This window comes from Passer domesticus, chromosome 11 (genome assembly GCF_036417665.1).
Source record: "Passer domesticus isolate bPasDom1 chromosome 11, bPasDom1.hap1, whole genome shotgun sequence".
NCBI classification, from domain to species: domain Eukaryota; kingdom Metazoa; phylum Chordata; class Aves; order Passeriformes; family Passeridae; genus Passer; species Passer domesticus.
The window spans coordinates 20,200,545-20,270,430 of record NC_087484.1 but is presented as its reverse complement, the minus strand read 5'-3'; the positions used below and the strand labels follow the sequence as shown (position 1 = coordinate 20,270,430).

Here is a 69,886-nt window from a genome sequence, read left to right as displayed (position 1 = left end):
ATGATATTTGAAGACTGGAAGAAAAACATCCCCCATAATCCTGTTTTTCATATATGGTGATCTTCCCTGTGCAATGACTGCTGCATAAACTGATCCCTGCTAGCACAGAGCAGCTCTGCTCTGGTGCTTTGGATTCATTCCCAGCTGCCCAGTGAGGACCATGGCAGTGGCAGTGTAGACAAGCCTCAGAGAGTTGTCCTGCAGGGTTGCCAAGAGGTCTGTCACTTTGCAAGCCAATATTAGAGGTGCTGCAGGTTTAGCAGGAATGCACTCACTGCAGGAATTAATGAATTTTTCTGAGCTCTATCAGAAAGGAGAAATGAGAAGGGGAAAAGCAGCAGAATCCTCTGCTGCCAGTGTGGGCACCAGGAAATGGCCCTGGAGCACTGGGGGAAGGAGGAGAAGCAGCAGCCTGAGGTATTGACTGGCTCCTGCAGCCAGAAAAAAGCTCTCATAAAGGACACCAGTTTGGGAGTTTCCTGGTGCTTAATGCCTGCTCCGAGGGCTGATCATGACTCCAGAGGAGCTGGAAAGGCACAGAGGGAGAGGCAGCCCAGCAGGCTCAGCTGAGCTGTGTCCAGGTGTGGACCTGCTGTGGCTCCAAAGGACTGAGTCCATCCTGAACTGGGGACAAGGGAAAATCTTGGCTGGTGTCTTGGTGCTGTCTGCATGGACTGACAGTTGTATCAGCAAAGCTGGAGAATCCCAAATCACCTGATTTCCAGTCTGTATTGGGAGGAATGAGCTGTCCCTGAGCCCCAGCAGGACGAGGTGGCGGTTTTCCTGACTCCATCCCTGAAAGGTTTGAGATGCCCACACCATCCATCTCTCGTTGCTCCCAGTGCTTGGCTCTGTACAGGGGGTGCTGTGCCCTGAACTCCTGGAATGTGGTACTTTTCCTGAAGGTCGAAGTGGGAGGTGTGAGTTGGGTGCCAGTGGTGTGGAATGTTTGGAATATTTGGGACTGGCTGGCTCCATGGAGCCGTGGACACTGCTCATGCCAGGCACACTTCCCAGGAAACAGCTGACATGGGATAAGGGATTGTTCCACCTAATGCTTCATTACCACACAGCCCTCCTCATTTGCTGGCTTACCCCTAGGGGATTTGGCATTCCTTGTGCACTCAGATTTTCCTTGCAATTGAGTTTTTCCTCCATCAGACACCCAAATTCTTCCACTCTCCCTGTGAGGGACACAAATCTGGTGGAGCATGATTGGCCCTAGTTGGTGGTTTTTTTTTTTTTTTTTTTTTTTTTTTTTTTTTTTTTTTTTTTTTTTTTTTTCCCAGAACTGTGTTCTGACCATGCCAAAATGTTGGCATTTCAAGTCTGAGGGAGGACTGGAGACACCCATTCCCAACTGTGTGGGCTCAGCAAGGATCTCTCCTCTCTGCCACAAGGCAGAGAGCACTGCAAGCACAAGAGGAAGCATTTTCCCAACAGGTCCAGCTCCTTCTTGAGATCTTCTGTGTGTTCAGAAAAGCCCAGCCAGGAAGATTTCCATGGAAGGGTCAGCTCTGGCTTGTGTTGGTGACTTGGGAATTGCTCTGCACAGGCTGCAATGGCATTTCCAATTTAAGACATCCCCATGAAGCCGAGTTTGCATTTGGATGTGGATGCAAATGAGAACCTAATCAGGTTTCTTTTCCCATAAATATTTTGTTTCTGCTTGGAGGAAACAAAGCACCTGTGTGTGGTTTGTGCTGAGTTTTCTGCTCTTATTTGGGTTTGATTTTGACCTGCCCATGTAGGACAAATGTTTTGCATCCACAAGATTTAAATGAGCTGGGAGACTTGTTCCCCTCCCAGCCCTGCTGACAGGTTCCAGGCTGTTTGCAGAGGCTTTCCTGAATTGATGATTTCTAGGTCAAGGAGAGTGTTAGGTTTTTTGACCGTTTGTCTTGTGCTAATCGCTGTCAGCCCTGAGATTTATGCATGGATAGTGACAGCAGATGGGGTCACTTTTATTAGGAATTCACACACCAGGCAGGGAAAGGCAAAGGCACAGGGGCCTTTGCCAGGTAGGCTGTGGATGCTCAGGGACTCCTGCCCTGAAAATGTTTCTGCTTTTAACAAAGCTTTAGCTTGTGGATTTTCATTATTTCTTGTAATAAATGCATTTACATACAGGGGTTTTTTTGGTTTTTTTTTTGATAGCTTTTATGGGAAATTATCCCATTATTGCCCAACATCCATGTGTCCTGTGTCTGCCTGAATGGATGATTCTGAGTGGATTCATCCTGCACTATCAGTTGGATTCAAAGAGTCTCCACCTATATTCCAAATATACCATTGCTTCTTGCAATACAGATCATTAGAGCCCAATGTCTATTTACATCCTGTATTTTTATTCATGATGGAAAGAAAATTTGCAAATCTGGAGTTGCCAAGAATTCCAGAGTAAATCACTGCACCTTTTGTGGCATCTTTTGCTGGGTTGCAGGTGGTGCATCCCTTGGCAATCTTTAACCCAGGGTGCAGGTGTCTGTAAAACTTCAATTCCTAAATAATCTAATTTTTATTTTTTCAGGGCAATGTAAACCACATTGTGTTTTTCTGTGTGGTGAGTGTGATGATTCCAAGGAGTGCGACCAGCAGAGGCTGTGGAGATGCTGAGGAGCTTGGAGATTGTCCATGCCCAGGAAAGGCTGAGGGAGCTGGGGCTGCTCCGCCTGGAGAGGAGCCCCAGTGAGAGGGACCCTCAGCCCTGGCTGGCCCTGGCTGCAGGAGGGGCAGAGCTGGGCCCGGGCTCTGCTCCAGGCTCAGCAATGGCTCCAGAGCCACGGGCAGGGCCTGAGCCCAGCAGTTCCACCTGGACACGAGGAAGAACTTTCCTGGGCAGTGACGGAGCCCTGCACAGATCCCAGAGAGGGTGTGGATCTCATCACTGGGGATATCCCAGAGCTGGCTGCACACAGCCTGTGCCCTGGGCTCTGGGATGGCCCTGCTGGAGCACATGGACCCACTGTGGTCCCTTCCAGCCTGACCCACTCTGGGATCTGGGATTTGTCTCCTTTGCATTTTATTCCCTCTGTTCACAGGAATTTCAAATTTCCCATTTCCAGGCCTTTTCTGAGTTTAGATCTCTTCCTTCCCAGTCTAGATTTGTTCTCACCCATTTTCCTCATCTCATCTTTACTCGATCCATCCCATCCTTGGAGCCCAGATCTTGTTCCTCTCCTTTCTCTCCCATGACACTGTCCCATTTTTCCATACAGCTGTGGGAACACAGCAACACCTTCGCAAGCACCTTTCTTTAAGATGTCCTGAACAAATCAACTTTAACCAAAGAATTGTGGTTCAGGACAACTTCCAAATGGTTTTTGGAGCAGTGCATTATGATTTTGAGCCCTGTAGCCACCCAAAAATATGTGATGTGGGACTATAAGGTTGTATTCTTGTATTTTCCCAAAGAAACCTCCATGCTGTGCATCAGCCTCTGGTTTTGGGGATGTGCCTTGGTGCAGGTGATGGAATGTGTTGGGACAGGGTTGGTTGGGAGGGTTCAATCAGCTCAGTCACTCTGTCACTGCAGGGGTGGCAGCCACCAGCTGCCATTGTTATCCCTGGGACACCTGGAAAACATCCCATCCTGTTCTGGTGGGTCAGGGATGGATGTGAGATGTCCCAGCCAGAATCTCATCCTGAGGAGTGAACATCCTCTCAGCCCACTTGGAGCCATGGGAATGGGGATGAAACAGCCCAGAACACATTTGGTGAGCAGGTAGGAAAAAAAAAAAACAAAACAGGGGAAAAAAAATCCCTTTGGAAGCTCCTGAGGCCTGGAGTGATGCAGAGCTGTGGTTAATGGCCACTCCCCGAGGTTTCCCCTCCCATGGAGCACAATTGATTGCAGCGAGATTACGATGCCATTAAAATTCACTCTGCCCATAAACCAATGCCGGGGAAAATGCTGACGTTTATAGCAGCTCCTACAAGAGACATATTTCAGGGCAAAGTGAGTCCTAATGCAGGAACTTTATTTAGGTAAAACAACATCCAGGGAGGGGGGGAGAGGAGGAGGAGAGGTGGTGGCGATAGCAGAGAATTTTATTTCTTTCAACTAATGGGTATAGGGATGCTAAATTTAAAAGACATTTTTAATAAATCTATTGGCCTTTGACAAAATCAATCCAAACCCCATAAACCAAGAAGTCACCCACTTGGTATTAATGAGGCTACATTTGCATTTATTTTTCCTTTACACTAGACAAACCATTAATTTCGTGTTTATGCTTCCTTTGAAGTCTGAATGCTTGGAGATAGATGGCCACATCAAGTCTCCTGCTGCTACATTAATATTTTGCTATAAATGATAAATTTGACCATTTTCTACAACACCCCTTTTTTCTTTAAGAAAGCTGAGAAAATGCGAGCAATAAGTCTTAAGCCCCTGAAAGCTTCGCTGTTTTTTTAAATACTCTGCAGTCATTGATTATTAAAGCAGTCATAGCTTTAACTTGGGCTTGCATTTGATGGCACCCAGCATTCTGCTGCTGTAAATTGAGAAATGTTCATTAACCAATCAGGGGCTCCTTTTTTGCAAATCATCTTTCATTTGACCCATGGTAAAACTGGACACGGCCAAGTCACCGCTGCCTCACCCCCTCCCTGGCCTCTGAAGGCCCCTCCTCACATCTCTGGGTTGCTTCCATGCAAGTTAAGTACATCCTTGTGTTCCACCAGGGCATCCAAGGTGCCTTTTCTCAGTTTTGCAGTAATTTACTTTCTCTTTCAGGGTGTTTTATTGCCCATACAGGACACCAGGAGCCTCCCAAAAAACCCCCAGTTCCTAGAAACAAAGGGAAAAGCCTTCCAAAAAACTTCCAGAGTGATGGGCAGAAAGGTGATTAAACTTCTGCAAGGACTCTTGGGAAGGTCTATAATTTTCCAGAGCCTGGACTCTTCTCCCAAATCCCAGTCCCAGATCCAGAAAAGGGCACAAGTTTGATGATGCTCCATGTGCCCCTGCCTGATGTGGGTCTCAGGATGGGTTTCATGAGCTCTGTGTGAGGACTAAACCTCTCCCAGGTGGAGTGGGATGGCTGATATCCAAGAGAATTCCTGCAGCTAGAGCAGGGAAAACTGGGGAATCTCAAAACCATTCCAGGTCCATGTTTTCCTGAGGAGCACAGAGTTAGGCAGAGGTTAGACCTGAAAAACCCTGAAGATCCCAGATTCCCTAGAATCCCTAAGGACTCCTAGGCTGGTGCTCACATCTCAGGGATGTTGGTGGGTACAGTTAGCTGGGCTGGGGCACTGGGGGGGGATAAGCCCACTCAGGTGGGATTAGGGAAAGGGTGTCCAGCCCTCCTCCTCCCAGCAGGTCAGACCTTCTCCTGAGAGACTCCTAGGAACTGCCCCAGGACTGGCCAGCCCTTGCATAGGATCCCAGAATCATGGAATGGTTTGGGATGGAAGGGACCTTAAAGTCCATCCAGGGACACCTTCCACTATTGCAGGTTGCTCCAAGCTCCATCCAACCTGGCCTTGGACACTTCCAGGGATGGGGCATCCTTGCAAGGATTCTAGACTATCAGAACCTCAGCTGCCAAAGGAGAGATTTTGTGGTCTGTGTTTCTTGATTTAGTTGCTTAAGTTCTTCCTTTTTACTGCCATTATCCATAGGCAGGGAGGTGGGATGGAAGAGGCAAATCTAGCGGGGCATCTCTGGGGTCCCAGCTGAGGCTGCAGCAAGCCCCAGTGTGGGCTGTATGTCAGCAGCAAGTTGGCTTTTGGTTCCCTTCCAAATTCCTCTGGCAGCACATCACTGCTGCTGTGGGATGCAAACATTGCATGGGATGCAGGGATGTCCAGTGCTCTGCAGTGAGACTGGGGATTAAGGGCTTCTTCAGCTTCAGCCTCTTTCCTTTCCCACTAAATCTTTTATCTGGTGTCTGCCAGGTCTCCCAGCAGCTTTGGTGGTGGAGGATCTGAGCTGTGTTTCCCCCCTCTCCTGAATCCGGGCTGCTCTCTGCACACACTCCCTAAACAAGGAGCAGGGCCCTGAGCATGAATTAGCAGATTAAACATCACTTTTTTGTGGGTTGTTTTATTTTATTATTTTTTATGAAGCATCTTTTATAGCTATGCTGGGGTTAGATTTCATCTAACCCTTGTTTATTTTCTTTGCCAGCCGGGGTTTATGGAGGAGGGAAGCGATGTTATATCAATAGGGGAGTGGCTATTGACACTTGCTGCTATGAAGTGCCTTTATGTGCTTTCAAATGGCAGGATTATGCTCCGGATGGCTCCGTGCCGGAATTGTCTCCTGCTCCATTAACAGCTGAGAGATGGAGGCGTGAACTGAACGTGGGGGCCTGACATGAAGGAGGGCTGAATATTGAAGGGGTGAGTTGCACCCACTCTGGCTCTTTTCCCTCTTTTTTTAAATGAAGAATTCCTACTTCCCACTATGCTGAAATTTAGCTTTCTGGGATTCACACCTGCCTTCCAGCAGACCCTTGTGCAGCACAGTCCAGTGCATCCTTTGCTAGGGATTCCTGAGAAAACCTTGAGAACTAGTTTTTAGCAGTTCTAATTTCTCCTCATTCTCATTCAGCTATTTCGCATTCCGCTCCCAGTGTCTGGACTTGGAAGGTTCCCATGTCCAAGCTTCACACCAAACCAGTTTAATGAGAAAGACACTTAAAACAGCAATAATACCTGGATTCAGGTCATGGAAGGATGGGATGTTTCAGGAAGAACATGGAGCTCAGCAGAGTCTCCCAGTTTGGGCAGCAGCTCTGCTGAACACAGTCCTAGGGCAGGGTTTGTGCCCATGGAGCTCTCCCAGCATCCAAGATTTGAAGCTTGGTGTTCAGCCCTGCTCCAGCTGTTTTTGCCTGCTGTCCTGCCAGCTCCTCACACTCTGCAGGCAGTGGATGTCCTCTGGATACATCCATGGATTTTTGCCTTGCCCAACAAGTCTGAACATGCTAAAGATCAAGTGAATGTGGTTGGCACTTCCCGCCAATAATTAGAAATGAAAGCAAGCATGAAATAAATGTCTGGGTTATTCTCATGAAAAATTGAGACTCAAGCAGGGATTTCAGAAGCCACGCTTCTGCCTTTCATTTCAGATTTTGGCCTCTTTTTGCCTTTGAAAAAAAGGGAAAATATAAGTGTAGTGTCTGGGAGCTGGGAACCTCTCCTGCCCCAGGCTTCTCGCTGTCATTGATGTCTCCTCTCATGCCACAGGGATACCAGTGCTGGAAAAGAGCTGAATCTGGTGGAGAGTCTGGATCACTGGGGATCCTCCCCACCCCTTCCACATGCTCTGAGAAGGGAGGTTAACTAAGGAGAAGATGTTTCCCTGTATCCCTTAAAATCTGCCTTTGAACAGACCTGGGTTTACAGCCACAAACCAAAGGAAACCTCCCAAGCCACAAGAACAAATGGAATAATAAAGCCCCGATAATTTGAATGGGGTGGTTATTAAGGGTTTTGCTGCTCCTTGGACCTGTTAACTTGTCCTGCCCAGAGGCAGTGCATCCTGCTTGGAATAACCAGATTTGGATCACTCGTTTTTCCCTCTGGTCATCTGCTCCTGCTCTGGTTCCTGTTGTGTTCATGAGAGAATAAAGTTACCAGCATCATCCCAGCTTGTTCCAGCTTGAATTATCTGCCAGAGCTGGAGCTGGGCTGCTCAGAGGAGCAGCAGGCCCACACTGGTGGCCCCTGTCAGTTCTGATTCTGCTTGTGCAAGGAAATGGAGAAGAACCTCTTTCCTACAGAGAACCCCAGAATGGTTTGGGTTGGAAGGGACCCTCAAGGCCATCTCATTCCACACCTCTGCCATGGAGAAGGACACCTTCCAGCAGAGAAGGCTGCTGAAATCCTCATGTAGATGATCCATGACCTGCAGGATGAGGCCCTGGCAGATCACCCTACTGCAGGTAATTCTGTGGAGTGGCGCCATCAATCAATTCCCTTGTCATTACATAATTCATTATCAGACTCAGGATCTGGATTTTAGCTGCTCCACGGGCAGAGTCATCATTTCCTTATTCCTTGACAGATCAGGAACAGTTTTTCCTGTTCCCATTGCCCCCTGGAGTCAGCACCTCCACCACGGAATTTTAGGAATAGCTATGAGGTGATCCAGAACACCGTGTCTGTGCTCTGCTTCTGCTGCGGATGGCACAGGGAGGGGAAGATCCCAGACACCCCACGTGCTGCAGGTTTGTTTTGCTCAGAGTTGGATCCCTGCCCAAGAAAAGCTGCTTGAGGACTCTGGTGCTGCAAACCTTTTCCATCTCACGAGAATGGTGACCTGGACTTCCCTCCTCCATCCCAGACAAATCCCATTGAGTCCCAGGGGTGAGTGAGCCAGAGCCACAGAGTCCTGCAGCTCTTCCTGCTGGAGGGGACGTGAGCTCTGATGGGCTCTGCCTGTCCTTTCAAACCAGAGCCAGAGAGTTGGGAAGGGAGGGAAATGGGGGAAAGGGGGAGGAAGGAGACACAAAGGCTGAGGCTTTGCTAGAAAGGGAACACAGCACTCCCCAGTTTAATATCTGCCCTTTATTCTGCATTACAATATCTGCAGACTTCCAGACTGGACACTATGCCGGAATCAAGGCTGAAATTACTTTTCAGCCATTCATTCATAACTGTTATGTTTAAAAAAAAAAAAAAAGGAAAAAAAAAAAGAAGGAGGAAGAAAAAAGAGGGAGAGAGAAGGTGGGGGAAACAAAAGTAAATACAAAAAGAGAAATGTTAACATGTGTGGCACAGAATGTGTATGGCAGACAAAGCTCTGCTTGTTCTGCCACAAAGGCTTTGAAAAGCAGGTGTCATAGCAGCTGTACAAGGTTAAAGCACAGGGACCATTATGTACAAAATGAGGGAGTCTTTATCCACAGTCTGCTTCAGCTCTTAAGAATGTGCTTCCTATTGTGCCAGTGTTTGCTGGAAGGACTCCATCTACACAATGGAGAAATTTTTCATTCTCACCTTCCCCCCAACCTCCGTTCCACCATCCAAATCTACAGTTATGGATATAATACAGACCTCTGGCATTCAAGGTCCTCATTGCCCCACACTTCTGAAACAAAAGCTATTGTGCTGCACCATGAAAGGCGCCTGCGGCAGAATAAAGCCCTTCAGCAGAGGACCCTGAGAGAGTATTTGTGAGGCTCTCTCCAAAGTTAAAATCCTGGCGAAAACAAAACACTTCCAATTAAAAATGTTCCCTCACTTTGTTTTGTGTGCTTCGTTTCCTTTGCTGCCTCTCCCCCTCTCAGAGATGTCCAGAGAGATCTTTGTACAAAAAGGCAAGTGACCTGTCCTTGTTTTTGTTCTCAAAGGGAAAGATGGAATAGCAGGAATGCACAGCTCGGGAGACAAACAGCATTATTAAAAGAAAGAAGTTGGAAAGCAGGCCAGGAAGCATCTTCTTTCCCATGGGCTGTGTGCTCTGAAACACAAGGTATGAGCCCAGCAATGACACACATTTTTTGTGTTAACAAAGGGGCAACAGGACTATCCCAGTCCCAGCTTTTCCATGTCCTTCCCCACAGCATATCCAGCATGCCTCAGGTGTCTCCTAGAGGGAGCAGGACAGATGGTCCCTGTATTACCTGCTTGTCCCCTGGGCTTACCTTTGAGGCATAGCAGTGTCACAGGCATGGAGCTGGCTCCTGTTGCCCGTCCCCAGCCCAGACCAACCCTACCAAAAATACCTTAACCAAACCCTGAAGCCAGCAGACATCAGTGAGCACTTTGCTGTCACCCCCAGGAGATCCTACTGGGGCAAACCCAACCTGTTATTCCAGAAATATTCACAGAATCCCACAATGGGCCCGGCTGGAAGAGACCACAGCGGTCACCTGGTGCCACCTCCCTGCTCCAGCAGGGCCATCCTAGGCCACAGGGCACAGATTGTGTCCAGAAAAGTCTGGAATATCTTCAGTGGCGGAGACTCCACACCCTCTCTGGGATCTGTTCAGTGCTTGGTCACTGCACAGGACAGAGGTTCCCAGCCATCAGTTTCCCATTGCCTCTTGTCCCTGGGCACTGAGAATGTTGCACATATTTTCTCTCTTGAGCTGCCACTCCCTTCTTTCCATGGGGATGTGTGCCTATGTTTGTGGCGTGGTCCTTACTGGCTTGCACACCCTTCCTGGGCTCTGGAAGCATTGGGGTGTAACTGAGGAGGCAGCATGAGGCTGGAATCTGCTGAGGGTGACTGAAATGGGGGGGACATTGAAGGAATATTGAGCTGGCAGGGACCTGATGTCCCCAGGGTGGTGATTCACCCCCCAGAGGCTACAGTGAAGTGGAAACTCCTGGCTGTAAAGGGGTGTGTGCAAGGGTTGTTTTGTTAGGCACCCAAGATCTGTGCCTCAAATTTCCCACGTTTATCAGTGTCTTTGGGATTGGAGAGAGCAAATGGAGAAGGCAGAGACAGTTTGAGTTTGATTTGTCTGTAGCTGGCTCTTTTCAGTATGAGTTTTGTATGTAGTGTGTCTGGTAGGGTGTTGAGCCAGGCTAGGGAATCTTTGGCTCAGCAGCTCCTGCAGCCCATGGCGAACATGACTTTGTGTAAATAATGTCCCTTGAGAGCACTGCCCGGCCTGTGGCACCAGCCCCAGCCAGACTGTGCAGCCGGGGTGCTGAGTGGGTCTTTCACAGATAAGGACGAGGAATTAAGCTCCAGGACCCCTTGCACTCCAGCAGGTGACAAAGGCTGGAGCTGTTCTTCCATCCTCAGGTGCTTGGGTGGGAGCTCAGGTGCCAGCAGGGAGTCTCCAGGTAAGGTTTCTCTGGCCCCTCTCCATTGTCCCCCATTCCCCAATGGCTTCCACTGCAGTAGGAATGTCTTTTCCATCAGCACCTGCCCAAGGTTTTTGAACTTACTGGGATACGTGTGACCAGGTGCTGGTGTGACACAGTGGTTGCTGAATTCTGTGCATGAACAGCCTCGGTGACGTCTACCTGGGTGATTCAAGTTATAAATGCCAGGAGTTAAGGACAGGGACCAGGATGGAAAACCAGAGAGGGTGTGTGGAGGGTGGCCCCCCATAAGCAGGATGCCCACAGAATCTCAGCATGGTTTGAATTGGAAGAGACCTTAAAGCTCATCCAGTCTCACCCCCTGCCATGAGAAAGGACACTTCCCACTATCCCAGGCTGCTCCAAGCCCCATCCAACCTGGCCTTGGACATTCCAGGGATCCAGGACCAGCCACAGATTCTCTGGGCACCCTGTGCCAAGGCCTCACCACCCTCACAGGGAGGAATCTCTTTCTAGAAACTTACCAGCTTCTCTTGACACTGAGGCATCAAATGAGTTTAAAGCTCTCTGAGGAACCTTGTTCTCAGATTGTGAGAAGCATTTGAGCCTCCCTCTCTGTGCTCCTGAATGTTTTTTATTTATATTGTATTTTAATCACCTGGATGCTTTTTGAACCCTGCTTTTAGGGAGCTGTTACTGTTACTGTACTTTTATCAGATCTATTCCCAGCTGGATTTTCCTCTGGCCCTGGTGTTAACACCCCACAGTGCAGTGACAATGACACTGTGATCCTGGAGGAGTTAATCCCAGCTGACAGCTGGACCATTTCCATGAGCCCAAGAGTGAATTAATGCCAGGTGTGGGGGAAAGCTGGACATCATGGCTTGGCTTCTGGACACAGAGGTGTTTTGAGTATGAAACCCAACACCTGGGGCCACTGAGGCAGAGTGACAACAACTGCACTGCCAGTTCCTTCTTTGTGACACAATCATCCCCCTTTCAAGGGGCACAAATGCCCCCTAGAACTAAGATCCAGTAGCATATAGCCTCTGAACAGTTTATCTGCCTCTTGGTACTCTCACCTTCCTCAGCAGAGACTTGGATTCACAGTTCTTGTGTGGTTTGTGGGCAGAGGGAGAAATGGAGCTGAGAAAGCAGCTGATGTCAAGAAATGAGCTAATGAAGGGAGATCACAAAGTGTGCAACCCCAGACGCTTCTATCTTTCTCTCCAGTTACCTTGGTAACTGGGTAGTGATATGATGTTGCTTGGTTTTGTATCCTGCAAGTAAAAGAAGCTCAAAGTACCCACCACTGGCAAAAATATTGGGAAGATATCACATTCATCTACAAAACAACAATTAAGTTGTGGCCTTGCTAGATGCTGTACAGAAGGGGGGATGTATCTCCCCCAAAGCCTGGATGAAATGACTTCTATTTTCCTATGAGCCAGCAATTTAGTGCAGCTTTTGATGGGATTTCTCAGGGCCAAATCAAAGGGATCACCCCAGGACGGCTCTTTTCAGGGACATGGCTCACTGAGGCTCTACATCCTTTCCTCTGTAGGCCTTTCTGCTGATGATAATGTTGGTTAAAGGCAGATATGGGCTCCTGGTGAACAGAAATGGGCTTAGACTACGTGTGATGGACTTTCTTAAGGGGGACATGGAAAACCCAGCAGCTCCCAGGGGTGTGGTGATGCCTCTGGCATGAGGAATGACAGTTGGTGTCAATAGAGGGGCTGGGCAGGGGTGCACCCGGTGACCTCTGTGGGCAAGGGGCTGGACTTACTGGAGCTGCCAGGAGTTCATTCTTTCCCACAGTTCTCAAATATTGAGGCATTTATTCTTTCCAAGGGGGTCAGCAATGCTGCTACATCCCAGTAACTTTCCTCAACTCTCCTCCATCTCTACTCAACCCCACTGGGTGGGATGGTTTGGAGTGGTCACAATGGAAATGGGCTTTTTTTCCAGCCACTCTACCTGACCAACCAGCAGCTCTTGCAGCTGTATTCCCCTTTTCCAGCCTCATTTGTGGTCCCCAGCCCTGAGATCGGGGGTGTCACCCAAGTGTGTCTAGGGCATGATGCTGTCACACAGTCTGGAGAAATCCATGGTCTTCTTCTCACTGCTTTGCTCCTTCTGGTCCAAGCATTTCCTTGGTCTCCTTACAAAAGCTGCAGCAAATTGTTGAAACTAAATTCTCCCTGTAAGTCAAAGATTCAAACAGGAAAAGTAGGTGAGAAAAACAGTTCAAAGGGGAAAGATTCACTCAGGAGGGGAGGAAGCAGCACTCCTCTGCTGAGGGGAAAAAATGCCCAGATAACTTATTTGATTCTGAATATCATCTCTTTCCCAGCATCTGCACCTGCAGGCATTGAAATGGGAAGGAAAAAGTTAGGCTGGGAATCTTGTCAGCTCTGGGTGTAAAATTTGGATAGCCAGAATTTCACAGGTAAACCCCGAGCCTCTGGGGGAAATGGGAATGGTATCTTTTCACCAGTCTCTTTTTCCATTCCCATGCTTCCTGCACAGTTCTGCAGATCCCTGGGAGTGGGACCTGGAGAGTTGGATACTTGGAGCCAGGGAGAAGTGGTTGGTTTTAAAAGAGCATGGAAAAGGCAGGACTGGATCCAGGGAGCTCTCTCCTTCTGCAACCAGGTGGAACATCAGAGGCCCCAGTGGGGCTGCTGAAGGTCTGTAACTAAAAATTCCAAACCTGGCTTCAGGTAAACACATGGCTTGCTTTTGGCAATGCTGCGAAGAAGTTAGATTTGATTAAAATCAAATAAACCACATTTCTGGCTGGATATTTGTTTAGAGACTGGCCATGGCCTTAAACAGGAAGAGAATAGGGTGAGATTTGACATTAGGAAATTCTTCCCTGTGAGGGTGGTGAGGCCCTGGCACAGGGTGCCCAGAGACGCTGTGGCTGCCCCTGGATCCCTGGAAGGGTTCCAGGCCAGGTTGGATGGGGCTTAGAGCAACTTGGGATAGTGGAAGGTGTCCCTACCCATGTGTGTGGAACTGGATGGTGTGGAACTGGATGGGCTTTAAGGTCCTTTCCAACCAAATCATTCCATGATTCCATGATCATGGGATATCTGTATGCATAATTTATATCTTATTTCTTTTTACAAACACTGACAAGTGATCAAGGTCTTCAAAACATGGAAATAAAAAAAAAAAGTGTAACAGTTATAGTGCTATGGTTACCAACCTTATTTGCCTGCGTGAATTCCTAATATTTGCTTTTTAAAGGCAAAAATGAATTACTATTACAGGGAGAACAGGCAGAGAGACAGCAGCAGCAGCGATTTGAAGTCTGTGAAATCCCTGCGCTCCTGGCAGAGCCCCAGCCACTCCTGTGTGGTGAAGCACACGGAAAATGCAGATCAGACATGGATGGAGTGGTCCCTGCCACGGCTGGAGGGTGTTTTCCTTTCCCAGTGCCTGGCTGTGCGTTCAGGGCTGCCCAGCCCACGGCCACTGGCGACAGCTCAGCCTGACAAGTCAATAAAAAGGAGGGAAGAGGGAGAAGAGCAACAACGCACCTGAAATGGGCTGGAAAGCCTAAGTATGTAAAGCTTGGTTAAGCAGAGTTTGAGAGGAGGGAGCAGTGATGAGGAGGAGGAGGAGGAGGAAGGTGGACTAACAGCCTTTTCACAAATATATTTATTTTTTAATCAGTATTCAGTGGTTGTGCAGTGTCTCAGAAGAAGCAGCAGAGTTCTCCCACCAATTAACCCCAGCCCTGCGCTGTGCCCTCAGGGGTGCCCGGCTGTGTGGGCACCCTTATCTTTGTGCCATCTTCTCCGAACGCCAGAGCAGGGGTCTGGCTGGAAAACCGCAGAAATTTCCTCCAGACAATAAAATGATTCAATTTACTGCCCATAATAGAGGGAGTCCATCGGGCAGGGTGAGGATGCCGGCTGGTGCTGCATCGCTGAGTTTCTGCTGCCATCCTGTGGCTGCACCGCCACCCTTATTTTAGCTGAGCGGTTTTTTGGGTTGAGGAAGATCCAAAAATCACAGAATCATAGAATCACAAGGAACAGATCACAGAATCATGGAATTTCCTGAGTGGAAAGGCACCCACAAGGGCCACATGTCACTCTTGTCCCCCTCTAGGCCTTCTCTTAGGCCTGGTCTCAGGCTTGCTCTTGGGCCTGCTCTTAGGCCTAAGCTAAGGACTGGGGCTGCTGCCCTCATGCACTCAAACCCTTGGTGCTTTTACCCTGCCAAACTGATGGTTTTGCAAAAATATTTTGTTGGGGAAGTTCCCCCTGAGTTTGGATCTGCAGGGTTAATCTGTGCTGTCTTCTCCACCGTAAAATGTCCTTTTTTCCCTACCTTGGCTCGGTATGTTCCCATCACTCCTGCACATCATGAAACCTCAGTGGATTGTGTAATTCCCAACAAGACAAAATAATTTTAAATGTTTGTGCATTCAGGTCACAGCCCAGAGATCTCTTTTATTGGGATAAATTTAGAGCTAACACCTGCCAGACATTCCATGCAGGGTCAGGCTTCTCCCACACTGACACAGTGACAAAGTGACAAAATGAGAGGCTCTGGTCACATCCCATCCTCAGGGTCTGCAGGATCTCCTCCTTCAGCCTGGCCTCAGAGGAAAATTAATTCCTCTGAGGAAAATATTTTTGCGTTGCTTTGCAAACACAGAACCCTGGAAATACTCTGGATATGGCCAGTGACAATATTTCCAGGGCTTTTTTGTCAAAGTGATCCCTGCAGGAGAAACGTTGTCATTACTTTGGATGTCAAGGTTTTTAGTAGTTCCACCACTTGAAAAAATAATGTAGGAGAAAAAGAGGAAAATAGGGAGAAAAATAATAGAAAAACCCAGGAGAGACTCTGGAGTTTTACCCTGGTTTGCCCAATGAAGAGGAGGAGGTGGAAGAAGGTACCTGGGAGGAGAACAGGAGGCACAAATCTTGAAATTCCCACCTGAGGAGGGAAGTTTGTCCAAAACAAACAAAATAATTTGACATTCCTGTCTTTTAAAATTTTTTTAATTTTTTTTTTTTTCTGGAAAATCAACACTGGTGTGTATTAAACACCCTAAGGCTCTGAAATGGGGGTTCAGCCATCCTTGCATCAAGGGGATTGCACAGACACATCTCCTCTCTGGAATTATATCTCCCCTTTGGTTCTTTGATTGACTTTCCAGAAAAATTTACCCAAAAAACTGAGTTGAGGAATTTTATAAACAGAAAATCGAGCATTTTATTAAAAAAACAAACCAAACCAAAACAAATCAGGATACCTGCTTTTCTTGAAGGAGCAACATTCAGCAGTAAAGGGTACAGACTGGACAAAAACAAGGGAAAAATGGATTTTTCTGCAGTGAAACTGTGCTTTCCTTTATGAATTTCTTTTCTATTTACACAGAATATCAATGAATGCTTTTAGTAAAAAAAAAAAAATCAAAAAACTAATGATTTTTAAGTGCAAATATGCAATGCAAAGGATCTGCAGGCACAAAACCTAATGGGCTGGGGACTTCTTTTTTTTCTGGATGAGGACTTTTCCTTCTCTTGAAGCACAAGCATGACCATGGTTTTGGAATTCCTGGCCTGTGGAGAAAGCTGACCTAGAGAGGGAAAATAAATCCTGACTCAGTCAGGGAATGGTAGAAGATCTGAATGCTGGGCCCTTGTCCCCAGTGGACTTTGCTGGAGCCTTGCAGGGACATCCACCCTCATTCCTCACATGCTGCATTTTCCCTTTTTTATTCATCCTAAAATCTGAGTCATTAAAACCCCTCCTTGTTTGTTTTTCTCTCTTTGCAGAGTCCTGTAAAACTGACCAAAAGGCACCTTGAGGGGTCTTCAGTCTGGGCCACACAGGTTTTCTTGGGAGTAAGAAGGAAACACAAGAAAATAATAATAATAGGATTATTTAGAGGACTGCCCATGCTCTTTCTGGCCCCCCCAGTGCAGGAGAGTCTTGCCAGGGTAAATTTTGTCTTTCCAAACCAACTGGAGACACACAATTGTTCACTTCAATGCCAGGCTTTAGGTCCTGGGAAAGCTGAGGGCTGTATTATGTACAAGCACAATTCCTGAATTTCCAGGGGGAATCTCTTGGTGTGAAAGCAATGAGAAGGAAACAAAGGCTTGGGGAGGAAAGGCTGGGAATGCTGTTTGTGACAGATGTGCCTGAGCCTTTCGATTCTGGCCACAAAGCCTGACAGAGGAATTTGCCATCTGTTTGGGCTTTGGATGGTAAAAATCACCACCCTCCTCTCCCCACTGGGGATCTGCTGCTGCTGGAGCAGGTTTAACATGGATTTCTGTGTGCAAGAATGATGGGATTGGTTTGTGATGGCATTCCAGTAGGTCACCTCGTGGCTGTGGCATTCCAGGGGTGGGATGGAGCTGCAGGGGTCGTTCCTGCTCCTCTGGGGAGCTCTTGGCTGAGCAGGAACACTGATCCAGGCTGGGAACTTGCAGACAGGTGAGAGGAGCTGGGATGTCACTGTGCTCACTCTGGTTTCCCTCTGGGAATCACCTCCCAGGGAATCTCTTCAGACTTCTTGCTTTGGTGGGAATCTGTGCTGCAAAGTGAGATTTGGGAATAGAGAAGGTTTTCCAAGAAGGCTGAAGATTAGAATTTGGTCCTGGGATGGCTCAAATGGATTTGAGCTCAGAGATGGATGGTGGGGCTCAAGTGGAGGTTTTTTGGTGGTGGCCAAGAGGTTGAAAAAACTGTGTTTTTGGGAAATCATGGAGAAGCAGAGCACCAGGACGTGTGGATGAGCACGACACAGAATTGTGTCTCCTGTGAGCAGTGGGAAAAATAATTTTGTATTTGGAAACCACTGAATGGCAACCTCATCCCTGTGATAAGCTGATCTCAGTTCAGTCTTAACTCTATTCCCGCCTTGGATGTGGCAGCCAGAATGCTCCAGCTCTGGACTCCCTGCAGCCTCTGTGCTTCCAGAGCTTTCCAACATCAACTTCCAGAGCCTGGGATTGAAAAACCTTTTGTGATTTCTTCGATACATAAAAGCTGAAAAACGTCAGTGCTCTGTCACCCAAAACTGTATTGATTTGATTTGTCAGGTGACCACTGCACATCAAATTTATATACTTTAGTTTTTATAATATGTATTTATTGATTTATTTTATTTAGTTCTTCCCATCTACCTCTCACAAACAGAAAACTCTTCCATGGCTTGTTTCCAGTATGAAAATGAATGAAGATGGCAGTATTCAGTACATCAGAATGCCTTGGGATGTTTGAGGAGCAGCGTGACACCACCTCTGAAGTCCTTCTGTGTGTAAAATGGGACTTTTCTAAGCAAGTCCTCCTTCACTGAAGTCGATGAAGTCTGAGTGTCTCACAACAAGATTCTGTAGTTTCACTTGACTTTTAACCTCAGCCTCTGCTTTTCTTGGCTTTTAAGTAATTAAATATTCACCCTCAGTGGTTTATCAGCACAAGAAGGTTTGTAGCAAGGGATAATAATAATAATAATAATAATAATAATAATAACCAATGTAGACTGGATGGGGTTGAAATTGTGTAACAAATACAAGAGTAGTGAATATGATTTATGGAGTGACTTTATAGAATCGTTTGGGATAGAAGGGACCTTAAACAGCCTTTTGTTCTTCACCACCTGCACTAAAGACCTTGCGCTAGACCAGGTTGCTCCAAGCCCCATCCAACCTGGCCTGGAACACTTCCAGGGATGAAAGGATAACTCCTGTGTCACGCAGAAGCACGACAACAAAAGAGATATTTACATACAAATATGGGAGGAGAAATGACATAAAGTGATCAATAATTTATTTCATGTGGAAATCGGCTGTCCACCCAAACCCAGGAAGGAAAGGAAACGAGGCTGGCTGGCAGCAAGAGCATCCGTTTCTGGACCAGGAGTTTGTGGAAAGACCTTGGGACTATGCCCCAATGCTCCATCGAGGATGCTGGCACTATTTGGGTCACACCACTCTGGTTGCCACTCAGAGCCATGAAGTTAAAGCTAAATACACACATGAGTTTGGGCAGTACTTCCATTCTTCCCTGGGCAGTGCTGCTCCAGGACATCTGCTGCTCAGGGATGTATTTAATTGCAGTTAATTGCACAGGCGTTTGCCTTGTAATGGTGTCAGTGACACAAGGTCCTGGATCTGCAGCCTGGTCCTTGTTCTTTCTTGCCAGGCTTTAGGCTCTGTTCATAGATGTCTCTGTCTGGGTTCTCTCCCTCCAGTGACCTGATTTATTCCCAAATCTCCTGTTCCCAAACACCAACAGACCTTGGAACAGCCTGCCCAGAGAAGCTGTGGCTGCCTCATCCCTGGAAGTGTCCAGGGCCAGGTTGGAGGGGCTTGGAGCAACCTGAGGTAGTGGAAGGTGCCCCTGAGCATGGCAGGGGGTGGAACTGGATAGGCTTCTTCCAACCCAAACCATTCTGTGATTCCACGATCCAGAGAAGGCACATTGGCCAAAGCCCTCCCCACTTGGTCTGTGCATGTGTCCAGGTGGCAGTTCTGGGTACTGCAACCCCTGGAACCCCCTGTTGAATGCACCTGAGCTGGGCACCCTTCAGTAGGGGCCAGTTTTAAGTCTCTGGTAGAAACATGAAAGGCTGCAGAGTTGATTTGAGGTTGGATAAAAAAAGGGCTTTCCCTAAACCTCTGGTGTGGCTGCTCCTTAATACAAACCAGGGAAACAACCAGTGATTCATGATTCTGCTGAGCTTTTCGTGGTGGACAAAAGCTCCTCCTGCCCACACATTCTCCCCAGCTCCTCCTGGGGATAGGCAGAGGAGAAGCAGTTGAGAGATTGTGTGAAGTTCACCCTTCCTGAGAAGCTGCTCATGCTTGGACTTGTCCAAAGAGCTGTCGTGGTGGAGCTCATGAGCTTGTGCAGGGAAAGTGCTGCTCGTAGCTCCTTGAAGACCCTGAGAGCAGGAAGCTGTGGGTGTTGTGATGTGTTGGGACAAGCAGGGTGACATTGCTGCCTGGGCCCTCCTGTCTGACCCTGCCCCTCTGAGTCACCCCCTCCACCCAGCCCTCCCTGCAGAGCTGCAAAAGATCCTCTCTCTCTAAATTTCCTGGGTTGCCCAGCGTTTCTGAGAAAAAGCTGGCTGTGCCATTCTGTGCAGAAGGTCACATCACGTTGGAAGGAGTGACTTTTTGGTGTGGTCTGGGTCTTTAATGGCAGCTGCCTTTCTCACCTTGTGACTGACACTGTCAAGTCAAACTTGGTGACAGAACCCACGGCCAAGTAACACTATTAGAGCACTTCAACCTCATGTAGCTAATGAAAATAATAAATAATTTGGAAGGGGGGGGGGGATGTTGCTAAAAAAAGAAAATCACAAGAAAGTACATTTGTCTTGACCATGACATTTTTTCTGAATCCTACTCTCTTCTCCCTCTTCCTGTTTGTGTAAGCATAGTTAGAAATAGAAATGCCATTTTGAAATTCAAACTAGAGGGAGTTTTCTCTGGGCTTAAATTCATACAAGATCTTGTCTTTTCTCTCCTCAGATGTTTAAAAGCAGGCTTGGCAAAAACTTCTCCTGAGCTCATCTGCTGCCACACTCCTCCTAGTTCTGTGTTTTCCAAGGGTTTTGCTCTTTCCAAAAGCCCCAGACAAATGGAGAACCCTCCCTAGATCTTTTATAAATAACTCCTACAGCACCACTTAGCTCTGAGAGTGGTTAAGCCACCATTCCAGGTGGGTTTACCTGGTTTCAGGGGTATTTGAGGCTTGTGGAGCTTTCCAAGTTCGTTTTTCCTGACCTGTGGTAGGTGCTGTGCCTGGTAGTTCATCTCCTTGGCCACGAAGGAGTGCAGGAGGCTGGGAAGCAGGGATGCAAACAAAGGTGTTATTACCATGTTACTTGGCTCTCAATGGGCAGAAAAGATGCAAGAGTCTTCTGGCACAGTGGTACTTTTTCCTAAAAAAAAAAAAAAAAAGGAAAAAAAAAGGGAAAAAGGACTTTAATTGAAGCCTGAAATGTTGTATAAATGGAAGATCTAAGTTTTAATTGAAAAATAATTATAACCACTTAATCATTTTAAATGAGGGCTGTAATTGCAGTCAGTTCATAATAGCCAAATACAGACACTTAGATTCCTGCAATAAAGCAGGGATGGTACAGCTTGATTTGCTAATAGCTCTTCCACTTCTCTCCTCTTTTGTCTCAAAGATTAATTCAGGCAAGGGCTATTAGTGCCGTTAATTGGTTCTGCAATTTAGACCTTGTGCTTGTGAATGAGTGACTGATGCAGACCCATCAGCCAATAATGTGAACACTTTGTCAATGTGTTCCTCATTGTCCGGCTCCGCAAAACTCCCCCGGCAGCTCCTCCGCCACCCAACCCCGGCTCCCCGGAGGGATCAGGAGGAGCAGGGCTCCTCCGGGGTGAGGGATTCACTTAGCTTTAGATAGGTCACCCAGATGTCTTTGACAGCACGGCTGGCTTATGAATAAAATAATTAGGCAGTCCAGGCGTCCTCCTTGGCAGGGACAAATCCCATATTCAAGAGAATCTTCTCCACTGTGGTGGAAGCCGGAGGTTCAGTGGGGTTGTGAAGGTTGTGAGATGTGTTAGAGGGAGAGTAGACCCTGCAAGTGGGAAGGGGCTGGTGGCTCCAGGCAGCTCCGCGGGAGGGGTCCCCTTCCCACAGGCAGCAGCAAGGATAAAGTGAGGCTAAATCACTTAAATCCCAGAGAACAGCACAAACTCTACTTTTTAGCAGGTGTAATTTCCCACTTAAGCAGTCACAGCATTCGTGATGGGCAGTGGGCACAGCTGGGTGGACTTTAGGTGTTACTCTTCAGAAAAACATCCAGGGAAGGCTTTATCCTTGCAGTGGTCCTGTCGTGTGAGATAACTGAGATGAGTTACACAGGTCACATCAAGTTTAGGTGGTTGAAGAAGTTCAGTCCTTGGCTATTTTCACTGTGAGGTCCTCCCAGAGGAGATAACTGTCCTTTTTGTTAAGGTGAGGAAATTTTTCGTTGGGAATGCTGCTGCTCACACGCCAAGACCCTGCTCTTCTGGCTGCTGTACATTGGCACATTTTGAAATAAATGGGTGATAATTTGGACAAAATTTGTCCCTTTGCAGGTATTATGCACTCCCCACCCAGGGATCAACATGTACCAAGTGGAGATGCTTTTTCCAGACCTTCCAAGTTGATTGAACGCAAGGTGAATTTATCCTTTGAGTTAATGTATTGAATGTAGTCGTTGGCTGCCATGACTCTTTTCCGTCTCCAGGAGATCCCGGTGGTGACAAACACAGGGAGTGTGTTTGTGCTCTGGACTCAGGCTCTATATTTAGCTACGTGATACTGGGAGAGCTTTCCGTGATTAAGTTCTGTTGACCGATACTGAAAGTAATGAACAGCCCCAACATGGAGCGGGAGAGGTGTGGCACCAGGACTAGGTGTCACTGGGACCAAAAAAGTCTGGGAGAGAGAGCTGGTTGTGAAAGTATGTGAATCACCAATCCTGTTCTTTTGGGGAGAAACCGGAAAATGGGGTAGTGTTCCATTTAAACCTGAGGACTGTTTGGAGCTGTCTTTTCCCTGGTTGGTGTTTAATACTGGGCATTAACTTAATGAATGATGTGTAATAAACATCCGTACTAGACACAACATTTTTGGAATTGATAATTGAGTGTCTGGAATCTTAAATGGAGTGACATTTCCCTTGGAGCTTCATGAGTAGGGCTTCTCTGCTCACGGGAACAGAATGGGTGACTTTCCACTGTCCCTTGCCTGGTTCTCTCAAAAAGGTGCAGGACTAAAATAGTCTCTGGGAGATTTTGCTGCTACAACAGGTTGGATCTTCCTCAGTAGCTTTACAGGGAAGTCCTCAAGGCATTGAGGCCAAGCACCTGGAAGAGACTCCAGGGTCCTTGAGCAAGGGTGAATTCAGCCAGGTGACAGCGGTCCACTCCTTCATGCTTCCTCCCGACCTTCCACTTCCACGACCTAAATGTCACCCCACTGTGAGCTCCATTTCTCCTGAAGGTCCCTCCTTGACCCCTCCATAGGCTCAGTTATCTGGCACTGCTGAAACAGGGCTCCTCATCTCTGCTCCTGCACATTCCCTGCTCTTCTCCAGCCACAGACGGGTTGGTACCTGTGGAAAACAGCTTGGAAAAAAGTGGTGAGGGATGGAGCAGGATGGGCAAACAAGGCATTACCCCACAAAGGCATTTTCTGCAATAAGGCCAGGTCCTTTAAGGTGCTCTGATCTTACAGCAGGTGTGCTCTGCCATCTTCCTTTGTCCATGGAAACAAGTCCAAATTCCCATTTGGATGAGGGGTGTAAAACAATAATAAATGAGGATATGCAGCTTTGTCTATGCTTTCCCCTGGGTCCTCCCACAACAAACTGCAGGTTCACACCTTTCACTCTTCAGCAAGTGCTGCCTTTCCTGTGGGCTCCCAGCCCAACCTTCCTGAGGTGTACCTAAACACCCAATGCTACAAGATTCCCTTTTTTGTACATTAACCTTGGCTTAAATGTTTTGGTTGAGCCACATGGAGCCATGCTAATAAATCATGGAATCATTTAGGTTGGAAAAGCCCTCTAAGATCATCAAGTCCAACTGTTCCCTTAGCACTCCCAGGTCAGTCATGTCCCCAAATGCCACATCCACACATCTGTGAAATCTCCAGGGATGGGGACTCCACACTTCCCTGGGCAGCCTACTCCAACACTTGACAGTCCATTCTATGAAGGAGTTTTTTCCTAATATCCAATCGGAACCTCTCCACTTGGCTCAAAAGCATCATCCTTGCCAGGAACGGATTAGCCTCTCCATAATTTTTATGTTTCATCCGACTTAAGCCCTTCTGTGCTTGGTCTCCCGAAGTGCCCTGGTGTTCCTGTGGAAGCTCTCCAGAGGGACCTGCTGGTCCCGTCCGGCTGTGCCTCTGCCTGGAGGGAGAAGGTAAACAGAGAGCGAGCTGGAACAAATGGCTCTTGGTACCGAGCGAGGAAATTATCTCACCGAAACAGATAAAGGCAAGGGGAGGTTTGCGTGGTGCACCCAGCGCTCTCTTGGCTCCTGGCGTGACGTAGGCAGTGCCTCCAGCTAAAAGTCCCCGGCGCCCTGGCTGCCTGCCCCAGACCCAGCTTGTGGAGGCTTGTGCGCGCCCAGGACGTGGCTCCCGCGCGCCTGGCACCATGTCGGTGACAATCTGCCAGTCCATGGGCTTCGTGGTGTCTGCCCTGGGCATTGGGGGCATCATCGCCTCCACGTGCATGGACCAGTGGAGCACCCAGGACCTGTACAACAACCCGGTGACGGCCGTCTTCAACTACCAGGGCCTCTGGCGCACCTGTGTCCGGGAGAGCTCCGGCTTCACCGAGTGCCGCGGCTACTTCACCATCCTGGGGCTGCCAGGTAGGGCCTGATGGCGCCAGGGAAGAGGTGGGAGGGTGTGGGATGCAATCTCTGCACAAGTGGTAGGGGATTTTCAGTCAAATTTCAGCCAAAAAGGACCTCAGGTACTCAGCCTGTTTGGAAAACAGGTCCTTGGAGATACCTCAAGGCAAACCCCCTCCTATGGCCAAGCTGAGGTTCAGCAAAACTCATTACAGCTAATTATGCATCCTGTTGGATGCATAATTGAGGTGTTGTCCAGGCTGCTCCATGGGGAACTTCATCCCCTGTGCCGCAGGTGGCTCTGGCTCAGATTCCTGCCCCAGCTGTGTGGCTGTGTGTGGCTTCCCACCAGAAGCCTCTAATAGTCTTGTCACTGGAGAAGATCCTTTCCTAAGAGGATATGTCACAGTTCAGCTCACTGTATTTCTATTTGGGCTAACACCACCAGGCTGGATTTCTCCCTAATTCTCCTTTGGTTCCAGTTTTTTCTGCCACGGGAATAATTCCTGTCCCGGTTGTGCCCAGAGTATCTCGGGGTGCAAACAATTAGGTTACAACAGGATTATCTGGGGTTTCTTCTTGCCTTAATACAGTGAGAAAAAAGGCACTTAGACTCATATACCCATCTGGCCTCTGTGCTTTGATACAGCCAGAATGGAGGGAAGAAGCCAATTATATCAGGAAATCACTGCAGAACTTCTGCAAAATGGCATTTTGAAAACACACAGAAAGGCGTATTGTGCACAAAAATTGCTTCTCTCAAGAGAAGGCACAAATCAAACCAGTATAACCCAGTGTGGCTGTGGCCTCAGACACCAGCTGGAGAGGTGTTTCATCCCCTGAGCTGTGTTTTTGTGTTGCTCCTCTCTGGGTCCTCTTTCCCAACTGCTGTCTGGCATCGGCTGTGCTGCAGCTTCCCCACGCCAGGGATGTCCCTGACCATCATCCTCTTGCTGGAGCTGTGGCTGGGAATGTTCCTGCTTGGACTCTCAGGTACAGAGATGTGTTTTCTAGAAGGACATGAGCCTGATCCTGGCTGGTGTCCAGCTGAAGGATGATATCCAAAGAAGGGTGTTTGTGCAGGGCTGGCATTCCCACGCTGCTCTCCCAGTCAGCAAAGCTCCCTGAGTTTTCCCAGCTTCACCAAGGGAAAACTCAGGGAGCAAAGAGCAGGACAGGTTGGTAAAACTCACTGGGCTAATGGTTGGACTTGATCTTAGAGGTCTTTTTCAACCTTAATGATTTTAGAAAGAGATTAAATTTACCATGCGAGGAGTAAATTGAAGTGTGAAAACCAAACCCTCCCCACACAGATGCTCCCACAAGACACTGCAGTTCCTCCAGTTCTTACAGTTCTTCCTCAGTTATTTTGCTCAAAAAGCTTAAAATGACAAAAACTGCAACTCCACAAAAGAAGCAATTAACCTTTTCAAGTGTTCAGCCTTGGGAACTACTCCAATCTTTGAAGAAATCAGAATACTTGAGAATTTGGGGGGGGTTTGTTCTTTCACACCTTGGTCACTGACCTCAGCCCTGCAACAAAAAGCAGAAAACCAGGGATGGTTTCTTTGCAATTCCAAAACCTCCAGACTCCTGTCTGTCGGGTGGGTATTAATGTTCTAAAATGGGAATGTTGAGGGCATGGATTTCCTGCATTAGCAGGATTTTCTTGCATTTAGAGGGGCTGCTGGAGATCAGTGTGCCCATGGCCCTGCCCAGAGAAGGGGGTGGAACAAGATGGTCCCTAAAGTCCCTTCCAACCCCAACCATCCTGGGGTTCTGTGTTTCAATGATTCCTCGGCTCCATCTCATGAACTCTGTGGATCCTTCCCAGCCATGGACAGAAATGAGCATCCTACCCTAAATATTGGCGTTTTCTGATGAAGCCCTCGTCTTAGAGTGGAATTCCCACTTGTGTTTGCCAGGTTTACTGCTGTCACCTACAAAAAGGGATATAACAATCCCAAGGAATAAAGGACAGCCATAAAAAATAAAGATGGTGGATGCCTGAGCCCCCCAAAGTTGCTGTACTCACCCTCAGTGGCGTCAGAGAGACGGTGTGGGCTCTGTGTGAGGGAATATGAATATTTATGTGCTTTGTCCCAAATGATCCTTTTTGTGACCAGTGCTATCAGCGCTGCCCTACAAAATGAGGTGGAATTTTTCCCTTTCTTTTTAATGAACTGGGCTTGTTCTTCTGTAGTCAGCCCCCTCCCTGCTCCCGTTTTTTGTCCTGTTATGGATTGTCTGACACTTCCAGTCTCTGGAGAAGCTGGAGCAAAGCCTCACATCCCGCTGCTGTGCTTTATGGATTGGCTCTGTCTCCTGAATCCAGCTGCTCCTATGGGCATTTCTTCCCACTCACCACCAGCAAAGGTGGCACCCCAATCAGAGGACGGGAAATTACACTAAAAATCCTATTATTAATTTGTTCAGATACTATTTAAGTGCATCATCCCCACGTTTATTTTAGGTGTGCGGCACCTTGATCCCCATGAAACCCCCCTCACAAACTACCCCAGAGTTAATGGTTTGTCAGCATTTCCATTATCAACCCCTATTTATTATCCTGACAATGGCAATTTATATTGGGAACAATAGTGCCAGAGTGAATAAAAATAATAGGACTCTGGCAAAGCAGCGAGGTGACCCGAGCACATCGAGGAAGTTTTGGGTTCCAAGGTTTTTTTCACCTCAATCCCTTACTCCCACAGCAAAGATTAAGCTTGTCTTGCCCATGATCTATCTTCAATTTAGTTGGGAATTTTAATTTCAAATAGATTGAGGAAAAATCAAGATAATAGATAGAAATGAGAAATTACCCAGGCAGTTTATGGCTCTGGCTGCTCAGCTATAAACAGCTGCTCTCTGGTGAAATGTGGCACTGGAGGACTGGACGCATTTGTTCTGATTTTGTTTTCTCCTGTTATTTTTTGCTTCTTGCTTTGGCGTGAGATGATCTGGAGGACATAGTTGGAAACTGAGCACACAAATAAGGGATAAATAGCAAAAGCTGAGTGGGGCAAGGCTGGTGGTTTCACCTTGTGTGGAGATCATGAGGTGATTTCTGCTCAGAACAGAATTTTGCAGTTTCTCCCAAATTTGCTAAACTACAATTGCATAGGCAATGATTTCCCTGGTTTCCTTGTCAGTGTCTTTTTTCCACACCTCTTCAGGGAGCCTTCTCCAGCAATTTTTCCAAAGATATTTCTCCCTCTTTTTATCCTTCAGAAGGGCTGAGATATCTCTCTGCTGTGGACCAAAGGGCTCTTGGCTTGAAATAGGAGAATATTCTTGCTTTTCCAATGGCAAACTTTGACAGTCTGAGAGCAATTTGTTCAACTTCTCCAACTGATAAAAATGCCCATGTTCTTAGACTGCTCAGAGGGAAAAGAGGCCATGGGAATGCAACCACGACTGCCCAGACCTTCCTTAAATTTCAGTTTGGCTGGTGCAGGGTAGCATCAGTGCATAGATTTTTCCCAGGATAATTCATGCCTAGGAAGCATCAACATTGGCTTCTCTGCATTTTTCCCTTGTACATTGATGCTCTGACAAAGCTTTCTTTCATTTCATAAGCCCACAACCATTTCGTGGCATAACCATAGCAAATAACCTGATTTTGGAGACAGGGCAGCTGCTGGCCAAGACGACAGCATCTATGCTCCCTGGAACTGTTCCATGCCCAGAGTTTGTAAGGATGGGAAGTGCTAATTGCCATGTCATGATCCTCCACCACTGATGGCCAGGGCAAAGTCTCTTTCAAGGTCTGTTTGCTGCTTAAAATCCTTTCACCCTGCCAGATCAGCTCCGAATTTTGAAACATCTGCAGACAACTGCCGTAACCTGCTTAAAGTGTTTTTAGGTCAAGTTTTGGATGCAGAAGGGTTTAGGTGGTCCTTCAGGCGATCCTCCAGGTAGGCTGGAGACTTGATATAGCTTACCAGGACATGTGTGAGGCTCTGATGGCTTTGCACTCACAGCTGGAGCTGAGGGAGGTGTGGGGATGGAGAAAGGGCTAATGGGAGACCTTTAGAGAGGTCTCAGGAATCCCAGTGACACTCAGGGTGGGAGGAGGTGGCAGGGAGCTTAGTACGTGTGTCATATTTATTGTTTCATGCCTTTACACCATGAAAGGATAAGACACTAGGTAAAAAAATCCTAAGGGATTTGGGGTGAGGGCCAGAAGATGAAGGAGCAAGTCTGTGGAGATTTGGGGCTGGGCTACAGCTCATAGATGGTTCGGCAAGTTCAGCCTCATGCACCCCAGCTCTGCTGAGGGACCTCAGAGCACCCTCTGGACCACCCCCAGTGGTGCAGATCTGAGCTGGGATCTGATTCCTTCCATGACCCACTTCCCTAACTGAATTCCAGAAAGGCCATTCAGCCCTTCGTATTGTGGACCACATTCACGAACCCTGAGGTGGTCCCAGCAATGGAGGGGCAAGAAGAGAAGGGTGGGTTTGCTTAGTCTGAGCCTGAGCAGGCTGGACAGGTGTGAGCAGCTGGCAGGGTGTGAGCTGTGTTTGCAAATTTGAGAGCAAACATGAGCTGGAGGTGATTGTTGTGGGAGAGGCGGCGATAACATTCAGGAGCTGCCTGGGCCCGGGGACCGGTTTTGAGATAACACAGAGTCACCGCCTGGAGAGATAAAGCAACTATGAGCTGGAATAAAGGGGCACAAGGGAGTGGCCACAAAGCCCCCTTCTTTTCCTCATTTGGATAAACCACCAGAGTTATCCCAATGCTCAGTGGGAGCCCTGTTCTCTGCTCTTTGATGAGCTGCAGCCTCGCCATTCCCTTTCCTCAGACACAGCTCAGCATTTCCATGTGGATTGGGAAACCCTCTGGTCAAGCATTCAGCTGCTGGAGACAATCCACAGATTGCTTGGAGAGAGATTCCCATCCTTCAACCAATCCTGGCTGTGGTCATCTCCATGGGGTGGTTGGAGATGAGCATCAGGTTGTGGTGTAGATGCACAGATTTGCTCCACAGCCTTCCTCTCACCCAGCCCCTTCCTGGGTTGTGCTCTGAACCAACAGTTCAGATGCAACTCCCAGGGGATCTTCTGTTATCTGGGAAAATGGTTTGAATGTATTTTTCCCTATCATGGGCAGCTCAGAAACAACCATTAAAAAGAAGTTTAAAATCAGAATATTTGAGAAAGGCAAAGGAAATGTGCTGGGGAAGGGTTGGGAAGGAAAAAAGTTTGGATTTTTTTCTCCAGAACTCTGCTTCAAGCATCCACTAAGGAAGGTGTGGGAGTTTTGAATTTCCACTCTTTCAAGTATGTTCTAGTCAGAGCAGGAGAAATGGCAATGGGTTCAGCCAATACTTTTAGGGATGAGAAAACAGAAGTCCCCCAAACCACAATAATTCTTCAAATCTGATAACATGTGGAGTACTGAGCATGGCTGGGTGTTTAACTTGTAACTGAGGACTGCAGCATGACCATCAGCAGCAAAATTCCTTCCTTGGCTCAATTTTTGGAGCATGAATGGGGAATGTCCAACCTTGCATTGGCTTCTTTTCTTTAGAGACATGGTTCCATCTGGCCTTGCAAATCAAAGCCAGACTGGTTCTCTTGGACTTTCCTGCACACCTGAAGATTTTGATAATGTTTTTTTACTGCTCCACCATTGCTCTGGGGTTTTGATGTGCCTGAGTAAGATCCATGATGAAAAACAGCATCTCCATCCACAGGGGAAAATTCTATTCCCAAGGAAAGGTTACTGAGGTGACGGACTGGACATGGACACATCTAGGGATGGCCCTCTTTCCAGTAGGTGTCTTGGGGGGATCAGCAAAACTTGGGATGTGAAACACTGGAGAAGAAAAGCTCCCTGTTGGTTTGAACAGCAGCTCCTGCTGCATGTGGCCAGAACCAGCAGCCAGGTTGGAGGAAGGAGTGGTGTGTCCCCTCCCACCAAAACAAATGTGGATATAGGGATGGAAGGGCCACCACCACTGATATTCCTGCAACTACCCAGATGTCCAACTGAACAGAAAAAAACAATCATTGAAAAGGTAGCAGAGGTGTTTCGGGAAAAAAAAAAGCTGGAAAAAATACGTTCACCCATTTAATTCTCACCCTTTCCTTCCCTTTTCCTCCCCAGGGGTTATTTTTAGCTATGGCCAGTGTGTGGGTTCATTTCTCTGTGCACTTTTGCACGCATTTGGGAATAGGGGTTATGTCTCAAAGGAATAGCACTCCCTCTGATGTGTTTTGAGCAGGTTCAGCCCAGAAAAAGGGATGTGGGCTCTCACCACTAGATGGCCAGAAACAAGAAGGCGACTCCTGGGGCATGGGAGGGATAGGACTCATCCTGGAGAGCTGCTGAGGAACATCAGGGCTTCAATGAAACCATATTTCTCTAGACTGGGACACAGTTCTGGCTGTGGGACCATGAGGGATGGGATGGAGAACTAACCACATTTTAGCACTTCTTGTCCTTCTGTCTTCTAGGTCCTTCTCATCCCTAGTTGTTGTCTGAGCTTCTAAGTATTCTCCAGCACTGATTTATCACAAATCATTATCCAAAATGAGGAGTTCCCTCATCATTCCTTATCCTTCACAGAGGATGAGCAGCTCTTTGCCACCTTTGGTTCTTGAGGGTTCCCTTCCATGGTTTTCATTCACTTTATTATTTTTGCTGGCAACTTTAGGTAGGTCAAAACTGACCCTTCCTGTGATATAAACTTGCCAAAATGTGTGAAAATGATGACACTTGAATAAAACTGATAGAAGCAGAGACATCTTGGCCCTGACCCGAGAGGGCTGTGATTGTCACTAGACATAGAATTGTGCTCTGGCTGCCCCAGCAGAGCCTCACAAGCCAAGGGATGTCCTGGATGGTTGTTCTCCAAAAAGCCTGAGCAATATCCAGGGTGTAATAACCCCACTATAGCTCCTCATGGACACAAATAAGCCTTTCCTCTCTTCCTGGTGGCTTTCACATGGCTTCACATCCAGGTGCTGTTGTGGATGGTGCCTGTGGTATGGACAGCTTAAAGTAGGAATTTGCTTCCAGGTCAGAGCTGAAGTAAATCAGTTGGAGGGAGATACTGGATGAGCATGGATGGGTGTAAAGCCTGGAAGGTCCTTGTACCTCACTGACTCCACTGGAAGAGTGGCACAGTGGATTTATGTTGCTCCCATGAGCCCAACCCACCTCTCCACTGTGATAATGATTTTTCCACTTTTCACATCCCCCATCCCTTTCCCAGGACCATCCCTCCAGTCAGAGAAGCACCCCCTCAGAAAGGTCATTTCCCAGTGCTCCCTGTGCTCTCCTCCCTCCCACAAGGGTTTCAGTGTGTCCTCATGATGGCAGTGGGGATGTGGGTGGGTGGGTGGAGAACAGGGCTGGAGGAGCTTTGCTGGATCAGTTTGGGTCTCTTGGCTTGGTGCCGTGGGCTGTGCCATGGTCAGCATCCAGTGGAAGTTCAGTGATGCCTGAGGGCACTGCAAGGAGCAGCCACATCCCTGGGCTGGGCTGGTGGCTCCACATCCTCCGACAGAGCCCTGTCTCTCATTGCGCCTCTTGTGAGGACACCTCCATGGGGGACAGATTGTCTGGTCTCATCAACAGAGGGATGGGGACGTGGTGGCCTGGGCCAGGTGCCGAATTCCTCATGGGACATGATCCTTGCCCCTGCCAAGCAGGCAGGAGAGGCCCAATGGCAACAAAGGGTTTCAGGGGGCTGGCCAAGCCCCAAGTGGGTTACCCAACACTCAGTAGAGTGTGGCTGCTTGAATGTGGAAGGACAAGCACTTCTAAAGGACAAAAGCTCCTATCTCCAAGCCCTGCCGGCACAAACCTCGCCGGCAGCGAGAGTGAAACTGGACTATCTTGCAAAAACACTTTGAGCAAACAGCGCTCAGTGGAAAGCATCTGATAAGAGCAGCTGCACTGCTGGTGGCTCAGGCAGGAGGACTCCGGTGCCCCATTAGGACTGCAGCTCCCTCGGGGCCGTGCCGCCTCCGCTCTCCGGGGACGCACCATGTCCACCACCATCTGCCAGGTGATGGGGTTCCTTGTGTCATCGCTGGGCATCGGGGGGAGCATCATGGCCACGGCCATGGACACGTGGAGCACGCAGGACCTGTATGACAACCCGGTCACGGCCGTGTTCCAGTACCAGGGGCTGTGGAGGAGCTGCGTGCGGCAGAGCTCCGGCTTCACGGAGTGTCGGCCGTATTTCACCATCCTCGGGCTGCCAGGTAGGGGCAAAAACACTCCAGGTGTCACCCACGGGCTCTCCTGGAGCTCTGCATCTGAAAGGAGGAGCAGGTATCTTAAAGCACTTTGCGAGGAATAACATTTCCAGTGTTATGTTATGAGCATAAAAATAGGAGCGTATTTGTTGCTAAAATGATTTTTGTGGTGGGGGTTATTGGTGGGGGTTACAACCTGGAGTATGTGTGGGGGATGTCTGGGTGAGCATCACAGGTTCAGCACCACTGCTGGCATAAATCAGTGCAGCTCCACTGAGGTGAAGAGAACAAGGATGATTAACCACCAGGTATTGTCCCTGGGAATGGAAATACAAGGAAGAGGGCTCCATGCAATTGTGTAGCATTATAGGATAATAGAAATAATTGAAATGTACTGTTTTTCCAAAGATACAACTGGAATGGGAGAAATTTTCCCATGAGAGGTGTGGGTAGGAAGGTTATTAAGGGAAAAGGTGTGTTCAGCTACTGCCCATCACCTGGGCAGTGTTAGTGCCTACAGAAGCAGAGTGCTGAGGTGTATTGCTGTCCTGTTTGCTTGCTCATGTTCCCAAAATAGCTGTTTTTCCCACCCCACTGCGTGTGAGGGTATTCCAGTGCTCCCAGCCCAGCAGTAAATTTGGCCCTGGGAGCATTCCTCACTCCTTGTGCATGATCACAAAAAGGTCCAAACAAGCACTGCTGTGCACGGGCCTTTTGCAACTGTGGATCCAAGTGTGATGTGGGTTCCAGCCCTGTATCCTCAGGGATGTCATCCTCAGGGATGCCCTCAACCTTTGCTGAGGACCTGTGACTCTCTGAGGGGTGCCATGGAATAAATGTGTCTCTGCGTACCCAGTTTCAGTATTGCCAGGTGAATTCTTTCCCATTTGGAAGAGCAAATCTGATATTTAGAGGTACCTAAATATCCTCTCCCATAAGAATATTTTTTTAAAGACTAAAAATTAGATTTATCCAACTATCTCTACAAAATGTTGACCACTATATCTCTCCATAATGCTTTGGGCAGGTGATTGTGTGTTAAATGAGCCATAAGGAAATGGGAACTATCATTTCGATGTCAATTTATCCCAATCAAGATTTTACTTTTTCAGTTATTCTTAAGGAATATGGCAATGAAGAAATGTGCAAAACACTCAGAGACAATTTCTGTTGTTAGGGATATCCTGTCAGAGTTATCTTTATGAATCCATTTAATTGATTTATTTATTTGAACATATAGAAAAAATGTCCCTGCTGGAATTTGCTTAACTTAAACCACCTGCTGGATGTACTTAATTTTCCTAAAATTTCTATATCCCATCAATCATTACTGGTCATAAAGTCAGATTCTGCTTTTTTATTATGTATTAGCAACAGAAGTGCAGGTGATGGTCATTTAAATACTTAAAGTTGTTTTACCTCGCTCACGTCTTATCACTCACATCAGGGAGGAAGACAACAATCCAGTTTCCCTTACCTCTGGAAAACAGGGATGCAGGCTGTGGTTTCACATCACGGGCATTTATTTTGGTGGAGAAGCTATTTCTGTTGGTGCTTTTGCTATTCCCTTGTTATGGAACACCAGCTCTTGTGTGGAAGCCAGGTTATCCTCCCTCATGCAAAAGGTGTGTGCGAAAGGCAGGTTTTGTAACTCCAGGGCTGTTTGCTTCCTACTGCTCCTGATACCACTTTTCCTTAGTCTCCCACTTTGTTTGTCTAAGCCCTTCCACTCCTTCCTCCAAGCAGAGGTCATTCACCTTTGGAAAAGCAGCTCTTTTCAAAGGACTTTCAATGGATGCCAAAATTCCCTTGAAAATGCAGTGTTGCCTTTCCAAACAGCTCCCACTTCAAGTCCCGTGAGCCAAGTGGAGAGGTCTTCATGCCACAGCAGAAACAACTTCTTTCTCCTTTCCATCTCTTAGTGGAGGTGGTCAATCTCATGGAGGCAGGAAAGGCCGGTGATGGTTATCTGGCATTTTTTCTGTCATGTCCTGCTGTGCTCCTTTCCCTCCCCTTTCCATCAGCTCCTTTCAATGGAGATTTACAACAGTGCTCCAGCAAAAGTGGAGCATCCTTGGCTGCTTAGCCTGGCTCTGCCTGTTGTGTCCTTCCATGGGCACCCAAGGCACTGGGAACACCTCTCCTGAGAACCAATAAACTCTCTGTGGGATCTTTGTTTGGGGTCACTGCTTGAAGGGTTGAAAACAGCCCAGTGATGGCACCCAGGAACCTGCAGGACACACCCAGCAATGAAGCACTGTCTTGGGAACACGGACCTTTCATCATGGTATCTTGGATTATCAGCCTCTCCTGCCTGCCCTGAAACAAAAGCATTTGCAAAGAAACTTTGGTGGTTGCAAAGAAAAACGAAGATTGAAATTTCCTCCTCTTTCTGCTTCCCATCAGGTGCTGCGGAACAACCTCTGAGGGCTGATAAGGCGTATCCGCCATTCCCTGATGGATCATAACTAATGAGCTCCTACCTGGGGGCTGATGAATGGGAGATTGAAAACCCCCGGCTCGTTAGCACTCGTTATCAGCTGATAAGGGCAAATTGAGTCATAAGAGCTGAGGCAGTGGGACTGCTGGATGGGAGAAGGTGGTGTATTCCCGGCCTGTGGAATGGCAGCCCGCCTGCTTCCGTGTGTGCCGCAGTGCCAACGCGGTTCTGCTCCGCTTCCTGACACCCCACAGGCCAGGAGAGCCACCCAGGCACCCAGCACCCTCCTGGGAAGGGTTTATAAACCCTTCTCCCAACCTGTGCAAGGGCTCTGTGCTCCCCAGCACCCTTGGGCACCACGGTCACCCAGGAAAGGGGCAACACACAGGACAGAGAAGTCCCTGGGGCTGTGGAATGTGTTTTCCACCTGTTTCACTCCATCATGAGCCCACTTTCTCTTCCCTGAAGAGGGGCAATCATGCTTGGGGAGCACCAAAGCCAGACCCAGGGGCTGTGGGAGTGTGTGGCAGGGTAAGGAGAGGCTGCAAAGTGTCCCAACCAAATCCCAACAGCCCTCGAAATATTCCCCAGCACCCCTTCCAGGGCTCTGCCGCCTTCCTGTCTCTGCCAGGGACTCGTGCACACGTGGAGAGGGGAAGTGTCTGGAAAAAGATGGGATATGTGCCACCTTATTATAGAATCACCTTGGTATTCAAGTACTCTTTCCCCCGCTACTTCTCCAGTTTTAAAGGTGCAAGTTTCCCCTTGCTTCTCCTTTTACTTTTCTACTCCACCCAAGAGGAATCTGAAGGGTTTTTGCCTCCTTCAGGCCTCAGCTTCCATGGGCATGATCCACCAGCATTCCCAGCTCATGACACGCATCCTGCAAATTCAGGATGGGGATATTTGGATGTTTTATTCATGAACATGGACAGATTTATCCAGGACTGATGTTCCAAACAACCCTGGGAAAGATATGGTCAGGAAGATGGTTGCCAGAGCTTTGATGCCCTCCCTTTCTGTGTAATATTTGTCAAGATGATTTTCCTCTTTTCCATGTGCTTTACTAGGAAGCAGGAATATACAGAACTGCATTTTGAGTCATGCATTAGCTGGAAATATCCTGGATAGGTGGGGGGAGCTGTCTGCTTCCATTGCTGACTGGGGAGGAAGAAGAGCCCTCTCTCAACCACTGTGGTTATGGAACAATCCATGCTTATCCCAGCTCCTCACTAACTCTTCTCCATGAATTTCATGACTGCTGCTATTGAACATTTCTAACAAAAAGGCTGCCTAAGCCATCAAACTCTTTGTGAAATTAAGTCAAATGGCCGTACTTCCAGAGCTGCCCCAGATAATATGGAGTAGATCCAGTGCCCATTTTCCAAGGTTTTCTTCTTTAATATTTCCATTTTCAGACAAAGGCAACCTTTGACAATCCCCCAGACTCTGACAAATCCCATTTCAGCCACTCAGCGAGGCTCTTGCTGTTTGTGTTGCAGCGATGTTCCAGGCTGTGAGGGCCCTCATGATCGTGGGGATCGTCCTGGGACTCCTCGGCCTCTTTGTGTGCATTTTTGCTCTGAAATGCATCCGGATTGGGAGCATGGAGGACACTGCCAAAGCCAACATGACCCTGACCTCCGGCATCATGTTCATCATTGCTGGTAAGTGGGAACTGTCATGTTTTCCATGTGGAAGGCTTTCCATTTCCCTGGAATTGAGAACTGGGCAAGTCTTGGTGCATTTCTGAAGTTTTTTGCTTTGTCCCCCGGTTATTGGCTTTGCCCCCCCCCACCCCGATTTCCTGGGGTCAAGTGGTTTTTACCTCTGATTAAGGAACAAAAAAATCTCTGAAAACCAGAAGTTTGCATGGACAAAACATGGAAGGTTGAAAAAACATCCCACAGATGGAAAGGGAAGTATATATCTTGATTTGTTTTATAAATGTTGTTGCCATATATTATTATAGCCTTTACTTATGTAGACTCTTTCTTTCAGTTTCAGGCTTTATCCATAATAATTTTACAAAGATTCCTAGGGTTGTTGTAGCCTGGTTTGTAGGTTTTAAATACAGCCTACAAGGCTGCAGGAATGCCCAGCTTCCTCAAAACTGCAAATGCTTAAAACATCACTTACAGGTTTTCCTGCATTATTTTTGAGATAAAAGTCAAATGAAATCTATATCCTAACAAAGGGAAGGAGAATGTCCCTGTTTAAAATCCTTCAAATCCCAATGCTTAACTTTTGCTGGGATATGAGACATTCAACACAACTTCAAAAAGTATAAGCTGAAAAGAGGAAACCACCTTCTGCCACACAATTTTAATTTTGTATGTTACATCTATCATTTTAGAGTCATGGAATGGGTTGGGTTGGAAGGACCTTAAAAATCCTCGAGTTCTACCACTGCCATGGGCAGGGACACCTTCCACTGGACCAGGGCTCCAAACCCCATCCAACCTGGCCTTGGACACTGTGGAAGGAAGAACTGCATTGTGGAAGCAAAACTGTCTTGTGAGAGTTTTCTGCCAAAAGTTCTGGACTTCAGCTCTTCTGGTCACCCCAGCTCCGATCTAACCTTGGTCTTTAAGGTCCCTTCCAACCCGAATCAGTCTGTCATTCCATGTTCAAGTGTTCTGTGAATTCTTCTGCTGAGGAAAATCAAAGGTTGGCATTGCTGCCAGGATTGGCAGGGATGGCCATCCCAGACATCCCCTGTTTGGATGAATGGGGCCCCTGGGGCTCTTCCACATCTGGTGATAAACAGGCTGTGAACCAAAGGCATCTCCTCTTTCATGTGACAGAGAGCGTGTTTTCCCATTAAAAAAATTCTGTCAGGGAATTTTTGGTCCATGTTTTTTACTGTAAAACAAATGTTTAAAATTAACTACTGGGTATTTTGTACAATGACCTGTTTGTTAAACTCATTTGTGTGACAAAACACATCAGGAGAAAGATTCCTGCTGTTTTGATTGGGAGTGTGTTGTGCAATATTGTATTCCTGATGCTGGCTAGTAAATGCAAGGAAAACTTGGAAGAAAAATGTAACACATTATGGGTCCCCCTTTGTGCTGAAGGCCACAGAGCAGTATCTCACCCACCTTTCCAGAGGTGTCAGATGCTTCCCTGAGACCCCAGGAGACTTCTTACACTGTGTGGCTCTCAGTCTGTCCTCCTGTCCCCTCTCAGGCCTGTGTGCCATCACTGGAGTGTCCGTGTTTGCCAACATGCTGGTCACAAACTTCTGGATGTCCACCACCAACATGTACCAAGGAATGCAGAATGTCCAGAACAGGTGGGTGCTCTGCTGTGTGCTGTGTGCTACATGGTGGAAATCTCCCTCACGGCTGCTGCTAAAGGATGGCAAACTTTGGAAGTATATTTGGATGGTTGCAGGGCCTGGAAGATTATTCTTAGGAGATAGAGTCTGGGCTGGAGATCAGCAAATGGGCTGGGATGTCTGTGTCCTTGCAGCTCAAGAATGAGATAGGGAGGCCATTGGGATTCAGACTGCAGGTGGGACTTCTGGGGACTTCTGGGTACAGCTGTAGGGCCAGGGGGAGTGTTCTGTGCCAGTGTTCAGTGTGTCTCAGCAGCAGCAGACAGCACCTGTCACACCCTAACCAGACACGCCTGTTTTGCAGGTACACCTTTGGCTCAGCCCTCTTTGTCGGATGGGTGGCAGGGGGCCTGGCCCTCGTGGGAGGCATCATGATGTGCCTTGCTTGCAAAGGGCTCATCCCAGAAGAATCCCGGTAAGCTGGGCTGGGTGGGCATGGGGAGGTATTGCAGGAAACCTAGGTGCCCAGGTGTCCCACAGCCAGCCCAGGATGTGAGGATGTGTGACATCCCCATCACAGTAGCTCTCGTGGTGATGGAAACACAGAGTTCTTTAGGCTGGAAAAGACCTTTAAGATCAGAGTCCAGCCATTAATGCAGCACTGCCAAGGCCACCACTACCTGAAGTTTATGGTTGCCCCCTGTGGGTCCAAAGTGAACATTTGCCCTCCCTGACCCTGTGACTCACACATGAACAGAGAGGACATGAGAACCAACCTCAAAATTTGACATTTGCACTGTGCTGGTAGATTCACGCCCATGAATTGCAGGCTGCACAGCAGATCATTAGCAGGGATAGATTGCATCAGCTGAGCCGTGATTTACATGGAATTGTAGAATTCCAGACTGGTTTCAGTTGGGAGGGATCTAAAGCCCTTTCCATTTCATCCCTGCCGTATACAGGGACACCTTCCATAGACCAGGTAGATCCAAACCTTGTCCATCCTGGCCTGGAACACTTCCAGGGATGGAGTAACATCATCAGGAATTTATACCCCAACATACCCACTTATTGCAGGTGAGTCCATCACTCCACAAATGGTTTACTTAAGGGAAAGAAAGTGTAAGTTTATGAAGGAACCTGAAAGGGACTTGCAGCTTTCCACGGATGGTGGGCTGAGCTCTCTGAGTGCCTCCAAGTGATGGCACAGCACAAAGTTCCCTAAAACCCACCATGAGCACAGGGTGCAGTGCTGGGCAGTCACAGCCCCTCCCGAGGCTGATGTTCCTCTCGTGTCTTTTCCAGCTACAAAGCCGTGTCCTACAACGCCTCGGGCCGGAACATCTCCTACAGGACAGGGCCCTACAAGGCTGGCTCGGGGTATGAAGCTGACCCAAAGACCAGGAAGGGTGCGGGATATGAAGAAGCTCCTCGAAGTGAGGATGGGAGGCGCCCGTACCCTTCGAAATATGACTATGTCTAGCAGACCTTCTGGCCTTGAGTTGTGCTATCAGACATTTTTAACTTCACAAGCAAAAAGTGCAGCAAACCAAGCAGTCTGTAAATAGGATTGTGTTTTCTAGCAGGTTTTCTCTACTCTGAGGTTGCATCTTTGTTGTGAACATCAGTTTTACTCGACTGCCCGTTAGTATTAAGAGCACCAGAGGTCTGTAAGCAAAGTAACGCCTTGTGGTGCTCTCAGAGTAGAATATTTTGCTCCTATTTTCTCTATAAACTGATATCCAGGAGCAGTGCCGTGTGCCCTTTCTTAATTGCTCAAATAGTTAAAATTCCCCTTTGATAATCGCTGTGTATTTGAAATAAATTCTGTTGTGTCCCCTTGGCTGTGCCCAAAGCCAACAGAACCTGTGGTCTGGGCATTTTCCTCCCTGGTGACTTCTCTACCCAGTCCCACCTTTGCTTTGCTGGCTGTACTCTAAGGCTGATCTGCTCTGATATTTAATCTGATTTGTGTTACTTAGACGTTTGCTGGAGCCTGTGATAGCAAAGTGTATTTATTTCTTCGGATCTCTCCAGGGAATGTGCATAATCCATTGTTATTCCTGCACTAATAGCTCCCAACCTCTGTGCCACCGGTGTTCCCACAGATGTCATCTTTAATGGAGCCAGGAGAATTTCTCATTTAGAATTAATTAGAGTTACCTTTGGAGCAGGACTCCCAGGGAGCATTAGATGTGTAACTCCACACCGACATCAGGACTTCCCTGTGGTAATTCTACCCCCAGTGATGGGAAGATTAACTCCACAGTGGAATGTTGCCTCCTCCAGCCAATCCACCAGAGGGGAGTTTATTTGAAGGGGGAAGAGGGAGACATGTCAGAACTTTTGTGGGAAGAGAGAGCTGTGGGCTCTCAGCAGGTCCTCCCACTTAGCACCAGAACGCATCCTAAAAATCTCTAGACAATGCCTATGAATAGAGAAAAGGGATAAGTTAGAGAGAAAAAAGGGTTCCAGAGCCTCTAAAATAACCATTTAATGGCACTGCAGTGAGCTTGAGTACCACTCCTCCACACCAGGATTACAAGTTCTCTGAAGGAATTCAGTTCAGGGAAAATGATTTTGGTGAAATGCTGGTGTTCCCTAAGTGTTTGGTATCTTAGAGGGATCAGAATCTATAGCTGAACATTTCTGCAGAGTTGGGCCTTTGAAAGGTCAAGCTGCCACCAGCTGAGCTGGCATCTCTGGTGGCTCTGAGGATTAGAGGGGGCAGGCTGTGCTCCCAGTGAGCACAAACTGCATTCCCCTCCTCCCCATGTCCAACAGTGCTCCATAAACCTCAGTTTCCATAACCCTCAGCTTTCCATAACCACCATCTTTCCACAACCCTCAGCTTTCTATAACCATCACGTCTCCACCACCACATGGAGCCAAATCCCCAGCACAGGTCCAGGAGATCCTGGGGAAGGTCAACAAGAGGAGGAGGAGGGAACACCTGGCAGATTGTTGGAGGGAACAACCACCACACAGAGGGGTGGGAAGAGCTTCCAGCCACCAGCAGCCCAGGCTGGATGTGGCCACCTGGGATAAATCCCTGTGGGATGTCAGTACTGACCCTCCCTTTTGTTCCAGCAAAGAACTTGTGTTAAGGACTTGTTTTTAAAGGAGGAGAATTTATTTTGCAGAGGTAGATCCTGTTCTAGTTTAAAAACACTGCTACTCTTTTCCATGGTTTGTATCTCACAGTATAAACTTAGATTTTCTGCCTTTTTTTTGCCTGCTGGATTTTTTTTTGCTTGTTTGTTTTGTTGGTTGTTGTTTTCTTTTTTTTTTACATGAATATTAAAAAAAGAGAAAGTCTTAAAGACCAGAATCACTGTTTCCAGTTGTTCTCTTGTCAAAATCATCAGCTCCAACCTTTTTGCTCAGCCAAAGCTCCCCAGCTTGTGTTCTAAGTGTTCTTGGGAGGAATATGGACACAGATGGGTGGTGGAGGGAAAAAAGAAAAGGTTGGGGTGTTTTATTTCCTTAGTAAGACCCAATGAGTCACACCATGTGAGAAAATATCAGACAATCAGATTAGTAATTATTGGGGAGCCCCAAATCAGGGATATGATGGAGTCAGAGATCCTTGGTGGGACCCTGAGCTTGCTGAGGAGTAGAGTGCAGCAAGTTTCAGGGTACAGATTAAACACTTCTGAACACTTATTTGTTCTTAGGAGGGCAGAAAAATGGCGGGTATGTTCTCAGGCTCCACTGGAAAGGGGCTGAAAAGCCCAGGAATGTTTAATTTAGATAGGAAACACATAAGTGGTGCTGAGGGAAAGGTACACAGGGGAAAGAGAAAGGCAGGAAAACACCCAGAAAAATTTGAAATGCAGGTTTACGGCTGAGTTAGAACTAAAAAAAAATTCCCAAGGAAACAGCTTTGAAAGTTACATTTTATTTTTCTGCTACACAAATGATGTGACAAAGTCCCCGAGCCGGCTATCTCTCGGTCACACTTTGATGTGTGCAGGCGTGTAGATGACAAGATTAGGGCCAGGAGCCTTATGGGGAGCTGAGAGAGAGCTGTATCCAGGAATTCCTGCCCTCGCTGGGCTCCTAATCTTCCAGCATCAGTTTTCATTTCCTTGCCTCGGCCGAAAACTCGCAGGATGAAATATTTTAATGCAGTGAACTCTGCTGAAAAAAATCCCATTCCGGAGCAGAGAATCATTTATTTATGAGCCTGGTTGTGGCGTAACTACACTTGGTGTTACAGCTGCTCCTGTGTTTGTGGCCCTAAGGGACCTTATCTTGTTCTCAGCACCACGGAGGGTGGTGAACATCATTGCTGGGAATGACAGCACAGGGGGAATCCACAGCCACAGCCACGGAACTGCAGCTCCTGCTGCAGAGAGAACTCAGGGTTTGCATTTGGAGCTGCTGGAGAGAGTCCAGAGGAGGCACCAGGGTGAGCAGAGGGATGGAGCAGCTCTGCTGGGAGGGAAGGCTGGCACAGCTGGGATTGTTCACCTGGAGAGGAGACCAGGGATGATCTCACTGTGGCCTTCCAGTGCCTGAAGGAGCCAACAGGAGACAGGGAGAGAGGATATTTGGACTGGAGTGACAGGACAAGGGGAAATGGCATCAGACTGAAAGAGGGGAGATTTAGGTTGGATATACAGAAGAAATTCTTGGCTGTGAAGGTGCTGAGGCCCTGGCACAGGGTGCCCAGAGAAGCTGCGGCTGCCCCTGGATCCCTGGAAGTGTCCAAGGCCAGGCTGGACAGGGCTTGGAGCAACCTGGAATAGTGGAAGGTGCCCCTGCCCCTGCCCATGGCAAGGGTGGGACCAGATGAATCTTAAGGTCCCTTCCTACCCAAACCATTCCATGATTCTGTAATTCCTTGACTTGGACACAGACCCAAGTATCCCCTTTTTGGCTGAGCTGATGTCTTCTCTAAGCCTTGAATTTACTGAGGCCAAAGTTCCCTTTTCCAAGCTTTCCTCTGCATCCCAGAAGGCTAAAAAACCATAATTTTTTTGTGATACCCTAATTATTTTTTGGATGTAATGATCCAGAAGCACCCTGAGGATGACCCAATGTCTTGGTGACAGCTCATCATGGCTCAGTGCTGTTATGTGAAGGACACAAACCCCTGAGCCACATCCACAGCCCCCAGTGCAGAGAGAAGGGGACACTTGCCCAGGTGCTGCCTGGGGACCACCCTGGGGCCACCCACCCCAAACACAACCTCTGCCCCCCACGCCATGCATTGCAGGGAGACCCTTCAGCCTCAGGGGTGTGAATTTGGGCTCTGAGATCCATCACATGGGAGGAGCAGCACGTGTGGAGCACACAGCGCTGGACCAAATCCATCCTGCCTGGCTGTGGGCTGGGAGGAGCAGGTCCAGATTTGCTGGGCTGAGCTGGGCTTGCTGGTTTGGCCAATTGCACAGCAGCAAGGAGGTTTGGGCCTCTGGAGCTGCTTGGCTGAGTAAAGCCTGGAAAAAAAATGGTCCCAGAGGCAGCAGAACACATGGCCCTGTGAGTTTCCAGCAGTTTCCAGCTGCTGTTCCTGTTGAGGGAGGGAAGAGAACCTTCTTCCACCTTTTAAAAAATTATTTTTCATTATTATTTTATAATTTTCTGTTTTTAAAAAATTAAATAATTAAATTATTTAAGTTAAAGTTCTAATATTATTTTCTTTTTAATTTTAAAATTTTTTAAATTTTAATTTGATTTTTTAAACTCTAATTTAATTTAAAATTTTTTAAATTTATTTTTTTTATTGACCATAAACTGCAAGGGATAGATTTGGTAGCACTTGTAAAACCAAGGGAGATGAGTGAGGGAACTCATGAACAGTTGTTGGGGTTTTGTTTCCATAAATTTGATCGTCCTCTGAAAAATGCATTTCCCGTTCAGACAAGCTAATTAAATCTAGGCTTGTCTAATAAAGCTGAGCCTGCAAAGGCTGGGTGCATTATCTGACAGCTCTGAGCAGGCTCTTTCCAAGCCCCTGCAACAACTGGACTGTGTGAGAGCACGCTGGATTTGCATGGAGTTTGACCAAGGGACAAACTGGAGCTACAAATTGGACTAGGAGATAAGAACTCTCCTGAAATCTATATGCAATTAAAAGCCCAATCGTCCTCCCTATAGTGACAAGGTTATTGCTTTTATAGAGTTGAACAGAGATGAATGAGTCTATGGATTAATGGCACTAAGATTTATGACACTGTGCTTGCCCCAAATATTATGGGAGAATAGCTCTCTGGGTGAGATATTCCAGCTGAATAAATTTGATAGGATTTTTATTTTCCTTTATTATTTTTTTTTTCGGCTTTGGGAGATCTGTGCTGCATTCAGGGCTTGTTAGTGCTGTGGGTTGAATATTTATTGATATTCCCTTGTATAGTGATGATTTATAAAAGTATTGCCAGTAACAGGAAGCCATGAAGAAAAAGTCAATGGGAAAAACAAAACCCACAAACCCACTGATCTGAGTGATTTCTCTTTCTTTTAATTGGCCAGATCTTTGTCTTGCTGGCTCTGGGCTTTGTTTTACTGTTCCCAGAGACTCCAGAGAGGATAAAGCCAAAGGAATCACTTCTGGCAGGAGAAATGAGGTGGCAGCAGTTGGTGGAGACCATGGGAAACCCTCTGTGCTGTGCTGAGCTAAACACAAAATTAGGAGGCAAATAAAAACCTGTGAGATTTTAAGAGGAGCAGTTTGGAAGGGATGGAGTTACACCCAGGGCAGGGCAGAGGGGTAAGGGCTGAGGGAAAACCATGCCCAGGGAAAACCTGGAGTGTGGGACAGTCCCTGCTCCTCCAAATCCCAGCCAGGATGCAAGGATTGCACCATCCATCACTTAACAAATCTTTGGGAGTTGTTTTAAGCCAGGTTGGAGAGGGCTTGGAGCAACTTGGTTTATGGGAAGATGTTCCTGGGGGTGGAACAAAAAGGGCTTTAAGGTCCCTTCCAACCCAAACCACCCTGGGATTTTTGGACTTGGAGGCCAAGCCTCTGGGGGTTGAGCAGCAAGGACAGGGATGTGTTTCCCAGCCTGTGGGCTGAGCCTGACCAAAAAGCCTGGGCTGGCAGGGCACAGCAACAGCGTGGATTTGATCCCAGCTTCCCATGGAATACGCTGGCTCAAGATGCCCAATGTGGAACAAAATCTCTTTTCCACATCTCAGCTCCTGAGTGCCACCTTCCTCTTGGCATGAGGCTCTCAGCTATTTCTGGACTTTCCCAAATATAGGAGAAGTTTCCCCCCACTTTTCCACATCACTTGGACTTTGAAGCTCACCAAAAGCACCTCAGGCAGGAAAACTGCTGGGAAAACCAACAGAAAAGTGATTCTTGCACTTGCTGGCAGCTGAACGAGCAGGCACCTGCCTTGGCACCAGGTTTGCCACGTCAGTGAGGCAGAACAGCTCCTGCTTTCTGCCCTTTTCCTGCCTGTTTGCTCTTTGGGGCAGGAATTTGTTCTCCCATTAGTTTTGGGTGGTGACAGCACCAGTGCCCAGCCAGGGTTTCCTGTCAGCCCCTCCAAGGAACAAATTCTCACTGCCACCTGGAACTTTCTACAGGTAAAAAGGGTTTTTCTGCTTATTTCTGAACAGTTGTGCAGAAAACTTTATTTAATTTTTTTTTTCCCTAGAGGAATAAAGCTTGTTGGACTTGGATGTGTCCTGCTTCCTAATGTTAAAACCCAGCTGGAAATGTGGGAAATAAGGAAGGGTAAGAGTCCGAACCAGAAGTGGAGTGGGTTGGAAAAGAGAAGAGGAATTGTGTGCTAGTTTTCCTGTTATGTCTTCCCAAATTTCATATTTTGTGGAGACCAAGATCATAAATGCACTGCTAGAAATATTCAAAATACAGATAGAATTAGGAAAATGAACTTAATTTACACAGATGAGCTCTGGAAGGGGTCAAGCTGACATTGTCATGTCCACAGTGCAAAGAGTCTTCCTTGGGGTTGGATTTCCCACTGATTCCAGAAGGAAAGGAGGGAGGACACAGCAGCTGGGGCTGGGGTCTCTATCCAAGTGAGTTCAGGCCAGGTTCCTCCTGCAGCAGAAAATGAGACTTCTCCCATCACCTCCTGGATCTTGGGCAGAGAGGAGAGTGAGGAAAGAGGAGAAAGTGGAAAATGAGGAGAAGGAAAGCTGCTAAAGAATCAAGAGTGTGTCCAGTGTGGAGATCTGCCCCAAGCCTGTGGGATGCCACATCCCATGGGAAGGGGGTCGTGTCTGTGCCCTAAGGATGTCCAGGGAGAGCTGCTGAGGCTCCAGAGCTCCTGGCACTATCAGCCCCTGTGATGGAGGGAGAGGAGAAATCACACCTAGGAAATGTCATTTATCCTCCTCGGTGACTGACCAGCCTCGGGAGAGCCCCAGCACTGGGGTTTTCCCAAAAGGAGAGCTCAGAGCAGCCCTGAGGGTGCTGCAGAGCGGCTGCTGCTCGTTCCTGGTCCTGTGGCACCATCCAGTGGCTGCTGGCAGAGCGCTGTCACCTCGCTGTCCCCACCATCTGTCTCCTCCCCGGCATCACTGATTCACAGGGAAGGGCTCTTGCTGACAGATTTGGAGAGGCAGATTTGCTGGAAAGATCCTAAAAAGCAATTCCAAAAATCAGAGCCAAGAGGGGCAAACGCCATCATTGCATCAGGACACCACAGAGGAGAACATTCCTCTACTTCCATGGCTTGAAAATGTCCCCAAATCCTCATTTTTATTTTGAATATGCTGATGAACTTATTTCTAACTTTTCCAGATGAAGGCCTGGAATTTAATTTTTATTGCAACAAGGAAAAATAAATCTTTCCATTGTTTGTGCCAGGCCTTCCTTGGGTAAAATCTTTGTAATTTTTTTTCTGTGTAAGAAGCAATTTAATTCTGACACTGCCACCCCTGTAATTACACTAGTTCTCCCCATAAACTGAGGTTGTTTTAAATCCTCTATTAGTAATTCCATTATTTCACCATTACATCACTCCAATTAGCTCTAGATTTGTTCCAAAGAGCTTTTCCCTGGCAGGTACTGTTTTGCTCCCAGTTGCACGAATAATGATTTTTTCCCCCAAAAAAGGAGTGAATGAACAAACATTAGGTAAAGGACAGATGTGTGCTGCTGGATGAAGGGCCAAGGGCCACATCTGCTGCTGAAGGCTTGAATTCCCTGTGCCCAAACTCTTCCCTGTGGCCCTACTGATGGGCAGGAGCTGGGAAGAAGGTACCACGTGCCTTTTCTATTTATTATTTTAATGTAAATTCTGCCCAAAAGAACCCCTGTGGATTGGCACGGGATACCTGGAGTTCCTTGGCTGGTTTTGGGCCTTGCTGAGCTCACTCAGTGGGCAGAGCTTCCCCCACAGGGTGATCTGTGTGCCCTGGCATCCAGGGGTTTTTCCAGGACCGGTGTGGATGTGGCTGTGACCCAGTTCCACATTCCCCATGCTCAGGTCCATCACACCCACTGACCACACACACCTGGCTGCTGGGATCTCCAACAATTCCCACTTGTGCCTTGTCTGTGTTCAGTATTGCTTTGCTTGAGCTGAAACCAATCCCTGAGCTTGAAACCAATCCCTGAGCTTGAAACCAATCCCTGAGCTTAAAACCTCCCCTTGAGTTTAAAACCTCCCCCTGAGCCTAAAACCTCCCCCTGAGCTTAAAACCTCCCCCTGAGTTTAAAACCTGCCCCTGAGTTTAAAACCTCCCCCTGAGCTTAAATCCTACTCCTCTTGCTCCTGGAGCAAATAACTTACTCTTCTTCCTCACCTGCTCTTGAGCTCTTCTTCTTCTCTGCTGCCACCTCCTTCTCAGCCCAAGTTGTTCCTTCTCTGCATTTCTGCACAGTTTCTCCAAGTTTTTATTTTATACTTTTATTACTTTTGTTTCCAAATCCCAAGACAATTTCTTCATGCCTTTGCCCAAGGTTCTGGGAAGGGAGTAAGGAGTGAAACCACAGTGGGAAATTCCACGTTTGTCCCCAGTCCCACACAGTGGGTACAAGCCCTCAGGTTGCTTTGGTTTGTTCTTTGAGTCATCCCAAATGAGCAGGGAGTCCCCAGGAAAGCTCTTTCCCAAACAAACCCTTCTGGGGTGTCACATCACCCACCACCCGAGAACTTCCAGAGGTGTTTGGGCAGCACTTGGAATACCCAGGGCCAGGGCACTGCCTGGAGACCAAGAGGGCCTGGTGGGACCCACTTCCACCATGGCACAAGTCCTCAGTGGGGATTTCTGGCTTTGGGGGTGTGGGGGGTGCTCCAGGGAGTGCCAGGAGGGCTGTGGGGCAGGCTGTGCAGCTTTGGGGATCAGCTCTACTGCAGCTGGTGTCCCCAGAGGCTGTGACCCTCCCAGGGGCCTGGGGGATTTGGGATTTGAGCTGGGAGAGAGTAAGGGAATCCCCAGGAAATCCCTGCTAGGCCTGTGGGCCCACATGGCATGAGGTGATGTAGGAAAAGGGGGGAAAAGGGATTTGCAAGCACTGCCAGAGCTGTATTCCACCCTGCTTAGCTTTGGGGAGCAGTCAGGACTTTTTTCTGACTATTTCAGGTCAGCCCACATGGGATCAATATGCAAAGAGCAAGTGCAGAGATTGCACCAGCCCAAGTGCCCTTTTCTGGGCATTTCGGGGCATCACCCCCTGGGTCAGGGCACAGCATCCCATGGCTGTGGGTACAGGTGTCCCAGTCCTTGTGTTTAGAGGACACAATGTCCCCTCACCTGGGATGAGGGAGAGCTGTGGAGGCAAAGCTGTGCTGGGCCTCCTGCACTGCCTGCTTTTCTCATCCCTGCTGGACCAGCTCATCCCTCTGATGCCTCGGGTTTTGGCTTTTCTATTTTTCAGATTCTGTGCTGCTTTAGTGTGTAGTTCTGAGCTTCATATTAGGGGATGGTGAGCTCTCTGCACAGAGTAGAGAGACAGAACAATTCCTTCTCTAGCTGGGGACCAAGGACAAATGATCCAAATCTCAGACCCAGGAGTATAAACAACTGACTGAAGAGAGAAAAACAAGAAAGATGGGACTTCATAACCTAAAGCTATAACTGGACAATTAACTCCAATATGAAAATGGACCAGAATTTATAAAAGTGAGAGACCCCGTGGCTGGTGGACCCATTTTGTGACCATTTTGGTTCATCTTGGGCGTAGCCCTGGCTGGGCTCTTGTGCTGCCCAAGGTGCATCCATGGAGGCCTTTTAATAAATCTCTGCTTTATTCTTTAACTCTGCCTAGCCTCTGTCCTAGGTCAGCCTTCACAAGGCATCACCTCAGGTGGAGGAGAGCAGGGAATTTGTGATCCTTGGGCTGCTGCTGAGACACTCACCAGAGCCTGGAGTCTCTTGCAGGTCCAAGTGGAAATTCTCTTCACAACCTGAGGCACATGAGCCTGGCATTGTCATCCCCCAGGACAAGGCACAAGCCCTCAGCAACACTACCCATCTCTCAGAGCATCCTTCGAGCTCCAGGCCCTGTCCAAATCCCAGGGAAGATCCCAACTATACATATCCCAAGGTACAGCCCATGTCTGCTTTAGGGAAGACTGCTGAAGACTCCCTTTTGGGAATTTTCAGGCTGTGGGGTATGTGCAGCATTTCTCTTGGGAGGTATTTGCAGCACGAGGGAGTTTTGTGACCAGGAATGTCCTGGGGGTGTAAAATATGAGAAGTGAAGGGCAGGGTGTGGGTCTGGCTCTGGGCACCTCTGCTGCCTCTCACACCCCCTCAGCATTCCCAAATAATGTTCCAGGGAAAGGGGGATGTGCCATGCAGTGAAACAATCCCAGGAATGCTCCTTAAAACCATCTCCAGGAAACATTCACGGGAAAAGTCACTGAGTCACTGCATTTTTCTTTGCACTTTTGGCACCCGAAATAATGCAAATCAAAGGCAACTCCGATGTTGGTGAGGGAGAGAGAATGATGAGGAGGACTTCATGGATATAAAAAAGCTAATTAATTACTTTATTATGCTATACTATACTATATACATTGCATCTAAACTGAATCTGCCATGCACTCACCCTGCACACAACTGCTCAGAGCTGCACTCATCATCTGATTCCCTTGTGACTGTCTTGTGACAGTCTGACACACACACACTCTCCTGGCCCTGACAGGCCAAGGAAACAAAACATCCCCACTTTGGGTAAAAAATCTCCATATTGCATTCTGCTTTGGCACAACACAGGCACAGCAAGTGATAAGAATTGTGTTCTCCCTTTCTCTGAGCTTCAGAGAATGTGAATCTCAGACATCCTTGGGAAGAATTGTGCCTCGCTTTTCTCTTTGGTGAGAAATGTGGCAACACGGGCGCAGCGGTGCTGCCCTGCTCCAAGCCGGAGCATCCCGGGCTGCCCGCGCCCTGCACCGGCTCCGAGCGGGGCTAGGTGGTGGTGTTGCATTGCCGGAGCTCGGGAGCAGCTGCTTAACATGCTTGGCATGAACAGGGCTTGGACGGTGAATGATCCCTTGAAATCCCCGTGCCGGGGGCTGCCGCGCCCTCCACACCCTCCTTCCCTCAGGAGATTACTTCCCTGGGTAATTTAGCGCAGAAAAGGCTGCTGGAGAGGCAGATTTGCTGGAGAGATCCTAAAAAGCAGCCTCAGAGGTGGGAGAAGGGAAGTGCATTCCCTGTGTGACCCTGTGCTTCTACCTCCACCATCCCACCTGCCTCTCAGAGAGAGGATTTTTCCAGATGGGTGGGTGGGTTTTTACTGCTGTTTGGGTTGCTCCCCCAATTAAAAAAAAAAAAAATCCACTTAGGAGCAGTAATTGTGTCCCTGGAGCAGCTCAGGGCTGGTGGCACTGGAAGGACAGATGTACCCTGTTGACCTATGGGCTCTCCAGCTCTTCCTCCAACATATCCTCGAGGATGGAATGGCACCGCTCCTGGATGGGGTGGCACTGCCCCAGGATGGGGTGGCACTGCTTCTGAATGGGGTGGCACTGCCCCAGGATGGGGTGGCACTGCTTCTGAATGGGGTGGCACTGCCCCAGGATGGGGTGGCACTGCTTCTGAATGGGGTGGCACTGCTGCTGGATGGGGTGACACTGCTCCAGGATGGGGTGGCACTGCTCCTGGAGGTTTGGGTTCCTCTGCAGGGCTTTCAGCAGCTTCCCTGTCAGTCCTCCCTGAGGTGGGTGCTGGTACCAGCAAGGACTGGGCAGGGGCTGGGGGGACCCTGCTCCCCCTTGGTGGGTCCCAGCAGTCCCAGAGCAAGGAACTGCTTGCTCTCACAGCCCTCACGAAGCAGCAACTTCCTCCCCAGATTGGATTAATTCCTGCCCACAGCTTTCCCAAAGTCCCAGCTTCTGCAGGGAAGTGCTGGCCGTGGAGCTGCCCAGCCAGGGGATTCATCCCCTCTGTGCCCCAGCAGCTCTGCCCAGCACTACCCCATCCACACAACTCCCTGAGCCCAAAGCCAGCTTCATCCCGGTGCTCTGGGGACAGGGATGGTCCCAGCTCCAGCACCACCTGATGGATCTTCACCACTTTGGTCACCTCCTGGGTCCCTGCAGGAAGAAAAGGCCTGAGAGGGTCAAAAAGGAGCTGAGCCCCCAGCATGGAAGCAAGTCCTGGTCAACACCTGCTATTCCTATATGGATAGCATGGACACAACTGTCCCTTTGGGGAGGGCACCAGACCCTGGGGAACAACCTCTGACCTCAAGGCCACTGGCTGAGGATGTCAAAGGGGTCACAATGTCCCCCTTGGGTATTTGCCAGCAGCCAGCCCTGCTTTAGGACTGGTTTTATTTTCTGCCTGCATTAGGGAGCAGAAATCCCCTTTTTCCTTTCCCTGAACTGCAATGAAGGATCCACAGCAGGTCTGAGCTCCCTGTTTGTATGCAGATAACCATTAGCATTGTTTGGAGGCGGCAAGGCCATCCTTTTGCTGTGAAACTTGATGGAGATCTCATGGAAATCTCATTCCTCTGGGATCTACCTGCCATGCCAAGGGACAATTTTGGTTTGTGAGCTGTGTTGACAGTGGAAGGACTGGAAATGTCCAGTCCATGGCTCACGTGAGGGGAAGCAGCTCCCTGTGGGGACTCCATGGCTGTTAGAGAGGGACACAGAGAAGAGATTGTGCTCTGAAGGAATGGAAGTTATGAAAAATGTATCTACTTCCAAATTGATTCACTTCAAATGCCATCATTACCTTCAGTTTTGTTTGCTGAGAGCAGTTGGATCTGTACAGAAACAGACTGGGCATCACAGATCATCTTTCGGTAATTTTTGGAAATTTTTTCCTCTCTCTGCAGAATGTTATTATTAAATGCATTCAAAACCAGAGCAGAAGAGAGCAAATTGAGCACGGAGATTCCCCAAGAGCTGTGTCCCTTCAGGTGATCATACCTGACAGGGGCCAGCTCAGGGTCTTTCCTTCCCAAACACAATCACCTGGCCATCAGGTGCCATCCTGTCACACCCCACGTGTCACTGAGATCTGATGACAAGGAAAAGATGCTCTCAACTGGAATTTAAAGCATTACTCTGATAGATGACACCCCGGTGGGTGACTCCTGCTGACGATATTCATGTGATAGTTTGTGTTTAATGAGTGCCAAATAGAGTAAAACATCACAGGATGGGCTTGAAATGGGGCTTGAAATTAGGCTTAGTCTAAACTCAGCAAATATTTTAAGGCTGCTTAGAGTTAAACATCTGCTTAAATGCTCTTAATGAGCCAAGGAGTATTTTTTTTTTCATTACTATTATTTTACTTGTCTTCTTTTCCTGGTTGTTTGTGGCCTAGGGCTGCTGCCCAGGATGAGAGCTGAGGCAAAAAAGGAGCAAGAAGATGGGAATGTGGCAAAATGGGTTTGCAGCCACCTCTTCCCCTCACAGCTAGGGAAGCTCCCTGGATTTTTATTTGCTGTTGGGATGTCTTTCCGAGGGCAGAAGATGTGCCACCAGGTACAAAGTCTGCTGCTGACAATTTTGGGTCTTCTCACTGGCCATGATAGGATACAACTTCAGTAATTTCTGAATTATTTCCCTCAATAATTTAATCCTGGAATCCCAGACTGGTTTGGGTTGAAGAAGACCTAAAGCCCATCCTGTTCCAGCCCTGCCTTGGGCAGGGACACCTCCCACTATCCCAGGGTGCTCCAAGCCCTGTCCAACCTTGTGGGTTTCTTGTAGCCATGGGCAGAGTCTCATCCATGCTCAGAGAGCAGATTTAGATGGGATATTGGGAAGAAATTGTTCCCCGTGAGGGAGGTGAGGCCCTGGCACAGGGTGCCTAGAGAAGCTGTGGCTGCCCCTGGATCCCCGGGAGTGTCCAAGGCCAGGTTGGACAGGGCTTGGAGTACCCTGGGCTTGTGAAAGGTGTCCTGAGCTGAGACATCCACAAAGCAGATGCTCCCAGAGTTGCCTGGGTGTGGGTCCATCTCTCTCCACAGGCATGTCCTGCAGGGCACAGGAGGGGTGAGGACACAGGAAAAATATTCCCTAGTGTCATGCTCCTGCTCCAACAGCGACCAGCACTCGCCTTGGCACCACTGGGCCTTACACCAGGGTGACTTTGGGGGAACACAGGGCAAGGAGAAGCCCTTTGCCCAAACACAGGAGCACACAAACCCTGTGTGCAGAGGGCTCCCTTCTCCTGCTGAATCCCAAATTCTGAGCTGCAGCCGGCTCAGCAGCTGCTGTGTTTGCAGGAGATAGCATTGTGCACACGGCAAACATTGGATGACGGAGACAGATCCCCACCTTTCTGCTCCTGAGTTAAAACCAGCTGTTAGAGAGACTCAGCAGAGATCTGCAAGCTCGGCTTCTTTTTAGGGAATTGGGTGGATTGGCATTCTCCTGGGAAAGAGACTATCTGGAAGGGGATTGCTCACTGGGAGCCCTGTTGGGATTAAATGGGATTTTTGCACAGGTGGACATGGGTGACCACGTCATGTCCATTGGAATCCATTTATTTAAGAGGGATTTGGGAACCTGGAGGACCATCCCTATCCTTCCTTTGTGTCTCAGCATCCCCTTTCCAGGCACACTTTCTACAGCCAGGATTGACCTGGGGTGATGGGGCAGAGCAGCCAATTTCTGGCAAAACACAAAGTAAAAGTGTGGGAGCAAAAACCTTTGGAAAATGTGACTCATTTTTCAGGGAGAAGTGAGATCAGAGGAGTGTTGGTTTGTGAACTCTTTTATTTTCACTCATACTGAAGTCCCTCTCAAAAACGTAGGGTGTAAAGTCCATGTGAGGAAAACACCAGAAAAAGACAGTGGTTTGGGTTTCTCCTCTTTTGCCCTGGAGGCTCCAGTCCAAAGACTGTTGTGCTTCCAACTTTTCTGACGTGGGAAGCTGCTGCTAGTTCCAAGAGAAGCAGAGACAACATTTCTCTTGGGAGGCCATCCCTCTCTTTAGGAACTTTTCCCTTGGAGAAGCTTGTGAACAGGCTCAAAGTCTGTTGGATTTGGGAAGGCTTGGTCCATGAGCACCTATCAGGAAACAGAACTGAGGCAAAGGAGTCCTTGGAGGCCACGTCTGATGGATACCCACCACCATTCTCAGCATCCCAAGGGAATAGGAATGGTGGGCATGGAAAGTTCTTTCTTTCTCCTACAAAGCCCGAGTGGGATTTGTGTTTGGCTGGAAGCATCACCCCTCTCCTCCTTGCTCCATGTCACTCAACCTCCTCAGGGTCTGGGAGATCCCTGTGCTTGGCATTCTGGATCAGGTCCTCGTAGGTGCTGGGGCAATAGGTTTTGTAGAGTTTCTCAGCCAGGGTGTTGCTGCCGGCCACCACGACCTTGCGGTTGCGGTTCATGAAGTTCCACAGGTGCAGCGCGTAGGAGTGGTTGAAACTGGGGCTTTTGTCCCACACCTGGTAGTACCGGCTCCAGGCTGGGTATGGGATGGGGTAGAAACGCTGGGGGTTGAGGAAGGAGATGTTCTGGCAGCTGTGGTCCTCGGTGCCTTGGAAATCTGTCAGGTTGCAGAGTGTTTTGAGCATCCTGGTCATCAAAAAGGGGCCCTGGTTGCCCCAGATGTTGCCGTTGTACTTGAGAACGAAGTTCTCCATGCAGTCCCAGATGAACTTGTGGCGGGCGGGGAAGCCGAAGATGCCGTTGCTGGAGAAGCGCGACTTCTGGGCGGCCAGGAAGCTCTGCTGGGGGATGGGCCGGATGGAGATCACATCCGTGTCCATGTAGATGCCCCCGTACTTCCAGATGAGCGCCAGTCTGCTGGCGTCAGAGCTGACGTGCACCCAGTTCTTCTCCTGCTCCGGGACCACCTGCGGAGTGGGAAAGGTGAGATGTGATGCTGCAGGCAGAGAATGGATCTAACCCATCCACGGGGCTGCAAATGGCACCATAAACCCTCATCTGCACTGCTGCAAATGTCACTGACAGCTCTGGCTGCCTCCAGCCATTGGGTTTTACTGGGATAAGATAAGGAGCTGGAGCAGAGCAGCGCTTTGTTAGCATTAGGAATGCAGGAACATTTCCCAGGTGGTTTGATGGCACCTACAGTGTTAACTCAATGCCACCATGAGTCATTCCATGCTATTTTAGAGGGACACAACCCACTTAACACACTCCCAGATCCCTCCCAGCTCTTTGAACCAGGCTGAAGTCTTTTCATTGGCATTTGTTGGCATTTGGAGTAATTTTTTCTCAGGATAAGAAAGACTTTGGAGGAAATCTGCCTGCCCTGCCCAAGCAGTTTGACCAAAGCTACTTGTGGGAAGTTTGCCCAAGGAACTTTTTCCAGGGTGGAGCTCACCAGATCCCACCTTGGCTTTGCATGTTGCTGTTATAGAACCTGAAATCTCCCCTATCTCTTATCTGCTGTGGGCTCCGTCAGAGTGAGGCAGCTCTATCAAGTGCTCAGGCAGCACATTTTGTTCAACCAGCTTCTGTTGGGGAAGATTATTAAGGCTGTTTGCTCAAAACACGTCTGCAATCTATTTTTACCAATGTTTCCTTTGCCAAAAAATCCGATTCTCCAGATAAGGCCAATCACGTATGCCATAAACAGAGAGATGAATACACAGCAGAACGCGGCCAAAATGAATCTGTTCCCAACCAAAACAATGAAAGTCACTAATTTCACACAGTCCTGCATTCCTCATTCCTTTTAAAGCCTTTTCCCACCCCTAGTTATAACTCTTTTCCTGTTTTCTACTTGTTTTAACACTCACCTGGTTGTACCACTGGAGCAGAGGGGTCTCCTGGAAGACGGTTTCCATCTGGAGAGGGAAAAGGAAGACATTCTTCATGGAAGACAAGAGGGAGAAGGCTGCGTAGCTGGTGTTCATGTCCAAGGCCGTCTCGTTGTTGAGTCCCCTCATGAAGAGGATGATGGGCCTGTCCTGGTAAATCCGGGCAGCGGATTCCACGGAGCACGACACCAGCGGGGGCGGCTCCAGGCGCTCCGTCGTCTCCAGGAAAATTATGCTTTTCCCAAGGTTCAGCACCTGCTCAGGTGTCAGGTAGTGCTGGGCCATGGGCAAGTAGGAGAAGACACAGCTGGACAAGAGGGAGATCTCGTACAAAATGCCCGAGACAAAGCAGAAACAGAGGCATATCTGGATTTTCCTCAACATTCTTTCTTTCCTGGAGCGTTTGGGGGCATGCCTCCGACATGGGTGCTAAGGAGAGATGAGGAACAGCAAAAGGAGGAGCCAGTTATTGCTCAGCAGGACTGGGAAATGGAGCGACACGGCTTTGGACAGTGAAAGGTGAAGGCAGCTTGGTGACAGGCCTGGTGACAATCCTTCTATGGGTACAAAGGGCTCTTCCCCCCAGGATGAAGATCTGGGGTCCCACCTCCTTGGCCCCAGACAGGCAGGGGGAACCAGGAGAGGTCTTGGAGATGGGATGGGCAGCTGTGTCCCCATGGTGCAGGCATGGGCTTGGCAGAGAGGGAAGAACCCAGGCAGAGCAGGTGGAAAGCCTCACCATGGCAAGGCAAGGAGCCCCAAGGCCATCCCTGGGGCAGACTGGTGTGGGAAACTGTTCCCAAGCACTGCAGTGCCATTCCAACATGTGCTTGTCCCAGGGAATCTGTGAAGCCAAATGTGGCCATGGAATTAGGTGCCCAAGGAGGCTGTGAGTGTCACAGGGCTGTGATTTCAGTTGGGGGTCTGTCACCCAGAGCTAAAACACCAGCATTTTTCCCAGGCTTTTTCCCAATCCATCCCTTCTGCTGACACTTCAACCGTGAGGGATGAGAGGGATTTGAGTCCTGCAGGGATGGAGTCTTGTGATGGACCAGAGGGAAGCAGATGAGGATAGAAAGTGGATGGTTTCATACTAGGGAGGAATTATGACCTACCTGGATTATAGTCCTGACAAATCTACATTTCCAGCACCTTCTCTTGCCCTGGCGGTGACTGTTGGACTCCTGCAAAGCCCAGCTCCCTGGTGAGGACACCCAAACCTTCTGGAGCATGCAAAGGGATTTCTGGAGGTACAAGAATGGTGCACGGGAGGAAACCAGCTCTGCTGCTGGCTCAGTCTCAGTCCCAGGAAAGGCGTGAGATCCACCTAAAAGGACAAAGAAGGAACATGTTTGGTGTGACCCACCTTGTGCCTGGCACAGCTTCCCCTCCCAATCCCAGCAGCACACGAGGCTATGCAGCCACAGGGAGTTCCTGCTGGTAAGAGGCAGGATGGAATGGGATCTACACTGCACTGTCTGCTGACACAAGGAAATTCCCTCCTGAAATCACACCTGGTTGCACCTGAGTGGCCCTGCAGGGACCAGGAGCCAGGGTCCAGCAGAGAGGACATACCTGGAATGACAACCCAATGTCCAAGAGGCCCTGAAAGTGCCCAGTGCTTGAATGATTGAAGGGAATGGCAGGAAACACAGCTCTGTGTGCTGGGATAATTAATGAGCCTCATTCCATGTCACCCTTCCAGCATACAGATAAGTCTGGAGAGGAGCAAGCCCCATGGAAATTCCCTGCCAGTGCTGAGCTTGTGCTTGGAGCTGTGGCAGCTCCCGATCCATTTCTCAAGAGCTGTATCTCATCAAATTAAATATTAAAGCAGTGACTGTTCCCATCAGTGCTGCTTCCCATGCTGCATAACAGATTGTGTTGTTTTCCATTCCAGCTGCACAGGGTTTCTCATCACATCCTGGGTTCCCAGGACGGCACAGGAGTTTGGGAAGAAATTCTTGGGTGTGAGGGTGGGCAGGCCCTGGCACAGGGTGCCCAGAGAAGCTGTGGCTGCCCCTGGATCCCTGGAAGTGCTCAAGGCCATGATGCAGCAAGCTGGGCTAGTGCAAGGTGTCCCTGCCCATGGCAGGGGTGGCACTGGATGAGCTTTAAGTTCCCCTCCAACCCAAACCTTTCTGGGATTCCATATTCTATGTTAATTTTTCCAATCCCATCCCCAGTTTCTCTCATTGTCCCTGCACTCTGCTGTGAGTGGCAGCACCTGGGGCCTCACTGCAGATATGGAATTTGAGCGGAAGACAGGGAATGGAGAGCAAATATCCGCGGTTTGGAACGGCCGCGTTCCCGAGCCTGCAGATAAGGCAGCCTGTGCTGCCCCGTGGGGCTCAGGTGGAACACACATGTCCAGCCCAGCCCAGCCCAGCCCCACAGGGCTTGGCAGACACCAGCACTGACATTAAAATAAACCACAGTGCTCAAGCTCCACATTTCCTCCTGCCTTTCCCACCTGTGCCTTGTTCTCAGACAGGTGCAGTCAATCTACTCTGGTCATTTGAAAAGAAAACAGAAAGAAAAAGTTGCTCCCTGGCAGCTCTCTCACAATCTCAGCTTGGCCAGATTTTCAGGATTCTGGTTGTTGGTTTTTTTCCAGCCCAGAGTGGTTTGGGTTGGAAGGGACCTTAGAGCTCATTTTGTTCCAACCCCCTGCCACTGGAGTTCACACCCCTTAGACTCCAGAGTCAGAAAAGCTCAGGAGAATCCTTCCAGTCTAACCTGGGTCATCCCAGTCCTGGGGGCACCCAGTGGTGCTCCTGTACCTTTCAGACAGGGACAGCTCCCACTAGCCCAGGCTCTCCAAGTCCCATCCAACCTGGCCTTGGACACTTCCAGGGATCCAGGGGCAGCCACAGCTTCTCTGGGCACCCTGTGCCAGGGCCTCATCATCCTCACAGGAAGGAATTTCTCCCGATATCCCATCTAACCTCTGGGAATTAAAGCCATTCCCCCTGTCCTGCCACTCCATGCCCCTGTAAATCATCCCTGCTGCTGCTCCACTGCTGGCCAGAGGGACTGGAGTCCCTCTGTTCCTTTTTAAATCTTGATGCCACTCCCCTGAAGCAGAAACCCCTGGCTTTTCTTTGATTAGAGTTGGGACCACGAGGACATTCCCATTACTGGATTCATATTTCTCCTTTGATGGCCGACAGATCCGATGTCTCAGGTCTTTACGAGCAGCCCAGCAAAGCCGTGCTCGCAATAGTCCTTCAAATTTAAAACAGTCCGGGAGGCATTTTATTTGCAAATTGTGGGCAGAGAATGAGGAGCCACTCCAACACCTCCCCGCTCTGTGCATGACATTGTGAAGAGAAACACACATCTTCATCGGCTCATTCCGGGAAATTGTTTTGCTTGGTTGGTTTTCCAAAACCCCTGTGTGGCGAGTTATGAATTCTCATCACATTTGACCTGGAGGCTGCTGTTATCAAAATGTTCCCTTCCCTGCTCGAGTTAAAAGGACTGCGGAGCTGAATGTTAAAAATAAATCCCGGCCATTTAATAGATTACCCTGCTGAGTGGGATGATTCCGGGGATGCGGCTGCTGCCTTGATGGCCCATCTTGTAAAGAGATTTCTTTTCTTGGGGCAATTTCCGTGTTTCAAGTGCAGGATGAGGACGGCTGGGAGACTACAAGGGAGATTACTACAGATGCCTGTGACAACTACTCAAGGGGGCTACGAGACACAGGCGCTGGGAATACAGTGGGATTTTGCCACCAAAGAGGGGCAATGATGCTGCTGGGTCCTGCCCCTACACCCCCTGCACATCACAACCCTGGAGTCCGTGTGGTGCACAGAGGGATGACCCCAGGACAGCCCACGGGGCACCACAAGCCCAGCAGGGACTCAGGCACTCGGGCTCAGCTTGAAAAGAGCTAAAATTCCTCATTTGCTAAAAAGGATTTTAATAAATAAATAAATAAATAAATAAGTAAATTAATAATCCCAGCACCTGCAGCTCGCAGTTTGCCCAGCCCTTGAGCCCATTTCAGTTTTCTCATTTCAGTTTTAAGCTCTCCAAAGCGAGTGCTGCATCACAAACTGCAGTTCAAGCACCACGAGCAAATACTGCACATCTCACGGTCCCCTGCCAAACCCCACTGCCACTGAATCCCCATCCCCACAGCTCCTGGAATCCCTTAGGATTCAAAGCAGAGACCTCACCCCTCTCTGTAGCTTTCCCCTGAGAGCCGGTGGGATTTGCTTTGGGATGCAAATGCAAACAGGTTATTCCTCTGTTTCTGGGAATAACCCCAGGCCAGTCCCTGATCTCCACACAGACACGTCTGGTGAATACACACCGGTTCATTTTTGAGTCTCTAAGGAAATTACAATCAAGCCAATGCACGTGCACACACACCAACCCCAGCTTCGTCACACTTAACACCAGGGAGAGCGCTTCCCAATGGAAAACCTGTGCGAGGAGCTGTGGGGCTCATGGCAGATTAATTAATGCAGCCGATCCGGGCAAAGCAAGGGGCTCCTCACTGTGCTGTGCCACACCTGCCTGCCCATTCTCCACCTCAGCATGCCCAGGGGCAGAGCCAAACTCACCTGAGGGCTGCCAGGAGCGGGCGAGGCGCGCAGGCTGCTGGGGAGCCCCGCCGGGAGCGATGCTCAGGCCCCGGGGAGCCCGAGGAGCTGCGCTGCCTCCCCGCCGTGTCCTGCCCTGGCAGGGCTCGCAGCAGCCTCATGGCTCTGCTGTTTGCACTGCCCTGGTGCCCAGATAAGGCCCAGCTGGGGCTGAGCTCTCCCAGCAGTGGGCAGTGCGAGGTCCTCCCATGCCAAAGGTGAGTCCCCGGCTCTGCCAGCGTCACAAAGGGTGGGCGGGACTGGGAAAGGGCACCTTTTGGGGGTGGCTTGCAGCTCCTTTAACCTGTTCTCTTTGTATCCGCGTCCACACCTAGGGAAGGTGTTCTAGGGCAAGGAAGAACTTTGCTGAGTGGGATTGGTGCTCTGGATACTTCCGAGGGAGGCAACATGCAGGAGATTCAGGACTCTTGGACAAATAACCAATATGATTAAGCAGAAGCCGTTTATTGTTTACTTTACACACATATTTATAGATTCTACAAATGACTAAGTACACATTTCTTGATTTGTGTCTTTGTCTTGTTCACTCGTTTTCTGCCTGCATTTCTCAGAGTATGTGATTGGTTACAGCCTAGGGGTTTTACAATCTTCTGTTGGCTAGACCTTGTGGTCTTGGTATTCAGTTTCTCAGCCTCTTCTTTCTTAATTTAGCACAATTTATGTTTCAGTAGCTTTGACAAATTCTTCAGGCTCTGATAACAAACTGAGGAGCAGGCTGGCTGGTGCACACTATGGCCTAACCCTTGCAAATGCATTGCAACAGCAACAACGGGGCCTTCTGCACAAACACCTCCCAAATAACACAGCACATCCTGCCCAGGCAGGTGGGGAGGTTCCCAATCCCTCAGAGCCTCTGCTCATCCCCAGCAGGATGCCTTGAGAGGGGCAGGAGAAGGGTTGGGTGACCCACCTCAGACTGGAAAGATTCCCCCAGAGCTTTCCTGGCTCTGGCGTGTAAGGGGTGTGAGCTCCAGTGCCCATCCTGTGCTGGGACAGCAGAATTTGTAAGGAGAGGTGGAGCTGTGGCATCCCAGAAAACTGCCCAGTGCATCCCCCTGACCCAGCACTGCTCAGCCCAGGTGAGGACACCACAGCATCCAGCAGAGATGTGACCCCTGCCTCCAGCCACCAGCAGCAATCAGGTTCTTTGCAGGTTCTTCAGGTTCTTCTCTCCTCCTCATCCTTTTCCTTTCTTTTCCTATTTGTGGCCAAGCTGTATATCCAGAAAAACTAGGAGAGCTGGAAGATTTGTCCAGCCAATGAGTGCTGGCATCACCACGTGTTGCACCCATTTTCCATCCATTTTCCACCCAAACTCCCACCTCTCTCCATCAGCAGTGCTTAGAAACCACCAAAACTGCTCTCAGTGCATACCCCCCACAGCCTGTGATGGCACCAAAAATCTAGCCAGCTCTTCAAAATCAGCCATGAACACTCCAGGGCCCTCCCGTTTGCTCGGGGCAGCCCCTCGGCCTCGGCAGGGTGCAGAGATCCTTCCCCCGGGTACATGAGAGGGCTGGAGGAGGATGGGAGAGCTCCTTGTGCTGCTGCAGGCAGAGCAAACAGCTCCCACGGGAAAGGCAGCGAGATACCCAGGCTTAATCAGCTGATAAGAGCCCGGGTAATAATGCCGGGAGGGCTCCAGCTCTGAAAAACATCCCCGGGGCAATGACGTGGGTGAGGAGCCCAGGAGTGCCGGCACACCCCTCGGTGAGGAACCCTCCCCTTGGGCAAACACCCGCGGGTCCATCCTTTCAGGTGACCTGCAGGGAACCGGGGTGGCCAGCACGCAGCTCCAGCGCTGGCAGCTCCTCTGGGGGTGAACACATCCATCAGCAGGTCCATGGCATCCCTGCCCACCGGGTGGTGCCCTCCAGGGTGCCCTCCAACCCACACGGGTCTGTGATTACACAGTGGTCCATTCCTCCCTCCCTTCCCAGGGCCCTGGGAAGTGTCTGCTGAGCCTGGAGATGCAGCAGCACCAGGACAGAGATAGCAGCTGATGGTAAAAGTTCCAGCCCAGTTTTTATCTTATCCATAACATGGAAATTTCCCCATCCTGCCCCGGTTCTCCCCACTGCCCTAATGCCCTACTGAGACTCTTGCCACAGATTTAGGAGGAGATTTTTCCATGGAGATCACTCCAGTAGAAACTTCTAGCCTGGAGCAGCCTCATCCTGCCCCTTAAATCCAGATGAGCTGAGGCCAATCTCTTTGCACCCCCTGGATGCTGCAGGCTGAGCATCCCACCAAGGCTCTGCCCATTCCCTGCTCCAGGTGCCACTGCCGTGGCCTCACCGGTGCCCTGCCAGCCCAGCATGGGAGTCTGGGTCCCCAAAAGTCTGCTGGGAAGACAATAAGCAGGGTCACAGCTGGTCCAGAGCTGGTGTTTGGACTGAGGCCGCTGGGTGCTTCACACACACTAACACTAACCACAGGGAGCAGCTGCAATGCTGCTGCTGCTGCTGCTCTGCATTGCCCTCTACGGGAGCCTGTTTTCCACAGAAAACGGGAGTCTGGAGGCAGAGCCTGTGGCTGGACCTCTTGCATCTCCATGGGCTGGGTGGCACAGCCAGGGGAGGCCGAAATCACCCCTCAGTGTCACACAGGCAGAAGGAGGCCCCGGCTCCCAGGGATGTCACTGGGGCAAAGTCAGGCTTTCCTTCCCTTCTCCACATCCAACACACTCAGAGCAACCTCTGGGACTCAAACACCACAGGAGAATCCCCAGAGTCACAGGGAAATTGTCCCATCACCTTTGGTCTGCCTGCTCAGGCTGGGTTCACTGGGACATGGATCACAGGATCATGGAATGCTTTGGGTGGGAAGGACCATAAAACCCATCCCATTCCACTCCCTGCCATGGGCAGGGACACTCCCACTATCCAGGCTGCTCCAACCCTGTCCAGCCTGGCCTTGGACACTTGCAGGGATCCAGGGACAGCCACAGCTTCTCCCAGAGCAGGGGAGCACTGATGTGGCTGCTTGGGGTCTGCTCTCCAGGAGCCCAGCCAGCCAGGGCTGGAGCTGCAGTATCTGCTGGGCCTGGACTGGGCAGAAGTACCATTCAAAAAGATGATTCAAAAGAGGAGTCAGGACCTGGAGACAAGAATCCCATGCAGATATTGCCATTCACCATGCAACAAATTGATATTATAATAAATATTATCATAGCATTATATAGTAACATTATATTTCTGTACACACTCTTGGTATCACCCAAATCAGCCTGGCTCAGCCTTAACAATAAACTTTTAAACAGGGAAAGACAGTGACCAGATTCCCTTTTCCTCTGCTGTTCTGAGCATCTCCCTGGGCCTGTCCTTGCACACCCTATATAAACATCCTGATGGACTCCCAGGGGCACCTCTGCTGTGGGGAAAGGCTGGGCCATTTGGGATTGTTCAGCCTGGCAAGAAGAAGGGTCGCATGTGACCTAATTGTGGCCTTCCACTGCCCGAAGGAGCTGGCAGGAAACATGGAGAGAGACTGTGGACAAGGGCCTGGAGTGCCAGGATAAGGGGAATGGCTTCCCACTGCCAGAGGGCTGGGTTAGATGGGATAGTGGGAAGAAATTCTTCCCTGTGAGGGTGGGGAGGCCCTGGCACAAGGTGCCCAGAGAAGCTGTGGCTGCTCCATCCCTGGAAGTGTCCAAGGCCAGGTTGGATGGGCCTTGGAGCAACTTGGGACAGTGGAAGCTGTCCCTGCCCATGGCAAGGGGTGGCTTTAAGGTCCCTTCCCACTCAAACCATTCTGGAATTCCATGATCACCGTTTGGTTATTGAGGACCTCCCTCCACACACCCTCTGTGGTTTTCCGTCCTCCTCACTGCTCTTAACTCCTGGCATTTATACCTTTGGGTATTTATTGAAAGCCTCAGTCATTTTTTTTAGACTTATGCTGATATGGTAGAAAAGTAATTTACTCCTTTTGAGCAACAGGGAAGTTATAAATTAATGTTTTCTTAGTTATTTCCCCAAAAATCAATAGCTGTGCTTGGAAAACAATAAAGCACTTAGAGCTTACATGCAGATGAACACAAAAGGAGAGAAGCTCATCTAAACAGACCCAGAGTTACATCTCCCAAAGGAGAGCTTGGCAGTCAATTCACAGGGAGGCAGGGCCAGGAATGTACAGAGGGAAAAATATCAGAGGAAGGAATGCAAGGAGCTGATCTGTGCCAAATTACAGCCAGTTGTAAAGTCATATCTTTGTGCTGGATTGGGCTGGGGTAGAGTTGATTTCCCTCAGCGGAACTGGGATGGGGCTGTGTTTGCCACACACAGCTGGGGGAAGAGGAGGAAGAGAGGGATTCTTGGAGTGGTGGCATTTCCCTTCCCCTGTCTGTGTGATGGAGCCTGGCTTTCCTGGGAATGGCTGAACACCTCCTCACCCATGGATGAATTCCTGGGGTTTGTTTGCTTGTGCACAGCTTTTACTTCCCCTATTGAACTGTCATTATCTCAACCCACAAATTGTCTCTTTTGCCCTTCCAGTTCTCTCCCCATCTCCAGAGCAAAGGGAATTCAGCCAGGGGTGCTCCTGAATCTGCCTCTGCAGCACCAGGGCTTTTTGTGCTGCTAAATCAGAGTGCAACACCATTAGATTGGGGAGCCTCACGAGGCAGAGCCACTTTTATTTTCTCCTCCCATTAGAAACAGATCTGTTTCCTCTGAGCTGGGCCAGTGCAAACTGCCAGTTTACCTGCTGCAGATTATATTTGAGTCCCTGAAGTCCCTGCAAGGCAAAGAAACCCTCCAAGCTGAGCTCATCAGACACTTGTAGGGTTTCTGCTTGTGGGCAGGGTGGGCCAGAGCAAAGCCTGGTTTTACTGAACCCTACAGAGCTCCCAGCCCCTAAAAAAGAGAAACACCAGGGAGAGAAAAGCTCAAAATTATGGATTGCTTTGCCTACAAGAAAAGGGTTTCTTATAACATGAGAAATATTTGTAAATAATAGTAAATACCAGATTTTAAGAAGAAATTCCTCCCTGTGAGGGTGCTGAGGCCCTGGCACAGGGTGCCCAGAGAAGTTGTGACTGCCCCTGGAAGTGTCCAGGGCCAGGTTGGATAGAGCTTGGAGCAACCTGGGATGGTGGAAGGTGTCCCTGCCCATGGTAGGGGATGGGACTGGATTGGCTTTAAAGGTCCCTTCCAACCCAAATAATCCATGGATTTTGTGGGATACTGTCAGCACAGGGCCCTGAGCAGGGTGAGGTGCCCCAGGCTGATCTGTCCTCCCTGTGCTCCAAACACCCAGTGGGGCCAGGAGTCAGATGCTGAGAGGTGATGGGTGCACATCTGGAGCAACAGCATTAGAAATCTCCAAAAAAATTCCATCAGAAAATCCTGCTCAGCTCCATCAGCAGCCAGCAACAAGAGCTTTCTATATTCATGAATTCATCCGAGTCATATTTCAAAAATAATAAATGCTGTTATTATTGTTATTATTGGAATGAATTTCTCCATTATGTACTGAGTGATTGTAAGCACTTACTGCCTCCAGCACAGGAACCACCTCAGGAATAATCCAAGCAAATGATATTTGTGTCGTGGCTGCCACGGGGTCATGTTTGGGGGTTTTTAAGTGAGGAAGGTATTAACCAGAACAACAGCAACAACCATAACAGAAAGAAAGTCATTATAAGTTGGTGTAAGACGCTATTAGGCTGGTTTTTCCAGGCAAATTTAGTTTGGGGCACATGACTCGTGCTTTCCTGAGGTTTGTTCTGGTTTCTTGGAGCTCTGCCTGTGCTCAGAGCCTCCTGCTCTCTGCTTGCTTTGCTTGTGTGCAGGGGAAGGGAAGGAGAGCAGAGCTCAGGGAAGGAGGGCTGGGATGGAGCACGAGTGTTTGCTCCAAGCCCTTATCACTCCAGTTTGTCCCCGTGGCCACCGTGTGCCTCCGTGGCTCCTGAGCCTCAGAGGTGGAGCTTTCCCTGCTCCTGGGGCCCTTCCCTGCTGCTCCTTGGACTCCTGGCTGTAAAATGCTGCAAAGAGCAGAGGGGATGAAACAACTGACCAGGAATCATGCACTTGGATGGATGTTAAATCTGGATGCCAAGTGGATGCAGGCGGGGATTGATGGCTTTCCTCCAGAAAACTGGAGCCTGGGAAGTAAAGGCAGGAGGGGTGGCCCGGTGTCCCCTGCCATCCCAGGAGGGTTTGTGGTAGAAGCAGAGTCCCTCCCCACCCTCCATCCCCCTAAATCCCCTCCCTGGCTCCGTCAGGCTCCATCCTGAGCTCCCTTTCCCCATGATCCAAGAGCTGCCGTGGGGTTGTAAAATGCAAAATGGGAACAACCCAAGATTTTTCCAAGAGGCCCAGCCGAGCTGTCAGCACGTTTTGACACGAGGCCAATAAGATGGATTCCAAAAAGATGGGATCCCACCATGCCAAAAAGTAACATTTGCTTGAGCATCTGCCAAAACAAAACTAGCAGACTGCTGGGAAGGCTGCATTTTCCAAGGATTTTTTTTTAGGCATGAGGAAAAGCAAAGAGGATCTCTGTGAGCATCTTCAGCTTCCCAGGCTATGAGGGCACGGACCCATTGATAGCTGGAGGGGACATTTACTCCAAATGGTAGGGAAAATTTCAATTTCTGGCCCTGGTGGGATGGCAAATTGCTCTGCTGCCACACTAGAATAACCTCAGCATATCCAGAATTCAGGATTTTGTCCTGGAATAACATGGAATCATTTAATCTGCACACCCTTGGTCTGTCATGACAAAGTGGACGAACAACTTCCACACTGCCTTCATTTCAGTCACATCATGTGTTTATCTGTTTAAAAAAAAAACCCTAAAATTTTATTTTGGGGGCTAAAATTTCTGGGGAACTTGGCCTCACTAACTCCATGACATCAGAGCTGGGGGAAGACCTTCCCATGAGCAACAATTTGGCTCCAGATATTGAAGATGAAATGAAGAAATTATTTATAATGAGGGTGTTGGGGCCCTGGCACAGCTGTCCAGAGCAGCTGTGGCTGCTCCATCCCTGGAAGTGTCCAAGACCAGGTTGGATGGGGCTTGGAGCAACCTGGGATAGTGGAAGATGTCCCTGCCCATGGCAGAGGGTGGAACTGGATGAATTTTAGGTGCCTTCCAACCCAAACCACCCTGGGATTGCATGATCTCCAGAAAAGAGAGATCACAGGGGTGCATAAAAATGTCAGGACAGCAGAAAGGTGCATCTTCAGTCTGAGGGAGAGCCAGGAGCCTTGGAAAGCTTCTCTAGGAAAAAAACTAAATACAGGCAGAAAGGGGAACTGCCAGGACTCAGGCCATTCCCTGGTGTTCAGGAATTCAGGGAGAAGGGACACGTGGTGTGTAGGGAGGACAGCAGAGCTTTCTGAGGAGCTTTGTGGGTCAAGCAACACGGATTGGGGCCCCACAAGCCACTGGATCACAGGGAAAGTAAGGAAGATAAAGAGAATGGAAAGCAGGAGCGTCCAGCTGTGGATGTGTTAACCCCTTTGTAGTCAGACCTGGGACTGCAAGACAAATTCTGAAGGAAACATTAATTAAGGCACTGAGAAAAATGAGATAAAGTGCAACCTAGGTTTACCAAAAGCAGTTTGTGCCAGCCTGTGCTGACACCTTCCTTTGATAAGATAATTGGTTTTCCAGACAAGGGAAATTTGGTAGATCTAATCTATCTGGAGTTCAATAAAGCATTTGATATGGGGCCACATGGGAAATTATTAGTGAGGCTGGAGAAAATGAGAATTAACAGAACTGGGGAGTGGGGAGAGCCGGGGCTGGCACAGAGACCACGGCGGGATTGGGATCGCCATGGGAAATCAGGATCAGCCAGAGGATGGGGATGTGAGTCGGGAGAACCTGTCCTGAGGCTGATCCTGGGAAAATCCCTCCAACTCCGAGGCTGGGAGTGAAGTTTCCCGGCTTCCCTGAATTTCCTGCAGCACCCCGGTGCGCTGGGAGCTGGGAGTGGAGCATCCCTGCGGAGGCTGCAGGGAGGCTGCTGCTCCATGGGATGGCAATGTTGGTCCGTGGGATGGCAACGCTGCTCCGCGGAACAGCATCCCACTCCTCATCTCCCAGCTCCGCTTCTCACCGCCTGGACACATTTCAGTGCCGACTCCAAGAAATCTGTGATTGCAACTGTGAAGCGACGCTGGTGGAAGCTAAATCAGTCCGAGGAACGTGGCTCTGGACAATCAGCTTTGGTGCCGTGGGAAGTGGTTTAAATCCATCAGATGGGATCCAGGCAATCCTGTCCTTCCTGCAGGGCCAGCCCAGAGAACCTTTCCAGAGCACAAAAAGCCCCAGTGCCCCCAAAGCAGGCAGAGCTGCTGAGGATAAGTGCAAACACTGCATGGCACAGGGAGAAGAGGAGAGGATTTTATATAGAAATAAAATCTGCTTATCCCTTGCCTGTATTTTTAGCTGAAATTACACCTAAATGCCATCTGATCAATTCAGCTAAAATGAGCCCTTAATCCTAATAAGTCTTGATCACCTTTTTAAACCTCGTGAAACAGCAGGGAGGGTGTTTGCATTAAGTAATAACACCTTCATTCGGATTCCTTTGGCATGTAGCAAACTTACATAAGCGCAAAATGCTCCTGTCAATATTAAACAAGGACTTGGAGAAGGCCAAAGGAATGCCTTGGGCTGCTTTTTTCAGCTTTGCATCACATCTGGTTACTCCAGCTCCATCCTCAAGTATGGGAGGCACATGAAATCTTTCGGAATTCACCAGTCAAGGCAGCAGTGTGTCCCTCTGCTGGGATAACAAACCCCACCCGGGCCATTTCCATTTCCCAGGGACGTTCTAATCCAAAGGAAAGCAGAGGAGATCAAGCAAACAAGGTTGGACTTGATGATCTCAGAGGTCTTTTCCAACCTTGACAATCCCACAATTCTGAGAACACTCCATAGGGAAAGAGCTGCTGCTGGATTTCACTCTGCTGCTAATTGCAGCAGATTTAGCCATGGATGAGACTCACGGTTTTCTATATTTTTTCACAAAGAAAATCTTGGAGGAGCTCATTATTCCTCAAACCCAGAACAACTTTGTCAGTTTTAATAA

The 69,886-nt window shown here is 48.9% G+C and overlaps 2 protein-coding genes and 1 long non-coding RNA gene across 5 annotated transcripts; 2 read left to right on the top strand and 1 right to left on the bottom strand.

Annotated features, from left to right (window-relative positions):
* The first annotated feature begins 14,438 nt into the window (after window positions 1-14,438).
* On the top strand, window positions 14,439-23,754 carry LOC135309539 (uncharacterized). 2 transcript variants are annotated; one of them, XR_010369763.1, is made up of 6 exons: window positions 14,439-15,096; window positions 16,548-16,712; window positions 17,920-18,207; window positions 20,262-20,451; window positions 21,852-21,934; window positions 23,613-23,754. It is a non-coding gene; the product is annotated as an uncharacterized LOC135309539 (long non-coding RNA). The 2 variants fall into 2 exon arrangements; XR_010369762.1 differs by lacking the exon at window positions 23,613-23,754 and having other exon boundaries at window positions 21,852-23,603.
* Window positions 23,755-23,926: 172 nt separating this feature from the next.
* On the top strand, window positions 23,927-41,333 carry CLDN18 (claudin 18). Of its 2 annotated transcripts, none has more exons than XM_064435630.1 (5): window positions 23,927-24,146; window positions 36,290-36,454; window positions 37,980-38,085; window positions 38,435-38,545; window positions 39,376-41,333. In XM_064435630.1, exons 1-5 carry the CDS (start codon window positions 23,927-23,929, stop codon window positions 39,551-39,553), a joined length of 780 nt encoding a protein of 259 aa, XP_064291700.1. In that variant the 3' UTR covers window positions 39,554-41,333. The 2 variants fall into 2 exon arrangements, with proteins under 2 accessions (XP_064291700.1, XP_064291699.1); XM_064435629.1 differs by lacking the exon at window positions 23,927-24,146 and adding an exon at window positions 32,134-32,353.
* A 12,859-nt stretch (window positions 41,334-54,192) lies between these two features.
* Window positions 54,193-57,539, bottom strand: A4GNT (alpha-1,4-N-acetylglucosaminyltransferase). The gene is made up of 3 exons (XM_064384939.1): window positions 57,334-57,539; window positions 56,198-56,647; window positions 54,193-55,288 (listed from the first exon to the last, which is right to left on the bottom strand). The coding sequence occupies exons 1-3, from the start codon at window positions 57,448-57,450 to the stop codon at window positions 54,677-54,679; spliced, it is 1,179 nt and encodes a 392-aa protein (XP_064241009.1). The 5' UTR covers window positions 57,451-57,539; the 3' UTR covers window positions 54,193-54,676.
* Window positions 57,540-69,886: the final 12,347 nt, after the last annotated feature.

What these genes read in the sequence shown, in the direction of transcription:
- CLDN18 (XM_064435630.1), top strand. Translation starts at nt 23,927, where the DNA reads ATGTCGGTGACAATCTGCCAGTCCATGGGCTTCGTGGTGTCTGCCCTG. An exon ending in CATCATGTTCATCATTGCTG is followed by an intron (nt 36,455 to 37,979) that starts GTAAGTGGGAAC and finishes GTCCCCTCTCAG; the next exon opens with GCCTGTGTGCCATCACTGGA. An exon ending in CTCATCCCAGAAGAATCCCG is followed by an intron (nt 38,546 to 39,375) that starts GTAAGCTGGGCT and finishes TGTCTTTTCCAG; the next exon opens with CTACAAAGCCGTGTCCTACA.
- A4GNT (XM_064384939.1), bottom strand. Translation starts at nt 57,450, where the DNA reads ATGCTCCAGAAGGTTTGGGTGTCCTCACCAGGGAGCTGGGCTTTGCAG. An exon ending in TTGTCAGGACTATAATCCAG is followed by an intron (nt 56,648 to 57,333) that starts GTAGGTCATAAT and finishes ATCTCTCCTTAG; the next exon opens with CACCCATGTCGGAGGCATGC. An exon ending in TGCTCCAGTGGTACAACCAG is followed by an intron (nt 55,289 to 56,197) that starts GTGAGTGTTAAA and finishes CCCACTCCGCAG; the next exon opens with GTGGTCCCGGAGCAGGAGAA.